Source organism: Channa argus, chromosome 18, assembly GCF_033026475.1.
Source record: "Channa argus isolate prfri chromosome 18, Channa argus male v1.0, whole genome shotgun sequence".
Lineage (NCBI taxonomy): Eukaryota > Metazoa > Chordata > Actinopteri > Anabantiformes > Channidae > Channa > Channa argus.
In genome coordinates, this window is record NC_090214.1 from 14,803,315 (window position 1) to 14,875,403 (window position 72,089).

A 72,089-nucleotide genomic window follows, 5' to 3' on the forward strand; every position below is an offset into this window, starting at 1 on the left:
CAAACACACTGTGAGCACACCTCAGTCTCAATCTGATTTAACAAACATATGTCAGAAAAATCAAGATATGATGAAAGGCAAACTATATTTGACACTTCCATGCATTCTACTGTATTTATTTAGTTTTTGTCAACCTGGGATGACAACTAGTGGCAAACTGCTGAGATCACAGCCAAGTTCTTGAGATTTGGCAAATAGACATGTTGGGAATAGTTTACAGAAGGAAATGCTACTATCTAGTGGAGATGTATAGAAATGAAAGAGGGAGGTAAAAAGTATGTGCCATTTTTTAAACCTTTGAACAAGCTTGTGCTGGGATATTCAAGACCATTCCTCATTGATCAATGATCATTTGTAAATTAAAGAACTCATTTCCAATTCTAAATTTCCAATTTCCATCTGAAGTTTGGTGGTAAAGACAGCGAAACCATAAAATACAAGACAAAGCAAACTGTGAAAGGGCTATACGGGAGATGACGGGGCGGCCCTTTGGCCTTCAATGTCATCTTCTGGTTATCTTTATCTTCTGGCAATCTTTTGGTTATCTTTATCAGTTGTACCACACTGGAACAACATTGGCAAAGCAATATTTATTGTGTCCCCCAATTTGCAGCTGAGATAGAGTATGAGCAAATAAAGATACAGTAGGTTCTCGCAATACAGAGGGTAAAATGAGTGGGACTGTAAGATCAGAGCAGTGCTTGGATTTTGCATTGATGTTTCTAACTTGTGTGGGAACAACAGGAACAAAATGCAAAACTCCCACTCACACACACACACACACACACTAACAGCAGGCCCATGCAGGAGGAGGAGAAAGTGAAGGTAAATAGGACCTACAGTTTCTGACCCGAACATGCTGTATGTAATATAAATGTGTAGTTTTTAATTTGTACAACGCGTGATCATTGAAAAAGTGTTCTGATGTTTGAAAAAAATAATTAATTGTATAATTTTTCTTTTGAAAAAAAAGGGAAATGGGTCTCACAGACCTAGCTTTTAAAAAAAAATTAAATTCCATTATCTGGATGATTTGACTTTTTAATTTTAGTTTGGACATTTTTTAATTATATGAAGCACATCAAATCTTCTGTTTTACAAAAGTGAGCATTAGAAATTCCAAAAAGTTTTTGATCAAGCAAAAAATCATGAGTAACACCTCCACCTGATGGAGACAATCCAAGAAACACCACAGCAGAACCTGTTCTGCATTTTTCAAATCCAGCTCGGGGCAGGTCCACACCTGGTGGAGTGGGATTCAAACTTGTGGCCTTCTGTATACCAACCCAATGCTCTACCACTGAGCCACGAGGCCTCCTTCCTTACAATTGATGTCTACAGTAGTCATATGATTAAACTACAGAAGTTACTGTTCTGCATAAATGTTCAAAAGATAGAACATAATATTATTGAATGTTAAATTCTGTGTAAAGTTTGTCTAGATGTTATGAAGTGTGTTTACCAAAAAAGGAAATGAAGTGTATTTAATCAGTCAGTTCACAGTGCTTTTATACTGATGACAAGTATCACACGCTTCATGCAATGTATGACTAAATTGTAAACTGTAAAGAGGAGGGTGAATTTGTGTGGAGAGATGAAATTTTTAAAAGGTGATGTAAAATTAATGCATGAAATACATTATATAAAATTGTATAATATTAGTGAAAAAAAGTAAAACTGCCTGAGATATTGTTCTACAGTAAGTAACTTATTACTGATGACTATATTGTTAACTGTTTCATTGTGCAACTCATTGATCACATAAATTAATCAGAAAAACATCCTGAAAGAAGCATAAACGTCTGGTGACGTCAGAACTCTAGAGTAACACCTCCTCCTGGTGGAGACATATGGTAACGACAGGAACGTTCCTGAGGATTCTGGAGCTCCTCCATGTAGAATATAAAAGCAGTGACAGTCTCGCTGCTCAGACACAAAGCAACACAAGCGACACAGAAGAGAACAGACACTTTAACAGTGTTTCAACTCATAACAAGAGGACTCAACTCTAAACACACATTAAAGATGCTGTGCTCTCATGGATTCCAGTCTGCCCTCAGTCCTTTCATGGACTTCTACTGTCTTCCACGTAGTCTGTGGCCAGAGGTCAGACCTCTGCTCTACCAGCAGGACCTACTACAGAGGAACCTACAGGAGCTACGCAGCAGTCTGGAGCTGATGAACAAACTTCAACACAAGATCCTGGAGGAGACGGAGCCTTTCCAAACCAGAGGGGCCCTGGAGCCGGTCCCCTTCCAGCTGCAGAAAGAGGGAGAGCACTTTGGCCTGACCCTGGACACTCGAGGCTTTTCCCCAGAGGAGCTGTCTGTCAGACAGGTGGGCAGGAAGCTGAGAGTCAGTGGGAAGACAGAGAAGAAGCAGGAGGACGGGAAAGGCTCCTACTCTTACAGTCTGCAGGAGTTCAGACAGGAGTTTGATCTGCCTGAAGGACTGAACCCTGAAGCCGTCACCTGCTGCATGGATCCAGACGGGAAACTTCACATTCAGGCGACTGAAGCTCCACGTGTTGAGGAGGCTGAGAGAGAGCTGACTATCAAGAGGAGCTCGGAGGAGAAAACACAGCAGAGTGTGTGTTCACACACAGAAGGCAGCAGCACAGAGAACGACAACAACACACAGGACAAACCTGAACACATGGACTGATCACAGCATTGTGGGGTCGATTAAAACTGTTTCATATTGATGGATGAGGTTATTTTCTATGTTTGTATTTGCAACTGAACATCATTAATAAATTGATATATCTTAATATTTCGTTTCTGTGGTGTTTTACTTGTGTATTTTGTAATATAATCTTTACCACAGCTATGTGCTGAAAACTCTTTTTGAAAATTTAAATAAGAGAAAGAACAGTCCTAAGTGAAAAACAAACAATTAAGAATATAAAAGCATCACTTAAGAAAACTTAACATGCACTGTCAAAATAACTGGCAACAACGAGTAAAACAATGAAAAATGTAACCTAATAACACAAAACTTCAAGTAGAACACTTAAAATATCTAAAACATTAATGATATGATTAAAACTAGCTGTGATGTGTCCAAATAACCTAAAATATCCCAATTATTAGTTTCTGAACCAAAAACTAAATAAACAAAATGTTAAATGTCACAGAAAATTCACAGTGTAAAACATTAATTTTCCTCAGCAACATCATTTAAATATTTGAGTATATAAAAAGTAAAGAAAACATGCTATTAAAACCTTCCAGAAATGTAGTAAAATATCATCAAAATAAGACTAAAATATGTGATAACTTTATGATAAAGACACAGGGAAGACTTATATGGAATTTTTTCACTACAAATGTTAGAATTAAAATCAAATGAGTTTTTCTCACGAATGATGTTTACAGTAATAATATATTAGAACTTGCAGAATTTTATTTCTGCGTGGATGTTCAGAGGAGAAAACATTAGTTATGTATGTAAATTTCTAGGTCTGTAGTGGTTATTATTAGGTTACATATATTGCAGTATTATGTAATGTTGGACTTCATCTGGATGTGATGAAGCTTGTTTGTTTAAAAAATTAAATGTATGTAATCAGTGAATTCACTGTGGTTTTGAACTGATGACAAGTTTCCTCTGCCACATGCATATTTATGACTGAAAACTGTAATGGGGAGGCTCAATACAAAATCTAAATATAGTCTATATATAAGTAATATTTCTAAAAGCTAGAGAACATTTTATAAGGAAATTAGTATGAAACTAAACACTCTCAGTGATGGACAATAAAAAAGTACCATTAAATTTTTCACCACAAGAAAAAATTATACCAGTGAAAATAATGTTAACTGTTTCATTGTGCACCTCATTGATAACATGACTTATTCAGAAGAAACTTCCTGAAAGAACCATAAACGTCTGGTGACGTCAGAACTCTAGAGTAACACCTCCTCCTGGTGGAGACATGTGGTAACGACAGGAACGTTCCTGAGGATTCTGGAGCTCCTCCATGTAGAATATAAAAGCTGTGACAGTCTCACTGCTCAGACACAAAGCAACACAAGCGACACAGAAGAGAACAGACACTTTAACAGTGTTTCATCTCACTACAAGAGAATTCAAGTCTAAACACACACTGAAGATGCTGTGCTCTCATGGATTCCAGTCTGCCCTCGGTCCTTTCATGGACTTCTACTGTCCTCCACGTAGTCTGTGGCCAGAGGTCAGACCTCTGCTCTACCAGCAGGACCTACTACAGAGGAACCTACAGGAGCTGCGCAGCAGTCTGGAGCTGATGAACAAACTTCAACACAAGATCCTGGAGGAGACAGAGCCTTTCCAAACCAGAGGGGCCCTGGAGCCGGTCCCCTTCCAGCTGCAGAAAGAGGGAGAGCACTTTGGCCTGACCCTGGACACTCGAGGCTTTTCCCCAGAAGAGCTGTCTGTCAGACAGGTGGGCAGGAAGCTGAGAGTCAGTGGGAAGACAGAGAAGAAGCAGGAGGACGGGAAAGGCTCCTACTCTTACAGTCTGCAGGAGTTCAGACAGGAGTTTGATCTGCCTGAAGGACTGAACCCTGAAGCCGTCACCTGCTGCATGGATCCAGACGGGAAACTTCACATTCAGGCGACTGAAGCTCCACGTGTTGAGGCTGAGAGAGAGCTGACTATCAAGAAGAGCTCGGAGGAGAAAACACAGCAGAGTGTGTGTTCACACACAGAAGGCAGCAGCACAGAGAAAGACAACAACACACAGGACAAACCTGAACACATGGACTGATCACAGTATTGTGGGGTCGATTAAAACTGTTTCATATTGATGGATGAGGTTATTTTCTATGTTTGTATTTGCAACTGAACATCATTAATAAATTGATATATCTTAATATTTTTTTTCTGTGGTGTTTTACTTGTGTATTTTGTAATATTATCTTTACCACAGCTATGTGCTGAAAACTCTTTTTGAAAATTTAAATAAGAGAAAGAACAGTCCTAAGTGGAAAACAAACAATTAAGAATATAAAAGCATCAATTAAGAAAACTTAACATGCACTGTCAAAATAACTGGCAACAACGAGTAAAACAATGAAAAATGTAACCTAATAACACAAAACTTCAAGTAGAACACTTAAAATATCTAAAACATTAATGATGTAATTAAAACTAGCTGTGATGTGTCCAAATAACCTAAAATATCCCAATTATTAGTTTCTGAACCAAAAAACTAAATAAACAAAATGTTAAATGTCACAGAAAATTCACAGTGTAAAACATTAATTTTCCTCAGCAACATCATTTAAATATTTGAGTATATAAAAAGTAAAGAAAACATGCTATTAAAACCTTCCAGAAATGTAGTAAAATATCATCAAAATAAGACTAAAATATGTGATAACTTTATGATAAAGACACAGGGAAGACTTATATGGAATTTTTTCACTACAAATGTTAGAATTAAAATCAAATTAGTTTTTCTCTCGAATGATGTTTACAGTAATAATATATTAGAACTTGCAGAATTTCTTTCTGCGTGGATGTTCAGAGGAGAAAACATTAGTTATGTATGTAAATTTCTAGGTCTGTAGTGGTTATTATTAGGTTACATATATTGCAGTATTATGTAATGTTGGACTTCATCTGGATGTGATGAAGCTTGTTTTCTTAAAAAATTAAATGTATGTTATCAGTGAATTCACTGTGGTTTTGAACTGATGACAAGTTTCCTCTGCCACATGCATATTTATGACTGAAAGTTGTAATGGGGAGGCTCAATACAAAATCTAAATATAGTCTATATATAAGTAATATTTCTAAAAGCTAGAGAACATTTTATAAGGAAATTAGTATGAAACTAAACACTCTCAGTGATGGACAATAAAAAAGTACCATTAAATTTTTCACCACAAGAAAAAATTATACCAGTGAAAATAATGTTAACTGTTTCATTGTGCACCTCATTGATAACATGACTTATTCAGAAGAAACTTCCTGAAAGAACCATAAACGTCTGGTGACGTCAGAACTCTAGAGTAACACCTCCTCCTGGTGGAGACATGTGGTAACGACAGGAACGTTCCTGAGGATTCTGGAGCTCCTCCATGTAGAATATAAAAGCAGTGACAGTCTCACTGCTCAGACACAAAGCAACACAGAAGAGAACAGACACTTTAACAGTGTTTCAACTCATAACAAGAGGACTCAACTCTAAACACACACTGAAGATGCTGTGCTCTCATGGATTCCAGACTGCCCTCAGTCCTTTCATGGACTTCTACTGTCCTCCACGTAGTCTGTGGCCAGAGGTCAGACCTCTGCTCTACCAGCAGGACCTACTACAGAGGAACCTACAGGAGCTACGCAGCAGTCTGGAGCTGATGAACAAACTTCAACACAAGATCCTGGAGGAGACGGAGCCTTTCCAAACCAGAGGGGCCCTGGAGCCGGTCCCCTTCCAGCTGCAGAAAGAGGGAGAGCACTTTGGCCTGACCCTGGACACTCGAGGCTTTTCCCCAGAGGAGCTGTCTGTCAGACAGGTGGGCAGGAAGCTGAGAGTCAGTGGGAAGACAGAGAAGAAGCAGGAGGACGGGAAAGGCTCCTACTCTTACAGTCTGCAGGAGTTCAGACAGGAGTTTGATCTGCCTGAAGGACTGAACCCTGAAGCCGTCACCTGCTGCATGGATCCAGACGGGAAACTTCACATTCAGGCGACTGAAGCTCCACGTGTTGAGGAGGCTGAGAGAGAGCTGACTATCAAGAGGAGCTCGGAGGAGAAAACACAGCAGAGTGTGTGTTCACACACAGAAGGCAGCAGCACAGAGAACGACAACAACACACAGGACAAACCTGAACACATGGACTGATCACAGCATTGTGGGGTCGATTAAAACTGTTTCATATTGATGGATGAGGTTATTTTCTATGTTTGTATTTGCAACTGAACATCATTAATAAATTGATATATCTTAATATTTCGTTTCTGTGGTGTTTTACTTGTGTATTTTGTAATATTATCTTTACCACAGCTATGTGCTGAAAACTCTTTTTGAAAATTTAAATAAGAGAAAGAACAGTCCTAAGTGGAAAACAAACGTTTAAGAATATAAAAGCATCACTTAAGAAAACTTAACATGCACTGTCAAAATAACTGGCAACAACGAGTAAAACAATGAAAAATGTAACTTAATAACACAAAACTTCAAGTAGAACACTTAAAATATCTAAAACATTAATGATATGATTAAAACTAGCTGTGATGTGTCCAAATAACCTAAAATATCCCAATTATTAGTTTCTGAACCAAAAAACTAAATAAACAAAATGTTAAATGTCACAGAAAATTCACAGTGTAAAACATTAATTTTCCTCAGCAACATCATTTAAATATTTGAGTATATAAAAAGTAAAGAAAACGTGCTATTAAAACCTTCCAGAAATGTAGTAAAATATCATCAAAATAAGACTAAAATATGTGATAACTTTATGATAAAGACACAGGGAAGACTTATATGGAATTTATTCACTACAAATGTTAGAATTAAAATCAAATGAGTTTTTCTCACAAATGATGTTTACAGTAATAATATATTAGAACTTGCACACTCTGTGGTGTTTTACTTGTGTATTTTGTAATATTATCTTTACCAGGAGAGAACAATCCTTACTGGAAAACAAATGTTTAAGAATACAAAAGCATCACTTAAGAAAACTTAACATGCACTGTCAAAATAACATTATTGTTGGGTTAATTAAAACTATATCATATTGATGGATGAAGTTATTTTCTATGTTTGTATTTGTAACTGAACATGATTCATTGAACATGATCAATTGAACATGATTAATTCATTCATTCAGTGTCTCATATTACATTTGACACACCGTGAAATTTATTTCAACTTTTATTGCCTGTCCTCCTTTTTTTTACTGTTAATACAACCGTTTCCCTTTGGAAGTGCAAACAGGACTCTGTGGCAGGACTTGCATTTGTGGAGTTTATTATTAAAATTGTCAAGATGTGTCTTTTATTAAATCTGCCTTTTTAAAGATAGACATATATAGTGAATATAGTTAATGTTGTTTGGGCCATTTTTGTTAATAATGACTGAACTTTCTTGATATATAAGCATTAACATATTATGAAGTCAGTACAGTGGGATACAATAAAATAAATTTTGTCAACTTTTTCAGCACTATGGGTTATTTAAATGTGTTTGTTGAACCAGTGTCATGAAAGCTTGTAAGACCAATTACCAAACAAAGTGAAACAGAACTTGACATCATTAACCATTTTGCTGGATTGTTTCTAATCTTACCTTTACAAGAATATCAGTGTTTTTACATGATCGTCATCCCCATATGCTATATTTGTGTTTTTATCATTATCATCAGGGTTATCACTGTTGTACCATCTGTATAGATGGAGATACTTCATTTTTATTTCATTTAATTTTTTTATTTTCATATTTCATTTTCGGATATCCCTTTAAAAACGCTGTCAGGCTGTGGTAACATCCAGAAAAGTGTGTCTCGTTTGGATATTGTATGTGTCTTTGAGCTGTACTGTGATAAGCAAGAAACACAGAGCAAATTCAGAGTTAAAAAAATCAGAGTAAAAAAAAGATTCTCACATTTAAATGTAATATTGTTGCTAGTTAACCAGTGTATGTGTGTATGTTTGTGTGTGTGTGTATGTGTGTGTGTGTGTGTGTGTGTGTGTGTGTGTGTGTGTGTGTGAATGTGTGTGCGTGTGTGTTCATGGGTGGGAGACAGAGACAGTTGTCAATAGACGGATGGAGGTTTTTTTGTAGAGGATGGACATTATCTTTTTCTTTTTACCTGTGTACTTCAAACATAGTATATACTTTCTTATATATCATCCATGCAGTAAAAATTAAAATCTTCTTCCACATATCTCATCCAGACAAACATTAAAAAATACCTTTAGAAAAATAACTTCTAGAGTTCTACTATGTTACATCAATTTATTTATTTATTTATTTATTGATTTGTCCTTTCGGCTCATCACATAAGTTCAGGGTCACAACAGCGGATCATTGTCCGCATGTTGACTTTGAACAGTTTTTACGATGGTTGCCCTTCCTGACACAACCCTCCCCAATTTCTACTGGGCTTGGACCGGCACTGCACAGCTGAGGGTGGGAATGAGGTGCTGGGGGTTCAGTGTCTTGTCCAGAGACATAAAGGAGGGACTAAGGATCGAACCACTGACCCTGTGGTCTGTGGAAGACTGCCTTACCAAGCCTTACTGAGCTACAGCCGCGCCCCTATTATTTTACATCAATAGTGAGAAAACAAGTGGATTTTGATTCCAACATTTGTTTTAAATCTTCCCTATATTACTGTTTGTAGTGGTCACATTTTATTTTAATATTTTGCAGATCTTTTACTACATATCTGGAATATTTTAATAATATAAAATATATATATATACATATATACATACATACACACACACACACACACACATATATATATATATATATATATATATATTATTATGTATTTTAATTATATTCATATATCGAAATTATTTCTTTTCAGGTAAATTGATGTTTTACACTCATACCACTGCTATTTTTAATAATTTCAGTAATATGTATTGGATAATTCACCTGTTTTATATTAAGTTTGTGTTATTAGGTTCAATATTTAAGTGAAAACTTTAATATTTTACACATTGTTGCCAGTTATTTTGACAATGCATCTCAAGGTTTTTTTTACTGATGCTTTTATTGTATTCTTAAACATTTGTTTTTCTTTGCGAATAGTGAATTTTCTTATTCACTATTATTTCGAACATTTGTTTTCATTAAGAATTGGAGAATTCATCCTCCGAGCTCCTCTTGATAGTCAGCTCTCTCTCAGCCTCCTCAACATGTGGACCTTTGGTCGCCTGAATGTGAAGTTTCCAGTCTGGATCTATGCAGCAGGTGACGGCTTCAGGGTTCAGTCCTTCAGGCAGATCAAACTCCTGTCTGCAGTCCTGCAGTCTGTAAGAGTAGGAGCCTTTCCCATCCTCCTGCTTCTTCTCTGTCTTCCCACTGACTCTCAGCTTCCTGCCCAGCTGTCTGACAGACAGCTCCTCTGTCACAGTACAAGTCCATGAAAGGACTGAGGGCAGACTGGAATCCATGAGAGCACAGCATCTTCAGTGTTTAGAGTTGAGTCCTCTTGTTGTAAGATGAAACACTGTTAAAGTGCCTGTTCTATTCTGTGTTGCTTGTGTTGTTTTGTGTCTCAGGGGTATGGCTGTCCCAGCTTTTATATTCTACCCAGAGGAGCTTCCGCGTCCTCAGCAAGTTTCCTGTCATTGTCACATTTTTTCCAGTTGGTGGAGCTCCTACTTAAGAGGTTGGTGCAACTTACTCATTAAATTCCAAAAGACTGAATTTATTCAAGATGCAGTAATCATAAAGTTATTTCTAACTTACCTTCAATGAAATACAGACAAATATGATATTACTGGATGGAAAGACCCACTACTACTTGTAATATTAAAAGCAGCTGTGGCATCAGGCAAATGCAATTCCATCACATTTTATGCACTTTTCCCCATTCTCTCATGCTTCTCATTAGATTTCAGCATCTCAGTAATCTTCCTCCAGTTTCCTAAATAGACTAACAGTATCTTCTTCAGCATCCATATTCCTCTCACACAGTTTCTATTAGTACCAAAATCAATGACAGAAACCAGACAAGATGAAACTAATGAAACTAATGCAATAAAAAAAGACACACTGTCTCTCTTTCTCTCTCTCTCTCTCTCTCTCTCTCTCTCACACACACACACACACACACACACATACATACAAATATACGTTTTAAAAACATTTTGCTGTAATTTAGGAATAATTTAATTAAATATAAAATGTTTTGTAAATTTGTTCAGACACAGTATCTATCCTCTCTTTTTGCAGGTGTTTTTCTTTGGCAACTTTTGCTTTTGGGATCCATCTCTTGGTTTCTCATGTCCCTTCTCATTCTCTTGAAAGCAAACATTTCTTTTGCTTTAATTCAAATTTCTTTGGCCAGGTGCAATTTTTGTGTAAATTGTTCATATCATGTCCTGGTAGGTGCAGTAGAAACATTGCAGATCTATACAGTGTGTTCCTTACTATCATTACAATAAATCTGCCGTCTAAAAATTGCAAGTGTTTTTGCATTTTGTAGACACGGTCATCACACAAAACAACACACAAGCTTACTGCAATGATAACCAAATCACATTTTCTGCATTTGTTTAAATGCCCACGTGCAAACAACTGCACTTTTACTCTGCCAAGGCTAAAGTGGCATATCAAAAATTGTTGGTGTGTTTTGTAGCAAACACAATCATTTATCGATTTCATTAGATATGTCGGACTGATTAAATTACAAATACTGTTAATAGCTATTCACCTAAATCTGATCACTACTGTCCTTGCAAAGGTTGTGGCTTCCATTTTTGTACATAACTGATTTTATAGAGATACTAAACCTAAATCAAAATGGATTACACAATAAAAAAAATGCACATTATATTTTGTTTTGCGTAAATGCTTTATTTAGCCAACATTTATTTATCCAAGAACATCATACATTTGTATGGCAATGGTAGAGGACATTGAAAGAAACAAACATTTCTGGTTAATCTCTACACACATTTTCACCCCAAATTGAAGACACAATCGTTCAATAAATCATCACCCTTACCAGTGATATATTTAAAGTTAATGTGAAAATGACTTAAAATCTTTAACAATTAACAACATGTCAACCATTACACAATTTTGACTTTAGCATGTGTGAGTGAAAAAGATTGTGTTCCTAAGACCAGGGATCGTGGTGGGTTTGTGTACCTGGGCCGACTTTCTGTGTGGAGTTTACATGTTCTCATTGTGCATGTTAGGTTAATTGGTGACTCTGAATTGTCCATATCTGTGAATGGTTGTCTGGCTGTGTGTGTCTTTCTGTGTTGACCCTGAGAGAGACTGGCAGCCTGTCCAGAGTGTGCACTGCCTCTGGCTGTATGACAGCTGGGCTAGGCTCCAGCCCCTCGGTGACCCTAAACAGGATAAAAGTTACAGATAATGGATGGATGGAATTTCGACAACCCTTTTATAATATATATATGCAAATTATCAACATTTGAGCAGTAAAATTCTCTTAACCTTTCACTTTTATTGTTCCAAATGTAATAACAGGTTATTTAAAAATTAGACCTTTGCTGGCTAATGAGAACTTTCAAAGTCAAGCATTGACTACGTTAATGCTTAAGTCACTAAAAGCTGCACACGAAAACATTTATCAGATCAATTGCATTTCAGTGTTGAATGGAATGGAAATTAATCATTTGGAATTTTAGTCTTAGCAGGAATGTCTGACATAGAAGAAAGAAAACACAAAGCTAACAACTGGAAAAAAAATGTTAACCAACGTAAATAGGACAAAAAGTCTGAAATATTCTCTTCAAACATAATGTAACAATATAAAGGGTTTTCTATACAAGGTAGTAAAATAAAACTTTAAGTTAAAAGGTACAGATACATGATGAGACATATTTTCAAGTTTTGTGCACTTTTTCTGTAATGCCCTCATAATAAAAGTATCCTTTGAGGTAGACCAGTTTCCTTCTCAGGGCGATCTAACTCTTTGGAGGAAAGGTATGCTACATTACATGTAACTTTAGGGTTCCCCCTGTTTGACATGAAGATGGAGTCACAGTGTGTGCTCTGTACGCTCTTCATATCAGTGTGGTGGCAGCATTTACCCTTTACTCAATGAATCCTATTTGGCAGGCAAATTAGCCTCAGCACTGACTAGGCAGATTCTCGAGCTGCTTCCATAAAGCCAGCATCTCCTTGGGACCACGTCTGTGAACAAGAAGAACAGATTTGTACGCACAGGGTTTGCCCCTGTCTACCTCTGGGAGATCAAATGTCAAAAACCCTGTGTGATGGCTCGGAGAGAGGCCAAGTCTGTTCAGGCACATTCCCAGATACACGTCGTCTATTGGAAAAAGGCGCACCTTTTCAGACATCTTTAACAGTCGCAACAGAAGTGAGCCTGAGTACACCACCCCTCCTCCACCGGCATACGGTGGATACACTCCTTTGTAGAAACGTTCTGGTATGTAGTATTTAGTGGATGGTTCACGGTTTGGCATTGCATTATTGATTACATCGCCCACAAACAAATTCAGCTCAGTTTCATTTGTATAGGCCCTCCACAGGATGTGCTCCTCCCACTGCTTGTGAAGGTAATCCAGAAGGGCATCTGTCCGAACAAAGACATCATCGTCTCCCTTAAAGACAAAGATGGCAGTGGGGCAGTATTTCTGGAACCAATTCCAGAACAGCAGGTCCTTAAGTGTCAGGTTAAAGAAAGAGTCTCTGAAATCCCAGAGCAGGATATCGCCGTATTTCTGATTCTCAAGATCCAGGAGGTTTTTCAGGTCCGGATGAGGACCTGTACTTGAATCCTGTCTCCCAAGTAGAAACACTGTCTTCACTAATCCACCTTTCTTATTTGCCTCCCCCTTTACCAGACCACTGCGTCCCCAGGTCTCTCGGATGGCCTGTCTGTTTTCAAAGTTCCCCACTTGAGACTTGATGGCCATGAGAAGCATGGGGGTTTCCAGATCAAAGCTACTGTTGTTCCTCCTACACATACCAGGCTGATTGATAAGGAGGGGATACTCCCTGCAGTGCATTGACCTGATAAAAGCCCTTATTTGTTCTGGCAGGCTGTTTAAATCATGTATTCGAGGGACTGAACACTTGTGTGACATGCAGTCAGAGAGGCATTCATCCTCAATTTCTGATAAAATCTTAGCTTTTGGCTTCCTCATTACTCCAGTTGTGTTTCTACGTAATAATGGATTGTACTGACGGTCCCAAGCATGCTGCAACTGGTTCCACAGTGCACTGTCCTCCAGACGAAGGTTCCAAAAGGGGCCAAGTGGGTGAGAGGCCAAAGTAGAAGAGTTAGCAGAAATTCCTGGGGCAATATAGTGGAAGGTTACTTTTGGAGGACTGTAGGAGATGGTGACAAAAATGGACACTGTGATATAAATAAGAAGGTGGCCGGTCATCATGCAAGGCAGCAGGCACAAGCAGAGCAGTCTCCCATTGCATTTGCAAAATTTGCCCATTGCCTGTAGTGTAGAAATCAGAGACACACCTGCACACACACAGAAAATCAGATCAGATTTATGTTTGTGCACACAAGAAACTTAACTCTGATTTCTAGTGGTTTCTCAAGATACTAACCCACCGTAACAATAAGAATTTGTCAGAAACTTACACATGGATATAGTCATTAGCAAGCATCCACAAAGCAGGACAAAGAAATTGGCAAAGAACACAAACATATGACTAAATGACAGGCACGTAGGTAAGAGTAGGAATGGTTAGGTAAACTATAAATTGTAGTTAACCAACTACAATTTGTATATATATATATTACATACATATACATATATACATATATGTATATATTTTTTGCATGGTATTGGCCTGCCTAAGAGATTTGTATAGCAAACATTGCACTGAATCCTCAGGAGTTTTTTTTCTGTCTCCTTGGTGAAGGTCCAGTGAGGGTTATTAACTGTTCTTGTCTGCACACCTTAGCATCATCTTGTGCCTACTTGCCGCTAAGCACACAGCCCCTGTAGACAGTGTGGAACATGTAATATGCAATGAAGTGGATCCATTGCCTCGTTCCTTACCTCTTAAAAATTGTGTAAACACTATTTTGCCCTTGGTTGCAAGTGAATTTTTGATCAGCGCTTTTCAACTCATATAACTATTTTTCTATTGTTTTGGACAGTAGCTCTCTGAATGTTTGACTTTACCTAATTCCACTGGATGCAAAGCAAGGAATTACACTTGGATAACATAAGTTTTGAAATAGGCTTTTTGTGTATAAAATTTTAACGTTTTCTTTCCCCTGCCAAATCTTATAATTTGATCAATGACTAAAAGGCAAAGCATACAATTACTTACAAGTGAGTGAACTTCTTTCGTCTGGGTACACGACTGAGACGGAAGACACATTGACGTGTGGTGTCCACCGATGGTTTCCGTTTTTTCATCCAGCTTAGTTATAGACTGGCAATAACATGATAGGTCTATAGCATATCATTTATGTCCTTACAGATGAATGATACCGAGAAGCATCCCTAAATCCACACCTGGCGTCCTCATATCGCAGCTAAACTCCGCCGCCGCTGAGCAACAGGTCCCAGGTGAGGCAGGCTGCGCACAGAGCATGCGTCTCTTTGGCTCCTTAATACTATGTGATCGGGCGCAGAATGATAAGGAAACTATTCAGGATTGACGGAGGCCACTACCTCCTGTTGACACGGACTGAGTTTGGCACTGGTTGTAGCCATCAGGCAATAATTCATCTAGTGAGACAGAGAGAGAAAACGAGATTTGCATGCAGGTGTTAAAGGTCTGCGTATTTGCATGATGTGGTCTATAAAATCCAAACAAGGTTCAGATTATTCATAAACGAGGCACTCGCTTATGATTAGAAAATATGAAAAATGGCAAATACTTCAACTAGTAGACTACTGTTCTGCACCATAATAAAAGAAAGAATTAGTCAGAAGGAAATAATGACGCAAACCGTACAAAATTAAGCATGGGCTATAGCCAATAGCTTAACGAATTAGGTTACACTCTAGGATATAAATGAATGAACCTTGGATAAATAAGTTTGTGGTGATTTGCTGTTTGTCAACAATATTTCGTTTTATATTTCAATGTTAAATGCTCTTACTTTTATGCAAAATGTCTCCAGCCAGTCATAAGGAATATTAAATTAAACAAAGCCAGTTTTGAGAAGGAAACCGCTGTTTAGACGAGTCCGTTTAATCTTTCTATATGGTTGTATTTATTTTTAGTCTATACAATTCAGGTTTGTTATTATTTGATGTCAGTGACTACCCATTGTATTATGCTAAAAAAAGGGGACAATGAAGTTACCACAATGATAAACATCACTGACATACCTTCATAGGTAGAAATACCTGACCGACACAATTGGAGGCCAATAGAATATACGCCTGATGGAAGCTTATCGGCTAAAACCAGAGATTCAGCCAATAGGAAGAGAGAGGAGGCGGGACGTCATGGCGTCGGGTTGCCGTTTATATTTTTGAAGCGATACATGTTTGGTTGAGTTTTGAATGAGGGGCCATCATCCCGGCAGCTCGGAGGTGGAAAATACACTTTAAAGTCTTCGTTGATGCATTTAAAATGAATAAGCAGGCTTTTTCTAACAGGTACATGAGTGACTGTTCAACGCCGTTTCATCTAGGGGTTTGGTAAGTGCGGTTTTAACAATGAAACTGATTTGATTCGTAAGAGACAAAACATGCAACGGACCTGTTTATTTGTCTGTGACACAAAGTAGCAAGCTTGCTAGCGGATTTTTTTCGTAGCATACTCTTCTTTTGGTGGCGAGAGGGGGAGGAGGGGGAGAGGGGGACTGTCAGTCATTTCGAGACAAAAGAAAACCAGAATATTTTCACTGTAACAGTTATCTGAAGATCCCAGCAAATGCCATCCAGTTGAAAACCGAAGTCGCTTTGTTAAAGTCTACATCCACTGGCTGTTTAGTCTAACCCGCCGATAGTAGCGTTAGCTTATTCCCTTAAACCGTGTGTTTGTTAGCTTGTGTGTATGGTTTCGGGGAAGAAGTAACCCAAACACTGACTTTCTCACCCAAAAGACAAGTCGTTAGAGACATAATAAGCTTGCATAGTTTGCCTACAAGGCCCCGATAGCAGTGGTCAGCATTTCGAGTAGACATATACAATGTGGCCATATGAGCACGTTTTGTGCTTTTTGTTCCTTACATTCTAAGTTTCTGTTCACTTTGAAATGATGCTTCATATGACAAGATTTCGTTCCTGGTGCCCTTCACGAACAAATGTTTAACTAGTTCATAAAAACCTCTAACCTGCCGATAGTAGCGTTCTTTTTGTATCTACGTCTAACAATAGAAATAACCCAAATTAATCATTTAAATTATGGTTTATGTTGCTTAATATTCACTCCAGTTACCCCAATCAAGGCAGTGACCAGCGTACAGTATCTTACTTGCTCATACTTGTATCCATTCTGTGTCACGTTTGTATTAAAGCTTTGCCTTTAAAGCTATTTATTACGTGTATTATTTGTATTATGGATACTATGCTTGGCATGTTTAGACTGTATCAAGTAATTACAGGTACTGCAATAGTCTGACAGTAGTTCAACAATAATTCTGAAATCTATTCATACTTTGCAGTCCAACGGTTAAGCCTGTGAAATGAATTCTTAGAAGTAGCTTGGACTTTCAGTGTAACATGTTAAGGACAGCTATCCCTTCCTCCATGGCTGAAGCTGAGTTGAGAAATCTGCATCACTCAGGTGCTTTATCTGTATTTATTTAATTATCACTGATCAGTAATCTGCCACACTAATATACCCACAGCAACAGCATTTTTGTTTTGAGAGGACTGGTTCCCAGGAAATAGATAAGTTTTCAAATTTGATTGAATAATTCAGTTAGAGTATACTCTAGGTCCCTTCTGAATTAGCTCTGTCTGAGTATGTGTCTTCCCTCATTACACTGGAAAAAGGATCTTGGCATTAATATGAGAGCTATACTACAGCATAAGGTTACATGTGCAAGTCTGACCTCAAGTCAGCACCCAGAACTAATTGTTTACAGTGAGTTTTGGCCACTGAGAAACATTGTATTCCTCATCTGCCAAAACGTATTAAAGAGTCTGTCACACGTCTTACATTTGTAATTTATGTTAATGGGGCTTCATAAGTCAAGGCTTTAAGACCGTGCCCCATTTCAGGACCTCAGTTTGACACTGCTCAGCTGTTCTATAAGAGGGTGAACAATTGTTTCAATAATAGGACAGTTCTGCTCAGGATTAACCTAGTTTTGGGTTAGTATAGATATTGACATAGATTTACCATGTCAAGAATAAGTTCCTCTTAAGGCCTAAATAAATAATAAAAAGAAATTCTACATTTTTGCAACTTCATCCATTGGAGTCTCCAAATTTACAAGTTCAATTTTTAGAAATGTTTGGACAGTGTGTAAAATGTAATATAAAGAGATATAGAGACAACATATTAAATGTTGAAACTCAGATATTTGATTGTGGTTTTTTTTTGTTTTGTTTTTTTTTGTTTTGTTTTTTGCCAAATCATATGCTTATTTTGAATTTAATCCCAGCAACTTCTCTCAAAAAAAGTTTGCACAGTGGCAACAAAAGTCTTAAGTTGTGTAATGTAAAAATTGGCTGGTGGAACATCTCACAAATAATGAGTTTAATTGGTAACAGGTCGGTATCGTGATTTGAAATAAAGAGCATTCCAGGGAATCTGAATCTTTCACAAGTATAAATGGGGAGATGTTCATCTCTCTGTGAGAGATTGTGGGCTAAATGCCTTAAGAATAACATTTCCCAATGTAAAATTTTAGGGATTTTGTCATCTACAGTACATAATATCCTCATGAGAGTCAGAGAATCTGGAAAGCTCTAATTGACTGTCTTTGGGCTTTCATCTGGCAGTACAATTCAAGTGTAAATCATTGCACAGGATCAGGTACACCACCAGTGAGCTGAGTTTGCAAGTTAAACTTACAAATGCATACAAATGCAAACTCTACCATGGAAAAAAAAGCCTGACTAACAAAAAAAGAACAAGGCCCAAAACATGGTTGCACTCTGAGCTTGAGCTAATTTAAAATGGGCTTGGGATGGGAATGGGATAATGTGGAAAACTGTCATGTGGTCTTGCAAGTGAAAATTTGAATTTTTTTTTTTTTTTCTTGGAAACCATGTCCTACATGCTAAAGAGGAGAAAAAGAATCTAACTTCTTATCAAGGCATACTTTAAAAGCTCTTAATGCTGCTAGGGTGCATTAGTGCAGAGGCTTGGGTAACCTGCACATCTGTGAAGGCACTATTAATGCTCTATGATACAGTATATACTAGTTCTGGTGCGACACTGCAGCAAGACAATGTATTTTTTAGGGTAGACCTTGCTTATTTCATTAAGACAATGCCAAACATCAATATGCATATAATACAATAGTATGGCTCCGTAGTGTAGAGTCTGTGTGCCTGTAGTCCAGACCTATCGATCTATATTAAGTTAGAATAGCAGAAAGTTTAGCTTTTAAAATTAAATCATTTGGCCTCAACAGTTCCCAAACGGTTTGAATGTTGTTTCAAGAATATTGTTGGAAAATACAATACGTCCCTGTCCCAACGTTTTTAAGATATGTTGCTGGCATTGTATTGAAGGTAAGCCTATATTTTTCCCAGAGGAATAAAGAAATATCATTTTTAAATTTCACATAGCGTGCAAACTTGCAAATTTCTAAAAAATTGGGGTTTGTACAAGCTAAAAATCCGGTCAAATGAAAATTATGTAAGCAAGTCTTACCCATAATCAGTAATGAGACTATTATATCACACACCTTTTTAAAATCTCAGTTTTAATGTACCTACATTAGTTGATTAGTAATAATTGCAAGATAGAGAACTAGAGTAAATTTATAAGAATTAATATTTTAAATAAACTGAATTGGCTGTATAGACCCATGACTGGCAAACTGGCTAATAGTAAATATAGTACTCTACAGTACATCATGTGAGAGTTTGCACTATATTGATACTCAAAAGTATGAGTGGGGAAAAAATGTTCATGAAATTATTTGTGTGGGCTTAATTAGTGTCATCATTTCAGAAGAAAATGTTATGCACAGAGTTGTTTATCACACTTTAAGTCTTCCTAACAAACTCTTCCTTTTAACAATTGTTAATGTGTTTTTTTTTCTTTCTCTCCCTTGGTGCTTAGATTTTGGTGGATGTCCTCTTCTCCTCTTACAGTGTTTTGTACTACTCCATCTGATGCTTACCAAGACTCCCCAAGTTCTGTGCCTTGGTTCTGATTAGACATTACTCAAAAGTACAACAACGGTGTGTCCTCCTTCCCTGTACCTATTTTCTCATTACCCCACATTAGGGAGGTCGTCTAGCACACTTTACTACACACAAACACACACAAGCCACCATGTCCTCCATACTTCCCTTCACTCCCCCAGTAGTCAAACGCCTCCTTGGATGGAAGAAAACTCCAACAGGTAGTGGAGGAGCAGGGGGAGGAATAGGAGGAGTTGGGGAGCAGAATGGTGGAGGACAGGAGGAGAAGTGGTGTGAAAAAGCTGTGAAAAGTCTGGTGAAGAAACTGAAGAAGACTGGACAGCTGGATGAACTGGAGAAAGCCATCAGCACACAGAACAGCAACACAAAATGTGTCACTATACCCAGGTGAGATGGACACATGTACACATACAATCTGTATTCCTTGTTCCTTTGGCTCTGTTCTGTACATATTTACACACACACACACCACAGACATGGCCATTGTCAAAGTGAATAGTAACAATTATATATGTCAAATATTTTGTAAAGCACAGACTGTCTCACCCACTCATACACATGATCTAGAAATGGCACACACAGCCTTATGATATTTGAGAACCTTGGACCAGCAAATGTGTCACATTTTTGCTTGATAAATGTTTTGACTGAATAATTATCAGAACTGAACTTTGAGTTCTAAATTGTAAAGCTTGACACTATTGTTAATTTATAAGCGCTAACATAATTTGAGTTGTGCTCAATTCCACATATCTACAGTCTGTATGCCCTGGTGTACCACAATACCAACACAGTGAGTTGTGTCAACACAGATTAAAGTAAAAAGGAGGGTGACAGGCGCCCACAGGCTTGCAGAAAGAAATGTCTCTGTTGAGCAACAATGGGTCCACTTCCCTATTGAGATGTGCCATAGGTTAGTAAGACAGCAGAAGTGAAACCTAACTAGAGGAAACAAATCTTTAAAATACGATGCAAACCATACTTCTTTTGTGTTGACTATATGCACAATGTGTAGGCATTCACAGTGGGTAGGGGTGGTGTTGTGTGATCTATTCTGATCAATAAGATTCAGACTGGGGGTTAATAAAATAAGATAAAATAACCAGTGCTGCTCCAAATCATCATTATCTGTGATCTTCTGTAAACGAGGTTTGTTACAATACTATGTAACTTCTTGTACTGCTTAGGAAAATGCAAAATGGAAATTGTGCCAAATGTTGTTGTGTCTAACTGATGGCATGCATTTGTGTAATTCCTGACAACAGAATGGATGACTAATTAAATAAGTGTTTGGACGGGTACTCAACATTGGCCACTTCACTAAATGAAAGTACTTGCTGTCCAAGTCCGTTCTGAAAAAATGCTAGTGGTGCACCTCTTGGAAATAAAATCTACAAAGAGTCTGGAAAGCTTGCATTTGTTAGGCAGATTTATGGCTGATGGCCAAGAACAGTTTAGCATGGCATTATATGTTTGACCTGCGCTTTGCCGCTGCATCACACAGACAGAGGTGTGTGTGTGTGTGTGTGTGTGTGTGTGTGTGTGTGTGTGTGTGTGTGTGTGTGTGTGTGTGTGTGTGTGTGTGTGTGTGTGTGTGTGTGTGTGTGTGTGTGTGTGTGTGTGTGTGTGTGTGTGTGTGTGTGTGTGTGTGTGTGTGTGTGTGTGTGTGTGTGTGTGTGTGTGTGTGTGTGTGTGTGTGTGTGTGTGTGTGTGTGTGTGTGTGTGTCTGTGTGTGTGTTAAAGGTTGAAGGAATTGTAGATTACTACTAAAAACCAAAGTCTGAAACCTGACACACTGCATACAGTAGCCGTGTTCGATGACAAGAAGTAATTTATTGTGAGATGTGCCTTCTTGTCACCTCAGAGTATTTGCAAAGGCTCTTGAGAAGGAGCTAAGTAACAGTGAAAAAAACAACAGCTTTCAGTCATCATATCAGAAAATACTCTCTGAAGACACAATTAATAGCAAAAGATATTTTTATTTATTTTTCCTTTTATGTATGAAAAGCTGAGTGTGTGAAAGAAACTTTGTGTACCCAACCATGCTAAAACTGTCTCAGTATAGATTTCTGCTGTGTTTCATGATTAGGTACACAAGCCAAGTCACCAGACCAGGTGAAACCTTATCAGAAAATGTGGTAAAGTCACAGGAGCCCCATGTGTAGCATGTGATTGATGTCAATCACTTCACTTAGAATAAGCTGGAAGGGATGATAACTAAGCAGCCTTGTGAAGATTTTATGAGCTTCCCTTCTCAAATTTTCTATGTGATCTACCATCTTTGAAATTTTATCTTTTAGTTTTTTTTAATGATAAAGTGTCAATAATTTAATTAATCCCTGCATAGAAATAATAATTTCTTAAGGCCTCACTCACAAATCAGCTCTCCTGGAGTGTTTTTCAAAGGATGCTTTCCCTGATCACCAGATCACCATAGTAAAAAAACATAGTAATCTTTATCATATCTTTATTATATAATCTTTATTATAATGTTAGATGCATCTGTACAGGCTTGCATTTTCTTTTTACACAGGCTTTGTTAAACAGGTGAGAAGCTGCTGAGACCACAAGAAGCATCTACATGGCAGGTGCAGGTTTAGCAGAGGTGGTGTTAGTGTACTGCATGTGCTTTGCTTAACTGTTGAAAGCTTGATCTTCTACCCAATTCCTGTTAGGTTTTTAATTTCTCAGCAGCGCACTCTGTATAGATTGCTGGCTGAGGTCAGACACATCTAATCACATTGCAATCTTAATGCATCCTGTGTACACCTTGCACTGACATGATGTATTATGCGTATTAGTGTTAAAGTTATGGGCCATAGAGAGCAAGAGGGGAGAGGTAAAACGCATAAGTCCTGAAGTAGAACCATGTGAGACTAAAGTGTCAGATGCCAGGCCACTCTCTGTTTCTTTGCTTCGAGGAATGTAGGCTAGGTGGCCTCTGGTAGTACTGTTAAGGTGATTGTGGTTTCATGTTAGACATTCTGCTGTTTTCCTTTTAGTTTATAAGTATAATTTTTACAGGTATTTCAAGATTTGGACTATACAACATGCATTCTTAAACTCTAAAATCTCACTTGTGCTTGGATACACAGAAACTGTAATTCAAAAATCACAAAGTGCTTTCCAAATTTTCTTGCTGTACCTTGATTATATCACTATACAATTCTCATTAATAGAGACAGGTAGCATGTCTTGTGTTTGGCAGTTGCCAACAACAGAACTTTGTTTTGAATAGTATGCAGTAAGCAACTGTAACATTTGAGTTGTCTTCCTTCATTTTTTAGATTTACAGAAAAAAATATATTTATCAGGGGCAACCCCAGCAAGACGTTAAGGTCCGGATATAACATTTGATAGCTCCTGTCTTTTGGCAGATTACAGTCCAGTCATTTTGATGCATAGCTCACTTCCTTTGAACACAGAAGTAACGTTGAGTCCAAGCTAAATTCCTCTGGCTCTTGTAGTTCTCAGTTGGTGTAGGTTGTCAGAAGGGTGTCTGGGGGACTGTCAGGAGATAGCAGGTGTAGTGCTTTGTAGATTTCTGTCTCGAGTTGTGGTAGAAAATGTGACGGAGGAAGAGTGGAACAGCTCAACTCTGTCTAGAGATGCCAGCCGTGGGTAGCTGGATAACGTCAGAGAAAGATAAAACTGTCATGTTTTTTAAAACGATATACATTGGCTCTGGGTTAAAATATCCTCGTGATGTTTTGCAAATAATATAGTTTAACTGATAAGTCTCATTCATAAGTTTTATTCAGATAGACTTAGAAAGAGAGCTTTTGATAGGCAGACACTTGGGTGATTGTATTGGTGACCTTTAACTGAGAAAGGAAGGAGGCAAGACATCAGCTTTGTCTGGAGATAGTACATTTGGAGCTTGTAGTTGTAGAACCCTGTCAGTAGTAGACCGATAAGTGTCGAGATAGTAGGTCTTGCAATCTGGCAATTACTTTGCTCTGATCAGACAGCTCCTCCTTCTCTCTCCTCTCATAATAATTTAAGAGCTTTATTGAAAAGGTTAGCAAATGTGGGGAGGTGTGCTTTATTTAGTCATACACTTGTATGCACATTTGTGTTGCACCTGTTGTTTCTGTTGTCATGTCTTGACTGGTTTTGTGTAGTCTGTTGAATTGCTTTGGTTCTTCATTCACATATCATTGTTGTGTAGATGCAGATATTTTTACTATGTAACTATTTTCTTGACATCACACTTCTAGTCGTGGTTAAGAAATGGTGCACAGAACTGTAATGCATGCATCATATGTATGTGGAGCTCAGATATTCTCTGGCATTTCTCTGTGATTGGCCTTTAAATCCAGAACCAATTGAAATTATTTGTATGTATTTAATATTCACATCTGTGAAATATTATTTCATCATCTAAATATGCTCACAGGGCACCCCAATTTAATCTCATGTAGCGCTCTGGGTCACCTGATTGCACCGCATCGCATCACATCACATCATCCACTTATGTGTTTTTTTTTCACCCTTCAATGAGGGACCAACTCTAAATAACTGTGATTCATCCTACTAATTTGAATGAAACATCTCACATTTACCATGTTTGCTTTTATTTTTATCCTTTTGCACTTGTCCCTGTGTTTCTGTGTGTGTGTGTGTGTGTGTGTGTGTGTATTTTGTGTGCATGTGTGTGTGTCTGTCTGTGTGTCTTTAGCAATTGCTCAGATCTATGGGGTCTAGGCTCAGGCCACACGATAGAGCAGTGGGACTCTGCAAGCATGTACGGATACCCTGACCACAGCAGGTGAATACACCCACATTTACACAAAAAGTACAAGTCAACAGTTCTTCTCTCTTCTCTGCTGCAAACTTTAAGCTGTGAAAACTATATCATTGCGGACACATCTTGCTTTAATGTTCCTCCATTTTCCTGTATTCTACATCATCAGATGCGGTCTTGTCTGCGCATTTCTCTTTTTAAGGTGCTCAAAAGGTCACTAATCGCCATTTTTATCAGTACCTTGTCACTGCAATGAGTGTAATACATAATATGATACAGGCAATAAGAAAATAGTTGATCAATATTAAACTTATTTAGGTACAAATAAATTAAACAATTTTTTTTATTTTACCTAATTTAACTACTTCTATTTTAAGTTCATATGATGAGTAATGTTCATTGCTTGTGCTAATCAGTATTGATTACTCGTTTGAATAAATGAATAAGGATTACTTTCATTGTGAGCCATATGGATAGCTTCCTGTCTATAATGATTAGTTGTTCTGTAACATAGGTTTGTCATTGATACTTGGATTTTATAAAGAAACTGAAAAGATTAATGTCGTGCATTTTTTACAATGTGCTAGTTGTACAAAGTTACTTTTATTAAAAAAGTTAAATGAGTTTCATCAAATGAGGTTAAGCGATAAATAGCATTCAGAATCCTACAGTCCACTTGGTGGCAACTTGCTGGTCGTTCTTGTTTATTCCTTTTTTTTGTTTGGACATCCACTACTTCACCATAAATTAAAGAAGGCACAAACACCTTTGGGATTTTATCACAGTCTATAGTCTCTGGTCAAGACTTAAGCACTGAGCTCTCATACTTCCTCTCTGTCAAACTTTTCAGGTCACTAGATGGGCGTCTTCAGGTGTCCCATCGAAAGGGCCTGCCCCACGTCATCTACTGCCGCCTGTGGAGGTGGCCTGATCTTCACAGCCACCATGAGCTAAGAGCCATCGACAGCTGTCAGTTCGCCTTTAACCTTAAGAAGGATGAAGTCTGTGTCAATCCCTACCATTATCAGAGAGTGGAGACACCTGGTAATGGTCCTTGAGAAGTGTGTGTATTAAGTGTGTGTTGTGTGAGTACAGTGGGCTGGGATCTTCAAGGTGCCCTCTAAATGTCCATAAGAACAGTTATTATGGCATCTAAAATTGTATAGAGTTTCATCATTGCAGTTTTGACAGTTTGTGCTGGGTCTAGATGCCGTACTGAGTGCATTATATTAAGAGGTGGTTCTAAAGTTTTGGCATTCTTGTTCATTTTTACATAGGGTCGTCTATTTAGGTTGACTCCACCACCTGCTGTGACCTGAATAATAAAAACAATTATCAACTTACTGATAGATTCGCTTTAAAAATTGAGAAATTTGAATCTTCTAACAGTATACTGTGTGCGTAATCATTAGGGCGGTGGGTATTTTGACCAAATCATCATTTTATTGTCCAGCTCCAAGCTGTATAAACTTGAATGCTTATTGGATTTAAGCATATCAGGTGATGAGTTATGAGGGGAGGGGAGGGGAGGGGAGGGGGTGCAGTGCAGTGCACCCTAAGAACATGAACACCTTATATCAAGGTTTGCATTATTACCTGGCAGTTTCATTTCCTCAAGCAAAAATGGACCAAAAAAGAGTTTTAATGGCAAATTAACAATCAAAGATTTGAGTAGAATCAAACGTGATGCTACCAGGAACCCATTATTTTCGAATGCTGTCATATTCCAGAAGTATAAGGTGTTCATTGTTCTGAGACATGGCCATTGTGAGTAAGGCTTAAAACCTGACCACCACTGAAGAAGGCAAGTTGAAATGTCAAGACGGGGGTGAGAAATATCTGAAGACAGATTTTTTTTGGTAAGGTTTTATGGGCTGATGAGAGTGACTCTTGACCGACCAGATGTATGGGTCAGTGGCTGTATCATTAACAGGCACAGAGGTCCAATTAGGTTCAGAAGCCAGCAGGGTGCAGTTGGGGTACTGGTATAAGCTGGTATTATTAAAGATGAGGTAGTCGGACCTTTTCTGGTTGAAGATGGAGTCAAAATCAGCTTAAGTCAAAAGACACTTTCTTAAAGCAGTGGCAAAGGACAAAATCTGCATCTTTCAAGAAGACCATAAAATTTATGCAGGATAATTTTTCTTTGTAAGCATTGTATACTGCGTGGCTAGCCAGTAAAAGCCTTGAAGATGAAAGTATAGTGACATTGCCCCCTTCTTCACCTGACCTAAACCCTATTGAGAACTTGTGGGCCCTTCCTAAATGGGAGCTATACAGTGAAGGAACACAGGACACGTCTCTAAATGGAGTCTGGGAGCCAATGGTTGCTGCTGCATGAAGAGCTGATAGTCAACAGCAAAAGAAACTGACAAACTAGATTAATGGAAGGCTTATGGCTGTTATTGAAAAGAAAGGTGGCTATAATGCTCACTGATTTATTTATATATTTTTTCATGTATTTTTTTTTTCAAAAGTTTTTTTTAAAAGTTTGAGTTATCCTCACTTTAACAGATGAAAATAAACAAGTGAGACGGGAAAAGTTTAGTTTAGTTGTATAATAATTCTGTACACTGATAGTGGCCCAATAATCTCCAAAGAAAGCCAAAACCCTACGTTTACTTTCTTAAAGACTCAGATTTGATGGTAACTAACATTTTGTCTTGACCGATAGCACTGTAGTTGTTTAATTATTTAAAATGTATTTAATCTTCAATAATACTTGCCTAAACACAGCTTAGAATTTATGGCCGCGCTGCTGTGTTGGATTAGATTGTACAGGTGTACCTAGTGATGTAGCTACGGAGTGTATTTCCTTTTGTGTTTTATTGTAAGTTAGAACTTGCTGAAATTATTTAAATAGGGATGTGATTAAACAGTTTCTACAGCCTTTACAGCAAATCAGATTTGTTTCTGTCACTGACATTGCCTTCTCGCCACTCTTACCAGTGCTTCCTCCAGTATTGGTGCCACGTCATACAGAGATTCTGACAGAACTTCCTCCTCTAGATGATTTTACCAACTCCATCCCTGAAAACACCAGCTTCCCTGGCATAGACCCTCCCAATAACTATATACCAGGTCTGTTGTCTGTTGTACTTGTGACCATACACAAAAACCTTCATATTGACTTAAAACATGCCTATACCTTAGTTCTGTCACATGTATAGACTTGCAGCATGTTTCAGCATGTGTTCTCATTTCATGTACAGAGACTCCTCCACCTGGCTACATCAGTGAAGATGGAGAAACTAGTGACCAACAGATGAATCAAAGTATGGAATCAGGTAGATTATTGAAGTTTTGTGCTTATGTGCATTTCACATTTTCACATCATACATTTTTTACAACATAATCACAAAGTCACTATTACTGTATGTTACTCGTGCTGACAAACATATATCATTGTACTTGTGGACACAGGCACAGCAAACCTTGACAGTAGCATTAAATAGCACCATTTACACAAACTATATCAACTGTAATACAATTCACCATAAGATTTTGTTCTCTCCCAGGCTCACCAGGAGAAATGTCACCAAGCACCCTATCACCTGTCAGTCATGGCCTGGGTATGCATGCATGTATTTTATTTATTTTACCCTGTTTCACAGTTTCTACAGAGGTTTGAGAAATGTTTAGACTTATTATATACAATGTAGTTCTTATTTCAATGAAAATGGATCAAAATCCTAAAATTCTCCTTAGAAATTAACTATTGGGAAAGTTAAGAAATATTGAAAGTAGAAAAATAGGTAAGGGTTTCAAGAGAGCAGTTTGTAAAATGTTTTCTGCTGGTTTGCTTTTCAGACCTACAGCCAGTCACCTACAGTGAACCAGCTTTCTGGTGTTCTATAGCCTACTATGAGCTAAACCAACGCGTTGGGGAGACGTTCCATGCCTCGCAGCCATCTTTGACTGTTGATGGCTTTACAGACCCCTCCAACTCCGAACGCTTCTGTCTAGGGCTCCTCAGCAACGTTAACAGGAACGCAACGGTTGAAATGACAAGGAGACATATAGGTACAAGCACACGCATAAACACAACATGTATTTGTAGTGATAAATATATTTTAAAAAATTTAAGCACAATTTTTCATAAGGTGTGAACACTTCAACATGTTAAGCTTATGACAATTTTCAACAACAGCTTTTAAAAATTAAATGCATATGGGGTTTTAATTCGTAGTTGTTTACACCCTACATGTGAATTTTTTTGTCTGTCTTGCTTTTTTTGTGCCTTACTCTTAATGCTTTTACCTGTTTCCCTGTAGGCCGCGGTGTGAGGTTGTATTACATCGGAGGGGAGGTTTTCGCAGAGTGCCTCAGTGACAGCGCCATTTTTGTCCAAAGTCCCAACTGCAACCAGCGATATGGATGGCACCCTGCCACAGTCTGCAAGATACCACCAGGTACAAATTCATAGTATGTTTTACTTTGATTTCTGAGCCAGATAAATTTGTTGTACTAATTTATCCGACTTTTTTTTTTTTTTTTTTTCTTGTTAATTTTTAAGTGGATGGAGCTCTTGTTGACACGTTTGTCTGGTAATTTGGAATAAGTACCACAAAAGAAAAGTAACTACGTGTTGCTACATAATAGCTCATCTTTGTGATGTAAATACTCGTCTGGTTCGTGAAGCGTGATTAATTTCACCTGATATTGATGGAATGAAGCTTGAGGAAGAGTACTAATGCCCTCCATAATGTGACAGTTTTTTTTCTGAGATTCTCACCCACACACAATGACTCATCCGTCCCCATGTAACATTGAACATTTGATTTCTGGCAAAATGAGCACTGTGAACAGTATCATTACTGAGGAGCACAATAGTACTGAGAGGAAACACGTGTGTCTTGTAGACAGTTAGGGGTCGGACTTGTCATCCTTGTAGAGAATAATCAACATGATACACCCACATTTCACAATTAAAACATTACCCAACATATGTAAAATCATTGAATGTAGGGTCTCTATCATTGTCTACCAAATAGGAGAAAAGTGTACCTAGAATTAAAAGAACTCTAATGGTAATTTTCAATTTTTGCATCATTTTTTTTCTTTCTTTTAGGTTGTAATCTAAAGATTTTTAACAACCAAGAGTTTGCTGCACTGCTGGCCCAGTCAGTCAATCAGGGGTTTGAGGCAGTCTACCAACTAACCAGAATGTGCACCATCAGGATGAGCTTCGTCAAGGGATGGGGAGCAGAGTACAGGTGTGTCATGCTTTTAAACACAGAAAAAATTTGAAAATATGTTACATAGGAATACAAAACTGAGAATTTTGTTTATGCACCCTTATGAGTCAGGCAATGCTTGGTGACAAAATGACTAAGTGTAGGCAGTGTGGTGGTGGGTACTGTTGGTTTTGGAGAGTTTTGTTTGTGGCAAAATGGGTGTGAAGGAGACAGTTCTAATTTCATTGTAACAGCAATTGTTTTGGGGCTTGACCAAGGTTTTCTCTCTTAATATGCCTTGCAGTAAATTAGAATCAATTTTACTTTAGTAGATTAAGTCTTTTATTTACTACATGTACATAGAAATACAGTTGTATGCTTTTGGCTGTGGGGGCATATTATCTAGCTGATCTTGTGTTAACCCAGGTAGGTCACAGCAATAACTGGACACTCTCCAAAGGCTGCTGAAGGCTTGTATAGACAAGGCTGTATGTACACTATTTACAGACTGATGCCATATGCTTTTGACTATTGGTCTGCATTTAAGAAACATTTATCAAAGTATAGAAACATCTCTAAGAAAATGGTGAAAACTACTTAAACCAAAATAACATGTATCTACTGTTTTACAGCAGTCAACTGTAAGAGATTGATACTTGAGATCCCAATCTAGCTAAATCCTTATCTTTCCTTTTTCATATTGTATTTTATCCCAACAGACGGCAGACTGTAACCAGCACCCCTTGTTGGATAGAACTTCACCTCAACGGCCCCCTCCAGTGGTTGGATAAGGTGCTGACCCAGATGGGCTCACCCTCAGTTCGCTGCTCCAGCATGTCCTAAACAGGGTGCTGCTCCTGCAGATGCAGATAACCGTGCAGTCTGAAACTGATGAACTACCATCATTTTTAAAACAAGACATAAAGAAAAAATATTAAACAAATACACAATGAACTTGGATGATTAGAGCTCCAACTTTAAACAATAGTGGGATATTAACAGTGATGTCACAGTGGACCTGATTACCTTTGACTCTATTGGATCAACTTCAGGCTGACATTCCAGTAATTATGGACCTAGTTATTAAAATGATCCTGCAATATCAAAATGACAAGAGAATGATGTCATAATGGATTGGTCTGCATTGATTTTCTTTAATAAGGACAACACAGCAGCTGTTTCTGGGATTCTAGTGACAGGAAAGTCTCTCCAACCTTGTCCACCCTGCCTCTTCCCCCACTACCTACTGTACCACAGCACAAGCTTTGATTCAGCCTCAAGATTTCTTTACAGAGTACAGAAGGTTGACCAACTGCCATTCCAGTTTTGAGTCCAGCCAAGGTCAACTTTGTGCCTGGATGTGAATTCCTTAACATTTCTTGGTTTTGATGACGAAACTTCCACTTAATCTTTAATGTCCATTTTTCCTGCTCCTCTCTCTGTCAACCCACTAGCCTTTATGATCTTTAGCTCTTAGGGGGTTGACCACTGGGAGAACAAGTTGATGTTTGTAATTAATATTACATAGCCTGTGATCACAGGTACACACAGACACACTCTGCAATTGACACATCACCCAACTAGCTATTTTAACAAAATAGTTTTGACTAACAACACTTTTTTTTTCTTTGTGCTAAAAATTGGCCCTATTTCACATGTGTGCAGCTGACCAGAACTTGGATCATGGGGCAAAGGGGTATGTCTTTTATTTTTCTGTGGAATAATTTTTTATTTATAAGTGTGGTCAGTGGCTAACTAGCACAGACAACTGGAATAATTGAGCTAAGATCTTCAGAGTAAGAGTGGGTGACATTTTCTCATACAGCTTAAATCTTTGAAAACTTTTACACAGTAATGTTATCGATAGGTAGCCATTTTTCTCTTGTAGATTTGCAGCCGTAAAATATGCATCTGTCTCAAGTTAACCATTTGTCCCCTGCATGTTCTTGCTCGCTCTTGCTTACATTCACCCCATTATATTTTTTACAATTATATCGTCTTGTATATGAAAGGGAGTCCTGTGTTGGATTTATCAGGCAATATCATGGCTTGTTATAACCCCAAAAGTCTAAAGCCTCAATGTCACCCTCTGCTGTTTAAAAGACAACCATTACTTAATGTTTCACAGACATAGTAGTCTCTTACTAATTTTAGTAACGTTTTATCAATAGGAAAAGTCCTTCAGTGTGGGACTTTAAAAATGGTTTCTATACTGTACTGGCACTGCCCCAAATTATGCACCATTTAGAAAGTTGTGTTTATAGTAAATTACGGCAAGATATGCTTTAAAATGTACAGATAGGAATGTTGAAAACCCCAAGTCAAGTGCAAAAAAAGCCTGTATTTTTAGAATATTCACTGTAAAAATGCTTGTTCTTATGTTGCCCTATTTGAATTACTCAAATTCTTGGGGGCATCCACTTGATTTTAATGATATTTGTTGCCCTGATATAAAAGCCAGCTGATGCCTACATTGGTATTATAGAGTCCAAATCCAAAAGTATTTAAGCTTTAAGTATCTGACAGGCAATTGTTACAATTATTTTCTTTACACATTCTTTTAGCTACATTTTTGTATTTCCATGTATTTTTATATATATAAATATATTTAAAACCTAAAGCTTTTTTTAAAAATTAGAAACCAGTATTTTATTTTAGAATTATGCCCTCCGTTTGAAGTGATTACAGCTTAATGGTGATTTGTGACGTATGTAGCATAGGATGTGACATTTTCATTGAATTTACCACTGAAAAGAGTGCTTCGGTTTAACTTGCATGCTTAACAAATGAGAGGCCAAGTTATCGTATTGATCATTCTCTTTTCTACTAAAGCTCATTTGACTGGCGAATTTTGAAACCTAGTTGCATTTTGAAAAGGTCGTATCTTGCTATAGAATTGTTACTACTATCTCAGCTCTTAAGGGTTTGACCCAAGTCTGAATGTATGTATTTACAGTATGTCCTGTAAACTGCAGATCAGTTGTCAAAAACCTAACTGCTGACAAAGTGGTGACCTATCATTCAAATATTAATTTTTTTATTGGCTTAATATTATATTTATATGTATCAGCTTCCTTTTTGAAGTCTAAAAAAGTAGATGACTATAAAAGAAAAGTCTTAACAAAGTAGGACAATGTAGTATTGTCCTCTTTTAGTATCACAACAACTGGCATTTCAGAAGCTTTGACTTTGGAGGGTGAAGTTGTTGAATTTGGTGCATGCTGAATGTTAACATACTTTATTCTAGTTGAGGACATTTGATTATAAGTTGATACCTTGTGTGTATCCCAACATTAAATACGAAGCAGAATGTTACTATGAGAAACTGTATTGTAAGTGGGATGTGTAAATATATGTAAATGAGACTAAGTGTCTACTTGTGTCACCATCTTGGCCAATACTGTCACATTCTAGATATCTTGTTTGACTTGGTCACCAAATGGGGTTAAAAAAAACTGACAAAGGTCTAAAAATGGTGCACAATGATGTTAGTGCATGTGAACAAATTCACGTTTGTGATATTAACTGCTCACTTTAACAACATGTTGAGGAGACTGTACATTTCAATCAATAGTTGTAGAATAATGAATGACTTCATCTCCTACAGGGTGTTACTCTTTACCAAAACCAAACTGAAAGATTGACACTTTGATGATTTATTATTATTATTTTTCCCCAAAAATGAAGGCCCTGCAGGACAATCTGTTTTATGTTGGTTTGACCCTGGCAAATTATAAACTATATGTCTTCAGAAAAATGATGCTGTAGTCAGTGAAACCAGCCAAATGCAATGATGTTTGTCTTTCTGTCTGTGCATCTAGCTATCAACCGCAGTTTTTGCTGGTCTTTTTTGTTTTTTTTGTTTTTTTTCTTCAGAGAAAAAGATGACTGACTTACACACTAAAATGAGAACGGTCTTTCCTTTTTAAGGTTGTTGCACCATTGCTAACCCGTATGTTCTATGCAGTGACAATACTCATAAACATTTCCCCATTAAGAAATAGTTTATTTTTTCATAGTTAGACATACTGTTTTATGCATATTACCAGGGTTCAGCAAAAGCCTTTGTATCTACTTTTTAAAAAAAAAATACTTTAAACGAGTGCCACTTAACATTATACCCAACCACCTTTTTTTTCACTTCTGAACAATCTGTGACTTGGAGATGACGGAGAACAGATGAGGTGTCATGTAGTCTACATCTACACATTGAGAGTCTACATTCCTATTTACAAATTACATATTGTATTTTTTTATTGTGATGACAATTGTGTATCTCGAAACATGCCTCTTTCTGATGTTTTCTTTTAAGGTGTTTTTCTTTTTTTAATGTGAATTTTCTACACATCACTAGTGATGTTGTATAGTTGTGCTTTTATGTTACCGTACAGGTTTCTTTGTCCTTGCTTTCAACAGCACATAGTCCATTAGACAACAACCTATTAGGATTTCTGTCTTCTTCTAACACTGATGGGGATCTTCATAGGCTTTCCAGCTATTCTACATATATGACTTCTTACAGTGTACACTAATAAAACTGTTTTAATTAAAACAGAACATTGTGTCATTTATGTCTGAAATAATGTTTGCCATCAACCATAATTGCAAGTATTAAGGAACTATTTGTTGCTTTTTTTTCATTCATATACATAAAATGCATAATAAATTGCTCTTTAAATTATGTCATGTAGATTTTTTTTTTTTATGTAGGCCTTTTTACAAATTATGGCAATTAATGGTTCTTTACATAAGCATGAAAACATTGATCAGTGTTTTGAAATCAAATCGTGTCTTAATAATCTAAATTTTCTGTCGTGTAATGTTTTCTATTTTGTTTTTCCCTACCAATGGCTGACTGGGGGCGTGGCTAATCAATGAAGGCTAATTGGAAGCAGTCACTAGTCATCTTGAGCTGGCGGTTGGATTGAGCTAGTTACCTGTGAGCTGGCTAGTGGCCAACTGTGCTTATTGTATTTTCCTGTTGTCTTGTTCCAATACCCGCATTAAGATGGTTGTTTCCTCAGACTGAGGTCAGCTGTAAAAGTTGGAGGTCAGCACACCATTTGGAGGGTGGGGTAAGGTAATGCTAACTTCATGTAAGCCCAAAACAACCCCCTGCTAACATTTCTACAGGCTGTAAATAACAAAGTTATTATGGGACAAATTTGTCTTTACAGTGAAGATACACAAAAGCAGAATACAAAAGAAGACTTTTAAAAAAAATTACACTGTACTTAAAGCCCATGTCTGTGAGTTTGTTCCCTGCACCTTAATTACCAGCCCCAGTTTGCGTATTAAAGTTAATGCTACATTAGAAACACAAAATGGGGCTCCTGTGAAGTTATAGGTCATATAAAAGAACTTACTCCCCTTGGAATTTTTCACCATTTATTTATTTTTTTTTCCAGCATGTTGATATAAATAAGCTTTTTTGATTAAAGTGTATATACTCATGGAATTACACAAAAGACTTTCATGTCAAATAAAAAACAATGCTCCCCAAAATAACACAAATTCATTTAGGAAAAAAAAAGTTACATAAGCATCCACCTCCTCCTCCTCCTTTACAGCTACTCACCTAAATCATCACTGGTGCAGCTAATTCATAATTTTGTTTTTTGTTTTTTTTAATATATATATATTGTCTTTATATTATATATAAATGGGACAGATAGGAACTTTTCAATAGTTAAGTTGTAGATCGGATCTGTCATAAACAACTTTAGGAATATTTGAAATAAGGCTGTCGAGTGTAGAGGGACCACTCAGCTGAAGAGCTTTGCTTGGCATCTTTTGCTGTGTGGTAAAGAGAGCCCAGATGCTGTTTGTTGGCAAAGTGCAGGGGGTGAGATGGATATTAGTCCTGGATGAGGGTGTTGACCAGTCTGCAGGGAAGCTTTAGAGCTTTGGTAAAAGACAATTCCAATACCAGTACCCATACAGATACCTTGACGTCCACTGCATCCAGAAAGTATTCACAACGCTTAACTTTTTCCACATTTTGTAATGTTACAGCCTTAAAATAGGTTGAAAAAAAATATAAAACTATTTACCACAAAAAGTTATCTGCTTAACATATCAACATATAAAATTGTATGAAAGACAGAAGTGGGAACCCCTGAATTATGTACCTCCTAAACTACATCCACTGTAACTATAAAATATTACTGTAATAAGAAACAAACTATAAACAATACATATATTTTCATTGCAAAATTGACAGTTTGAAGTCAGTTTCGATTGCTGCATTTTTACTGGCTCACCTCTGCTGATGATTTACTCCTATCGGTATCGATATTTGGCATTGAATGATGAGGCATTTTTCAATATTGACATACATTTGTCCAGGGCAGGTCCTCAAAAACTGAATGTGCAAAATAGTACTAGTGAGGGAAGTCTCACCCCTAACTCCTTCAGAGCAGTTGTAAGTTTCATTGTCACAGTAATTTCTGTTCTGATCAATCAGTGTTGTTCTCGTGAGACCATAGAAATGTCTTCTAGTCTCCCCCATGCCTCTGATCTATCTGAGATATGATTTGACATTTGTTTCTGTGCCACCGAATTATTAAAGTGGTGCACAACAGACTGTTCTAAAGAGCTACAGTGCAACAGTCAATGTATACTATGTATTATTTTAATTATTATACTACTTTTACTTTCCCTCCTATGTTAGGTGTAGTGATTGCTTTGACTGAAAAGGAAAATCCAAGACATTCTACAATTTAATGTAACAAACAAGTTTGTAGCACTAGTGATGGTAGATGTAATACACTTGAAAGGCCAGGAGAGGGAGGTAGAAGCTAATTTATGAAGAGCTGTGGATTAGTTAAGTCCCTAAATAATTTGGGCACTGTCCAAGCTCCTAATTCAACATCTCTGCACAATTAAATGAATGTGCTTATTACACAATGTGTTCTCACAAAGAGTTAGGCTAGACAATTAAAATGGAGTCAATTTAATCTTACCCATGTGCCAGCCAACACACTATTTGGACTTTTGAACACAGCACCTAATACAACCTGTTGTGTCTTTAACAGATTGAACACACACTTCAGTTGTTCGTTTTGGTTCATGACTTTTTAAAATACTTATTCATTTTTTTCTGTGACACAATGGCACACATTAGACATCAAAATCTGGATTTAAAAAGTCTATCAGGGTTTGTCTCAACCACTGGTTAAAAACTGAAATCATATTTCAGAGCAGATTGAGCAAAGACAAGTCAGGATAGCCTGAATCTTGTTATAAATCCACATTTAATACTCAATGGTGTTTAAGAATCTATGTACACTCAAACACACATACACACACATGCTGGATCACAACCCTGAAATGGTACTTGATAAATAACAAATAAATAAATTGTTAATTTCACCCTCTGAATTATTTAGATTTGTTTACTGTCAGCGAGTGAAACCTTTAACCCCTCCCTTTTGTGCACAGTGGAGCCGGCTACTTAGTGAAAAACAGCCTTGCAGTTAAACATCCCATAGACATTAAAACACATTAAAAACCTTTGCGGTTAAAAGATCTGGTCGACTTAGAGTGAACAATCCTTGAGAGTGAAACAAGGTATGGCATGGTTGTTCACTTACTTTATCAGGGAAACGAACATTAATTGATGTCCTTATGATTTAAATTGGTTATTTTCATTTGCAGTCCCTGGATTGTCCCATGACTCGATATGTACCTGTGTTTACATGTTTTAGAAGTAATATTTTTTTGTGTGTAAATATAAATCGTGTTTTTATATTTGCATCTACGTTACTGCATGTGTGTACAAAGTGTTTTTTTATCTGCCAGAGTGAGTACTCTAAGTGACCTGCTTGGCCTCCATTACCAGACCATCATTAAGTTGTTGTTGATGTTCACCCTCCTTTCTTATGGTTTGGCCTTGGATCTCATCCAATCCCCTGAGCCCTATTACAGACCAGAGCAGTAAGCATTTCCCAAACAAATTAATACCATATCCTGAATGTACCTAAACTTTCTGGAAGTGTAATATAGACTGATAATGGTGGCAGTCATTTTTATTTGTTGTGGTTGCAGAACAGATTTCAGTTTAGGTTTCTGAATGGGTTCTACTCACAAGTCCATTCAGTTATGTGACTGTGTTGTCTGTGCTTTGGGCTAGATATCGAACAGGCGTGTTGTTACTATGCCATCTCATAATTCATGTTGGTAAATTATAGTCAACAGCATGAAATTGCCTCAAAATATTTAAACCTTTCAATTTCTGCAGACTTTATGTGTTTTAAAATGCAGTTTAAATCAGAACAGTTGACATGCTTGTCCATTATTCTACACAAAAAAGAGTGAGTGAATGGATGGGAGGGGAAGTCTCCAAAAACACAGCGTTTAAGTAAATGTGAAATGTTTGTGGACTACCATCTTGAGGTCTTTCCAAATAGTTTGGACAGTCAGAGACTGGTCCCAAAGCCTCTTCAAGATGGTTTTGGCTAGATGTGTCTGGGTAACCGTTATGTTGAAAGCTGAGCGTTCACCCCATTTTTACAGTTTGAAAGTGTTTTTACTTTTACTCGGTGTAGAACCAAAATACATTAAAACTGTTTTGTCTAACAGTAGATATAACTTAATAATTGTCGTTCAAGGACAATTACTGTAACAATTGTAGCCCAACAAATGTGGCATTCACCACATTTTATCACTGAGATAAAATGAGACATTTGGTCCTCAGTGGGGGCTGTGGTGTACTCACACAAGTGTAATAAATACATTGTTTCATTTTATTATAAAGAACTAATATAATATATTCACCTAACTATATCATTCTGATATCAGTCAATCCCGGGATAAGCGGTTAAGGTAATGGATGGATGGATAGATGTGTTGCATAGTGCACAAAATGTTACATGAAGGTAAACAAATTTTTTCACTGTTACAAGTCAAAAAATTTTAAAACAAAGTCTAGGGTGAGCATTGCTGATTTATCTGTTCAGATTGCCACGAGTGAACTCCAAGTTCTAGACACATCTCTAGAAACAAACTTAAAGCAAACCACAATTTGAAATGCCACAGCATATGCTCTGAAAACCTTTGTAAATATCAGATTTCAGTATAAATTTTTAATACATTTTCAAAAAAGGAAAATCACTTAGTCATTCATTATTGATTGCACTGACTGATGGCCATTTATGGATAGATGATTTCCATTTAGAAATCCTATCTGTAACTTTGACATTTTTTTTAAAACACACACACAACCCAACATTTGCATGTCTTCTTCCCTTCCTGGTGACAGTGCAGCATAGTTTCTGACATACGACCTGAGCACTGACCCTAGACTGTCATCCATCATTAATATGAGTTTTGTTTGTGACGTTGTTTTGTGCCGTCCGATGTCTTGGGGTAAGGTTCCTCCCAGTGTTCCTTACATTTCACCCCTTTGTGTGTGTATGTGTGTCCAAACTTTCCTGTTTGTGGGTTTTTTCCTGGACAGGGTTAAGTGGGCCGTGCCTTGGGGACAGGAGATATGTGTGTGGACAGACCATCTTTTCATCTTGGCTTTAGTTCATAAAAAGGCAATTTTTGTGTGTGTGTTTTGGCATGACAGCCATAGGACATGAAGAGGGGTAGTCATGTATAAGTTATGTCAACTAATTAAGACTGGGCCCTCACCTATGGCTGACCCCAAGAAAATAACAATGCAAGATCTAAAAGCCATTATACTTGTGTATCTCTGGCCTCTTGGCCACATTAGAGTGTTAGATGTCCTGCATGTGTGTGTGTGTTTTGGCTGACTGGTAGTGCAGGGCTACCTTGATCCTGTAACTGGAGCATGAGAAGAGAAGAAATGAGAGAGCAAAGAGAAAAGGACAGTGAGAGAGTGAAGTAGAAAAGAGAAGGGGTGAAAGAAAGAAAGTGCCTCTTCGGTGAAAGAAAGTAAGAGGCAGAAGCATGGCCTATGTAATTAGGCCTAAATGAGTTTTCCACTGACTCAGTGGGTCGTGGCGATGCAGCACTGGGACAAAGATAGACTGTAGGTCAGGGAGTCATTGACTCAGGGCATGCTGTTGTCATATGAAGAGAGGGGGCACTGAAGTATGGGTCAGTCAGTTCTCTCCATCCAAATTCATGAAAGATACCTTGATTTGTATAAAATATATGATGGTTGAATTAGCTACCTTGTTTTAAAAGTACTCATACTTTGAATGCTGGATCACTGCTCAACTATCACTGTGCTATGTAAAAAAAACAAAAAAAACCCAACTTTAATTAGGTGCAGTAAATAAATAAAACGAGGTGAAATCGGATTTTGCCTAGTGAAAGTTTCACATGAATTTTCACAGAAGGCACACAAAATTACTGTCTAGTGGCCATATAATTGTACTACACAGTTGACCATTATACACCTACAGGGTGTCTGTAGATCCTAAAAAAGTAAAGTCTGCAGAAGCTGTTATATCAAAAACAGGCCTTAAATGGTTAATATGCTGCTAGAAACCCTTCACTCTTCTGGGAAGATTTTTGACAAGCAACCACAATCGTCATAACTTTAGACACTTATCTTGGTTCATATAGCCTTGCTTACAGGTGGTGTTCCTAATGATCCAGAGTCTTTAGAAGTCCATTATTACCTTGGATTGTGTAAAATTGTGTAGGTAATCTAAGAAATTCTAAATATTTTACCCAACTTGTAATAGCTGTATGTTTTGTATAGTATCACTTCCTGCGCAGTTAAAATAAAGCCTATGGCAAATGAGATGGTACAAATTGCCTAATGTTCTTTCCCAGTTTCATACAAAAGTCAGTGGAAAAACTGGAACATACAAAGCATAATGCCCCCCCCAAAAAAACAAGCCTGGTTGTCCCTATTTGCAAATCATGCTCCTGAGACTCATCGTAAAATGTTAAAGGCCCGTACCTAATGGCTTAGGCCTGGAGGTGTCACTATTAAAGCCATTAAGTAAACCACAACTAGTCCACCCCATTGCCATTGCTGATTCACAGTCTCAAATGGATGAATCAAAAATAGTTCAGCTTCTGAAAAACTATCCTTAAAGCTGAGACACTAATGGCCAATTTGTTATAGCATAATGTTTTTGCATTTTATTATTTAACTCATTCAGTTTCAATTTTAACCCACGAAGTGGAAGTTAAATACATTTTGTATTCTTATTAGTCACCCATGAATTCTGCTCTATGCCAAAATGATTCAGTCAAGCAGAGGCCAATACGAAAGCGTGTTAGTGGTTGAATGACATCACTGTTACACACTCATAACCTCCACATGGGCTGGGTTCAAAAGGTCACTGGATAACAGCTGTGGTCATCAGGGGGAAGAGGCCATTTTTACAATAAAAGCTTATGCTTTTATTCTATCTGGCATAGGGCATATCACACTTCTTCTCACTTGTAACACTTTCTCCCCTTTTTACGTTTTCTAGTTCAATCACATGTCAGTTTTTGATACGATTATTTATTGATTTTTTTGCAGCAAACATTTTTTTATTATCGTTAGGGCTAGGAACCAAACTCAATTTCAAATTAGAATTGAATAAAATAAGCTAATTTTGGTTCTGCTTTTTGGTTCCAAACAAAGGCTACATACCTGCAAGGACGTATGTAACTGTCTGCCAGACGGAACTTTGTACATGACACATCAATGCAACAACATGTTTGTGTAGATTTAACGTAACAAGCATGGCTCTCAACCTAAAACACAATGTGAAAAAAGACTGCAAACACTGTAAACAGAAAATGACACGGCCAGCTCGTTCATATTCCCGAGGCATTAAAAAGCACCACTTTGTCCCATTCTTTCTGTGTTATACCACTTGCATCAGTGTTCGATATACTGCGCTTTCAGTGTAGTACAATACAAACCCCATCGCTTTAATTTATGAAGACCGGAGTTCGACTCTAGTGCGAGAAGTTGTGCACTAATGAATATCGTAACACAACATGATGCTCATGATTACTATAGTAAGGAAGCACCGTCGTAACTGTTTGTACTATTTTGTTTTAATGTAATTTATATTGTAACTTATCCTTACCCTTAATTTTTTGTACCTGTGGTACCAATAGATTCACTAGAGGACTTAAAAAAGCAGCACAATTTGACGCCTTAGAAAGCATCATTATCTGATGCTGTGTGGTGAGAATGTGTTAAGGAGGCACAGCGCAATGCATGTGGGAGGCTAATTAGCTGCAAATCTGGTTGCACAATAAAATCTGATCAAACCATAGTGAGAAGTGATGTCTTGTAGTCTCCTAGCCCCAAGACTGTCAAGACTGTGCATTGAACAGTCATTAAACAGCTTTGTGTCAACACATATTGACAAAAAAAATGGAACACACTTTTGCAAATGCAACACATAAGCTGCACCAAGTTTTTTCTCTTGTAAAAACCTGTTTAAGTGTGTTTCTTCAAATGTAGCATTGTCTTCTCCTCATTCTGGTGCAGACCAGCTCACTATTGCTACCTATGGTCTAGGTGCAGGTGTGATAAGCAGGAATTAATAAAATTCAAATGATACCCAACACTACTTGTCATAGCAGACAAAGCACTGGTAACGATTAACAATAATGATGGCTCTTTTCCATTAAGTGTCAGCAGCCAGTGTTTGTTTTTTTTCAATCATCTAATCTTATCTGATTCTTCTCACGATCTTTGTCATCTGCACATTGAGCATTTACTCTTTAATGTACAGTAGTTCTCTTTCAACCTTTCTTACTTTTCATTTTTTCTTTCAGTTTTTACTTACTCTTCCTTGTATTTGATCTTTAAATATTTACATATATTTTCTCATAATTCTTTTACCTCCTCACCGAGATACAGTGGTGCAGTTGGCAACATGAGGTTATACCGTTACAATTGTGTGACCTTTGTCTAAACATGTCTGTGTGTATAATGCCGTGTATGTTTTAATGTCTTATCTTATTACTCTTAAATGAGATACTGTAGCAGACACACACACACACGCACACACACACACGTATATTCACACCTTTCGTATTATGACACACACACACTTCCACTCCCTATTATCCCTCCCCTCATTCCTCCTACATGTGCTACATGGCAGGGTGTATGTGGGGTTATGAAAACAGTTAGGCTTAATAATTGATGTTCTGCATTTCAATCAATTTCACCACAGTGTTAGGCTAATTAAGGTTAGCTTCATTCTCCCAGGGGCTGTGTGTGTGTGTGTGTGTGTGTGTGTGTGTGTGTGTGTATATGTATATAAGATGTATGTGTGTGTTTCCCTGCTCCTGAGGGCTACATGCTCCATTTTATATCTCAGAATACATGGGAATTCTCTATTTCAGGAACAAGAGATAAGAGATAGTGTTTCTCTCTCTTTCACTGTCAGTCTCCATCTCTCTCATGCTCACTTGCGCTCTCTCTTGCATCCTCACCGTCTCGCTCTCTTTTGCGCTCGCTCTGTTCCTCCTCTCTCTCTCTCTCTCTCTCTCTCTCGCTTTCTCTTTCTCTCCCCAGGCAGGATCCTAAATGCAATTAACACAGCCGCTTTACTGCCTGCTAATTATTAACACACACAAGCATGCACACTACACACTTACATAGTGGAGTGCATGCACACACACACACACACACTTACACATGGAAACAGTACACACACAGCAACAGTACACACACAGTAAAAATGATTATTTTATGCTGGACTAATTTAAAGTTCATTGACGATTGTTTAATTAATTAAATAAGGAAGCACACACTTTAAAAAACGTTAGACTGCCAGGCGGGCACTGCAGGCATTTGCATGTGAAGGTAATGATTATCGTGTGTGTGTGTGTGTTTGTGTAGTAGCTCACCTATAAATTGTGTCTTTGTGCATAGTTTAACTAGCATTACAACTTAAGGTGTCTGTAAATGAGCTGCCCGTATTTAACATTATTAGAGTAACTAAGAGTCCAGTTAAGAATCAAAGTGGCATAGTTGTATTATTGTCATTTGTGGCCTGAGGTTTTTTTTTTTTTTTAAGAGTAGGCCGGACCTCAAAGTTTAAATTTTTTGTTTAATTTGTTTCTGCGTCAGTGAATAATTAAATAAATGTACAAGTACTGTTGGGTACAGTATGTGTATATTTAAATTGTTTACAGGTGCTGGGTCAGCACTATTTACTTTGGCTGCAATAACCAGCTCCTTTAGTCTGGATATATCAGCAAATTGCCAAACTTTACATTTTCTGATTGACTCATGACAATTGCTAATTGCTTTCTTTTTCATACTTTATTTAGCTCAGTCTTTTTTTGTTCTTGTTGTCAGTTTTAGGTTCTTATATTGTGCGTGTTCACTGTCATGGTTTGGACACATAGAGCTCTTCTTAATTACACACTTTGACAAGGCAAAATGTTGGCTTTGTAAACTCAGTGGTCCCATCTGGAAGATGTTTAATTATGTTAATCATGACCACCAGTGTGATGACTGAGTTGGTATGTTTTTGTTCTGCTCTGAGGTGTTTACAATGAAGATAAGTGCTTAACAATTAAAAAGTAAAAACTGCATCTTTTTGTAGTAGACAGTGATGGCAAATAATAATAAATAAGAGTGTAGCTAAACTTTTTGCCAGTTCTATTGTTTGAGTCTGAATTAACCAGAGATGTTGACAGCACTTCTCTGCAATAAGATTTATATCGGGACATATTTTTACTAAACAAATATGCTTTAAAAAAACTTAAATACCAGGTTATTAAACAGCCTAATTCATATTAATATGTCAACCAAGTAAATGAGTTGGAGTGTTAAATAATCTTCTAAATTCATGCTTCACCAGTAACTTCTCAAACACATTTTAAAACACTTTTATCCACATTTTTCAAAACTCTAACGTTGTAAAGTATAATCAACATTAGTTTTTTTGCATGTATGTTAACTGTGCACCACTTTGCAAACAGTATATGTGCTCCTTAGCTAACACATAATAGATTTATATTGGTCTTTTTTACTATTATTTATCAACATAGGATTACATCAATATCATCTTGCAAAATTTGAATTGAACCTCAAATAACTAGACACCAGGTGTGTTTGTTTGGCAATATGAAAGGAATAGTGAAAAAGGAGAACCAAACAAAAGACAAACTATAATATAACTAAAAGATGAAAGAGAGCAAATGAACATATGTGTGTCTGCATGTGATGGACTCAGGTGTTAAAGTACTCTGCCATTACACTTTGGAGTTGTCAGACTCAAGGCTGGACCCCCAGAGCCACCATCTTCCCACCTTCTGACCCCCCTCCCTCTGCCCAGCTCATTTGATGCTCTTTTATTAACTTCCCTATTTTTAAAATTTTCTTTCACATCTTATCTCTTGATGTGCTTTAACCTTTTGTTCACCACCTGTTCCACAGGATTGGCGCTATGTCTTACTGGAAATGGAGCGCTTAAATGCAAAAGGCTAAATCAAAGAGTAGCAATTTAGAACTACTTACAGTTTGAAGCTCAATCACACAGGACACCCCTATAGTAAACTTCATCAGTCAAATGTTTTTTAAGGGCCAAGCCTATAAAGTAAAGTTATTTATTATCTGTCAAAAAAAATCTGGAATTGTGTTTGCTACTAATTAAGGGTGAGAAATATGATGGTCTAGATTTGGTAGTTTAAGGAGCACTACAGAATAGACAGAGCTTTTTATTAATTAATTTGTACAAGGGAGAAAGCTGCTCTGTTTCGAAACAAAATTTTAGTCCAACTGACAAATGCCTCTGATGCAATTGTTTCTGTCATGTCTTAACAAATCACAATATAAAAATGTTAGGTTTAATGTTCCACATTCATACTGGAAGAAGTGCATAAAGGGCAGCGGCAGTAGGACAGTGTGAAGACACTGTGTCCAGGGTGGGGGTAAGACCCCTGGCCTGAGGGCAAAGAGCCATATTGTGGGGTTATGGTGCATGTGTGCACTTCCGCTTTTATTCTTCCTTTTTATATCAGTTGTGTGTACGTGTTTGAATGAATGCATGAATATGTGACAGTGTCACATATGGTGGGGTATTTGTGCACAAATGTGTGCGCATTTGTGTGAATGAGTGTGTGTGCGTGAGTGCGTGCGTGGTTGTGTGAATGGAGGCCCCTGGCCAGGCCATACGTTATTGATGCTCTCGCCTCAGGGTATGTCAGGGAAATGAATGTGTGCGTGTGTGAGAGCATGTTGTGCATGTTATAGTGTGTGTGTTTGTGTGTGTGTGTGTGTATGTACAGGGGGTCATGTTGTGTCTTCAAACGGCGGCTGGTGAAAGATGGCCAGCACTGATATGATCAGTCATCTGTTGATCAAGATGTACTGCTGCCGCCTCGTTGCAGTTTCTCTTTGAATTTCACTGTTAACTCACTTTTCCACTTTCCTTTTCGTTTTTTTTCTCTCTTTCGGTCTCCGTCTTAGTGTCTTCATTCAACTATCTATAAATTTCACTCTTACTTACTTGTTTCTTCTTTTTATTTTCAAAAGACGTTACTTTATTTACATTCAGCATTTTTGTAGCTATTAAAAATGTGAAAAATAATATTTTTTTTCTCATTGTCTTAATTTTTGTTGCCAGTCTTTTCTCTTTGCACACTGCTTCTTTTCTGTCTCTTTTTTTAGTGCTGCATGATTAATCTAATCGTAATTGCAATGTCAGCTTGTTTGATAGTATAACTGCAAACGGCTGAAAGAAATTTCTTTTAATGAAAGAAATAATGTGACAACTTAGTGAGGGTTTTCCACACTATATAAAATTTTAGGCGCAGTGCACAAGTCTTTCTGTGAAGTCCCTTATGACACATCAGACTAAATATAAATGTTTAAAGAAATAAAATAAAGACAATGCATTCAGGTCAAGTTTCTTGCAAGTTTTGTAGGTTTTATGTGAGTTTGTGTGCTTGAGTTTAGAAATGTTAAATTCAAAATTATTATTAATCTGCATATTTTAGATGGCACATAGACCATCATTTTATTTTATTATTGTAAATCGTGATATTTTTCACAATATTGGAAATACAACTTTTTGGACAGCCATGAACTCTGTATGTAGTCACTCTGCCTGCCTTTCTCTGTTTTTATATATTGTTTTATGTCCCTGCCAGTCACTGTTAGTCTGGGTATGGTCTCATGTGTCTGATGTGACTTTGTGATTTGACAGTATTGATGTCTACGTGTGTTCTGTGCCTTTATACTCTACAGTTTTCTTCCCCCTTCATCACTCAATATTGTCCTCTTCTATCGTCTCTCTCCTCTGATTCTTATGTCTCTTTCACCCTAGTCTTTCTCTTCCTTCATTAAAGTGTCATGTAACATATGTACACATGTGGATACACATGCACACTAACACACTGTGGCAAGTAGGTAGTGTGCTGCAGAAACAGTGGTTAACTGTAAAACACCAGGCTAAAGTGCTCTACTCTGCGGTGAATAGCTAATGGTTTTCAGAGAGTTAGTGTGTTTTTTTTGTTTTTTTTAACCTTAAGGCGCTGTTGTTTTCTGTGGTTACAAGATAATGGGGTTTTACTGTGTGGTTAAAGCTGTGTTGGTGTGTGTGCATGTGTGTACAGTATGTTACATGCTAGAAGATTACTGACAACTGATTTAAATTAAAATGTAGAAATTAAAAAAAATTCACCTACACAAATGAATGTCTGTATTTGTTTGTATATTACAGTGCTGACTGCCTGTCTAATGTGTTTCTCTTGCCACTATCTCAGTGCATGCTGGGATACTTGCCTCTGAACCATGAGCTGGATACAGCATGCCCACTAAGGGATTCAGCAGTCAGATCCTTCCATTGGCGACTTGTAATATTGCAACAAATAATGCGCTTGTTGCCCAAAACACTATTTTTCACCATAGAATATAATGATTAAAAAAATGTCTGTTAAACTACTGATAGGACACCTTACGCTCTAAACAAGGTCTGTTTGTATTGCAAGTAGAAGATGCACTGTTATTTTTCTAAAAGATACTAACCTTTATCACAAGCATGTTTTCCCTGCTGATATATGCACAAATTACTTATAGTTAAGACTCGTCTTGTTCAGTCACATACATAGGTAACTTTGGGTGTCGCAGTCTGTTAAGCCTCAATTCAGTGTTTGTGTGCATGTGGGTATGTGTATATACCGGCACATCTTTGCATTCAGTATGTCTTCTTAAATCACTCCCCATTGTATGAGTGTTGTTTTTTGTGGGAAACAGATAATGTCTTTATGATATGTGGTTAGATTTGAGACCTGCACAGTTCAGTGTGCACTGACCCCAACTGATGCATAATGTAAGAGCACTGACCACACTGATGTATTAGTGGACTAAATGACTGTTTTAATGGAGCTCAGTACAGGGAGGGAGGCACCGAGAGGCCTGAAAAGTGCTTTAAGTGTAGGTGTGGAACAGTGATTGGCTATGATAGGGTGAGTGTGTGTATGTCTGTTGTTGAATTTCTGCACTTGTGAGGGCCAAATGTCTAGAAAGCTTAGGAAATACATCACAAGTAAGGACACTTTTCAATGATTCCCAAGTTATGCTGAAATGAAAGTACTACAACACCAAATCAAATTGCAGGTATTTTGCATCAGGCAGAAGCTTAATGCCTAATTTCAGATCACTAGCTGTTTATTGTATTGGTTACGATGAAATGTTGTGGGTTTGGCAGAAAACAATCCAAATCTTTGAATAACTGCTGCACATTTATGACCTTCTCCCCTCAATAGTACATTTGACATTTTTCAAAAGATCCATTACTTATTGTTGTGTTGGAGCCATAACACAGAATAATTATTGTGTAATACTTGTAATGGTTAAAAGGTTTGCTGCTTGTTGCAGCCATTGATCCAGCTGTACTCCAATTAGCACATCTTATACAGAGCCACTGGAAAACTGTATGAATTTCTCTATTAATTCTCTTTTATTATATTTTTCATAAATCTTTGGTTGCTATTTTGATTTCATTTCTCCTGGTAGGGTCCCTTTTCTTTTTTGTCATCTCTTCCAATCTCTATAAAGTTTGAAAGACTTAAACACATTTTTAGTCAAGCCATATATATGCAGATAACCCTTTTACCTGTGCTTGCCAACCACTGTTGAAGGCCCAGGTAAACAGACCAAATAGGTGACAAGATAGCACATGCATTCCCCCATATTTAACACAGCATAACACAACTTTCCCTTCTCTAGAAATATTATTTAGCAAAGTCTTGTACATTTTTCCCCTGCAGCTGGGTGGGTGCTTTGTTAATCCTTGTTTAAATGCATGAGGATCAGGATGGAGTATCTTCTACAGTATATGAGCATGTGTTCCTGTGGCATGATTGTGCATGCCTCTGTCTGTCATCCTGACAGGACTAACATTTGTCCCCTAGTTGATTAACATTATTCACAACCCACATTTTCCCCACTTCCTTCCTACCTTTCTTACTTATTTACTCCCTTGTTCCTCTTCCTTCTCACTCCCTACTTTTCTTCTCCCTTCTTTAATTTTCTAACAATTATCCAACCTTTATAACCCTTTCTCCTAGTAGCACTCCCTTCCTTAGTTCTTGAGTGTCTGGTCCAAGTTGTAAACAACTGTCATATTTGGCCTTCTTAAATAGCCTTCACTGTTGTGCCAGTGTGCACGCACACACACACACGCACGAGCACACACATATACACATGGAAGCATATCTCATCAATGTTTCAGAGGGAGTGCTGAATATCAGTTAGCTATACTCCATACCTAGTCCTCACTTATTTACATCCGGCTGCCCCTGCGCCACTGAAACCTCAACAGCAACATCAATGATTCATCAGCCAATGTTTTAGCAAAATGCATGCCTCCTCTGTCAATAGAAAGGAGGAGAAAAGGGAAAGAGGAGGAGAAAAAGGAAAGAGGAGGAGAGGGTGGATTTGAAGAAGGTTAAGAGGCATGATTGAGGAAGGAAAGGAAAGAGGAAAGTCTTATGTTCATTTTCTGTTAGTAAAAGGAAAAAATGATATGGGAGTTGTAAGGACAAGGGCAGACATCACAAGAAGGGAAAACTGGCAAAAAAAGAATTCTTAATTTAATAACTTAAGTTTTATATTATGTGGTATGTGTGATTAATAAATTAATTTATGAATGAATGAGGACAATAAGAGGAAGAGGATAAAATACGAGATACATCCTCCTCTCTTCCCCTGTTTCTTCTCAACACTTGATCCCTCTTTTACGGATGAAACATGGTCTTTTTTACCTTATTTTGTCAGAAATCAATGACATTCTGCAGACACAGACACAGGAGTCTGGTATGTCTTTTACTCTTTAGATTTCAGGAGAATACGACCCCACTTTCCTCCTGGGCTTTGGACATTTACAAATTGATTTGAAAAATGTTCCTGTGTTTTCAGATTGTGGTATGTGTGGTTTTGTCGTGTACAGTTACATAAGACACGAGACCGAGACTTAAGCTCAATACACGGGAAGAACTTTGCCCGTAGAATATATAGTTCTGTACTTAGAAAAACCATTTACATTTGATTAGGAACTATCTCTCCAGTCCACATTTTTCTTATTACTATTGTTCCCATATTTCTGTTTTTCAAATTGCAAAAAATATTTGGAGCTACTTTTTTTTTCCCCATAACATTTTTATTTTTTCTCTTGTAACATTATTATATACTGCACGACATTTTCCTTATTACTGTGTCACAGAAATGCAGTATTAAACATTCTTGGCCAACTTGCTAGTATCAAGAAATTATCTTCATTTGGAAATGTAATTTGCTTAAAGGACTAACTTTAAAAAGGTATCAAATTAAAAAGGCCTAATAGCTTTAATATATCATTAAATGGGTTTCTCTGTAGTCATGCTGTGATGATGATAATGATATCTTTTTGTTTCACAGAATGCTGTTTTACAAATTAGCCATTGGTTAGAAATTAGAATCGCTAATAAAATATTTTCTTTTACAATGTATATGCAAGTTTTACCACACATTGGGCACTGTAGAATAGGGTCCATTAGTCTGAAGATCAGATTGATTATTTTATTGTTTATTTGTAGACATTTAGTGTATCATAATCAATTTGAATGATATTTATTTTACTCAGCCCTACTTTAAATATCAATAATAGAATATTTAATTTTATTTAAAACTCTTATTAAAAAAGAGTTCACATATTTTCGGGTAATGCACAGTTTAATATATGTGCTTGACTGCTATGCAAGTGAATGACAGGATCATCACCTGAAGGAAACAAAGCATGGGGACAGAGGCACAGACAGAAACAGAAGACGACAGGGGCGTAGTTGGCCTTGACTTTGAGGAAGTGTTGTTCGAGGGTAACAAGGACGAGACATTGCTGCTGTGTTTCTCTTTTTCTCTCTCTCCCTTTCTGTCTCTCTTTTTCTGTCATTTGGTGCCCAGGGTGAAATTATGATAATAAGAGAAAGGAAAAGCTATTACTGTGGCTGCTCTCATTATGTAAATGATATTAAACAGGCCCTTTGTGTGTGCACATGTGTGTTACTAGTGTGTATGCAACCCTGAGTCACCAGGTGCCTGTGCTTGCATACATGTTAGTGTACAATGTCATGTTTGTGCCTGTGTGTCTGTGCATGTGTGTTTGCTTAACTGTTTGTGTGCGCAAGGAATGCTTAAAAATGTTCTTACAATGGGTTTCTGTGTGTGTTTGTACCCCGGGGGCTATGCTTGCTAATCTCCACACAGTGATTACAAGGTGTCAAACTCCCCCACATTGATTATTACATGTTAATTACACGACATGTTTCCTTCTGCTCTGACGACAGAACACACACGTTGAAAGATGAGCTGTACTTATCTGTGAATTTGTGTGTCCATGTATCATTGCCAGGGTGAGTGTGGGAGGTATGAGCTTGGATGTGTAAGTTTGCAATCACTTTGTGTTTGAATGTTTAGAATATTTGTCAGACAACTCAGACACTCATTCAAACACATGAAACAATTTTTACACGCTGTAACATATTGCAGGTTTAAGTCAACTGTGAACATTTTGAAGTAACAAGCCACAAGTGACTTTAGTGTTATTAAAATTCATTAGTCAGCAATTGTAGCCTAAATTTTGAAAGTTTCTGAAGTATATAGAAAAATATTAAGCATAACAATAGGAACCCAGTTACTTATTCAAGTGTTAAATTGTTATTAAGAAGAAGAAATTGTAATAGATAATTTAAAGATATAAAAAACATTGGTAATCATGTGCAAACAACTCTTGAAATTGTTTATTTTACATTTGACAACCACTATTATCCCATTGTGCAATAAAATGCAAAATTGCAATGATAATCAATAGTCATTGTTTCACCTGATTTCACACTGGGCCAAAAGTACATTGTCTTAAAGCAAATTACACTGGGACCATTCTGAGAAACTAATTACAATATGCTTTATGTGATTATGAATTTTCTGACAAATATTGCTGCTGAATCTATATTTGTTCTCTGTCTCGCTGTGTTTTTTTTTTCTAATTTGTGCTTGACTTTTTATATGTAGCTTTTTATATGTGTATGCATGTGTGCGCTTGTTTGGTGGTCTGTCTGCTCTTCGCCATTGCTTGTTTATATGCTTCATACCACACGTCCTCGGGGGTTTATAAATATTGATTGTTACAAAGGATGGATAGATGCTTGATAGCCTGTCCAGGCCCTGGGAATACATGTGCACACACACACCCATAGATACACACGTGTGCATACAAACACACACACACACACTCAGAGGTCATTCTATAGATGTGAGGACACAGAAAACAAAAGTAATATTTTTAAACAAACATTTGTGCAGTGCTATCTCTGTGCTTAGATAATGTTTTTATCCAGAGTTGCTCAAGGGCTTTTGCAAGACTCATACTTGTATCTACAATGCAAAAGGTTCTCTTTAATCGAGAGGTGTAACTCTGGGAAGATCCTTTGCAAAACTAAACAGCCCAAACTATGCTGAATGAATAAACAGTTGACACTGTGATGCTTACCAATTTTGCACCTGACTTCAGTTATTTGTTTTTAGTTAATGATGCTACACTTTATTTGTGAGTATTGTACTGTGTAAGCATAAAAGCCTGTAGAATTTTGAAGAATAAATGCATTGTTTGGTTTAGGCAGTATGTCAGTGCTTGATGGGATGGGTATTGTGTCTGGCTGTTGGATCATATGCTTTATTTAATTACCTAAGGTACTGTATTTTCTAAATCAGAGAAGTTGTTCGGATCCTGAAAATTACAAATTATATTGAGCTCTTTAAAGCACTAGCAAAGGAGTGTGTGAAATCTTTCAGATGCATCTTGAGTTAATTATGCACAGGTTGCTCTATACCTGTTTAGACATTTCGAAGTATGGTTTATTGGTAACACTAAATGAACTGCCACCTATGTGTTATCAAACATAAAAGCAGCAAATAATCAATCCTGTAGTTCAGAGTAACTTAAGATTAAAGCTTGAGGAACTAAGAGTTTTTTTAAAAATATGCAATCAAAATGTAAGCTCTACCCCATTGAAGGGTGCACCTCACAATATGATGGATTAAAAGATTGCTTTCTAAAGACCAGGAAACAAGTGCTAGCATTAAAAATGTAGCCACTTTCACTTGCTGCTTTTGTAATCTCAGTAACTCTGCAGTAAACATCCATGTTTATTTATTTATATTAAGGTTTGGAGACTCTTCAGTTTTCCATTTCTACAAGACAGAGTTCCAGGGACCAAAGCATCTCTAGATGTAATTTTATAGTCTCCATCAGTATCTGGGCCTTATGTGGATTGTGTTGCACATGTTCAAAGCCTCTGAGAGAGTGACAGGATGGCCCCTCAGAGTGCACAATAGATTCAGATGATTGAATTGAGGCTTTGCTAAAAGTGCAGCAAGACCACTTGAAGAGGCCGAACGTCTGAACCGGAATAATGAGATAGCAAGATCAGACGCTGTATTACCACAATCCCATCTGCACGCTAGATACTTCTGAGCACTCCATAAACCATCTTTCTTACATACCTTTTTAAAAGGTCTCCTGTGCAAGTGTGAGAGGAAAAGAAAGAGGAAATAATGAGACAGAAATAAATGAATACAAGTTGTATTTCCTGGTACCCAACTGGGGTACTAGACACTTGTAAACACTCCACAGTTCACACACATTCCCCTTTACACATGTTAAATTATCCATGTGACAGTGTCTGTGTGTTCTGCCTTAAAGTAGAAAATTTTGCATAGTTTCCTCTGTTAACTGCAGTATACTACCAGTAGACTGTACAATGAAGATGGCTATTAAAGGCACATGAGAAGTTTCCTCTCACTTTCTAATGCAAGTATATTATTATAACACCATGGTCAAGTGAAATGAATACACTGATAACCAACTGATGAGCATGATTAAGGAAGGGCCAGCTCTCTACAACATTAATTACACTTTTTATATCTGCAGTCATGTCTTCCTAGTTCCTGCTCTCCATTTTTTGGCTAATTAATACAGACTACTGCCACCTGCTGCTATGGCAAGTTCTTTTCCCTCATGCAGTTGCAGATTATATACATGCTAATTGGCCATTGGCTGTAGTTTTTGCAGTGTGTTTAAATGCTTCCGTTTTGGCCCAGACAAAGGCAAAGTAAAGTTTTCTCCCCTGGGCCTCTCTCCGACCTGAAATGAGAAAGGGAAAGTCAACTGTGAGCCAGGTCCTCTCACCAAACACTTAGCGACATTGTTCTTGTGGCTAAATAGGAGCAACTACCAGCATCCAGGTTTGAAAATCTTGTGAAAAGCCTTCAAAGAACATTTGAGATGATTGTGGAGTAAGAAGTTTAACAATAATGTATGTGTTTGGATATAATGTGGTGGTGTATGCACCATGAGATTAAAGATTAAAGTGTGTGTGTGTGTGTGTGTGTGTGTGTGTGTGTGTGTGTGTGTGTGTGTGTGTGTGTGTGTGTGCGCATGTGCCCAAGCTCATTTCTCAGGGTGTGTGTTAAGATGTAATTCTTGGTGACAGATAACTGGTCAGAGAAGCACTGTGTCAGCTTTGTTTAGCCAGGACAGGCCTCCTGGAAATTAGACCTAACTCATAACCACACCAATTGTCTTTCTACACACAGACACACACAGGAGCACATCTATATTGAGAAGATTCAGTACATGCAGGATTATGTTCTAGCACAAAAGTGAGCTTATAGTAGTAATTATACTGTACATGCAGATGTTCTACAGTAACACAAAATCATCCTGGCAAAGACACAAACGCACAGACACACACACTGTGCAACTTATTCAGTACCTGTCACCTCTGTTTAATAAATAAGAACCTGGCTTTGTCTGTGTCTGTATGGAATGGAGATGTTCAAGGTGCGTCTGTGTGTTCGCAGAAGAGAGAAATATAGATACAGGGTGTTTGAAGGAGGTAGGTGTCTAGATTAGCCATCCAGTCAGTGTGGTCAGGCCCCTTAATGAAAACCAAAAGAGATTCACTCTGCTTTAATGAACAACACACACACCCCACAGCCTCAATTTATACCTGCAATAAGGTCCTGTCATTCAGCCTGTGTGTATGTGTTTGTGTGTTAGTGTGTGTTTGTGTGTTAGTGTGTGTGTGTGTGTGTTTGTGTGTGTGTGTGTGTGTGTGTGTGTGTGTGTGTGTGTGTGTGTGTGTGTGTTGCTATGAGTGAGATCGGGAGGGCAAATGTAGGGGAGGTGCAGTTTTCAGGGAGCTCTGTTCTCCTTTTCCGTTTCTCGTCCTCTCTGTTGTTGTTTTGACAGTCACGAGTGTGTGCGTGTGTTTGTGTGTATGCTTGTATGTAGACCTCGCAGAGTCAATCTGGTAGGTGACACCCCTGATCTGGCTTCTACAACCAGTAAGCAACCCTGGCAATCAGAAGCCACCAAATTAATTACCACTTGAGTGTGTGTCTGAGAGTGGGAACTTGTCATTGAGATTGAGTGTTTACACACACCGACTTAGACTTGACCACAGCAAGGGAAAACTGTGGGACTGCTGATTTGCTCTTTTTGGCAGCTTCGTAACTTCCTTCCCTTCTCACTCATTATTCTCTCAATTCTTGGCTTTTAAGGCCAAACATGCACTGGATGATGAGATGATCAATTTCATTTTTCTTTTATTGTTTTGATACGCTACTTTTAATTTGCTGATACTCAGTACAGCAGCAGAGTGGTACAGTCTTCTAGTTATAGTTTATAGTTTTGTTGGTGGGCTTCATGAGCTGTATGTGCCAGATAGAAATTTGTTGTTTTTTTTATTATTATTTTAAATATAGTATTAGGAAAAAAAATGCATGCAAAGCTGAGGAATAGCTCTGTCTTTAATTGCTTTTAATTATGTGAGTTAGACTGCTGAGAGTTATTAGGCACTTTGTTCGACCATTGTGGGACCACTGACCTGAAGAGCTTTGTTTGGGATCAAGCAGGAATGTGAACCTTTTTTTTTTCTTCTGTTGTCTTATTTATCTGTACAGTTATAACATGAAATGAACATGAACATGAAATGACATGAGGGCTTCCCCATGTATAAAGTGGCAACTTAATTACTGTGAGTGACTGGATTGAAGAAAATTAATCAGTGAAGCATGTTGCGTCTGTTTGACATTTTGTTATGATATGAAACATTAAGCCTCTTTACTAAGAAATCAATTACTCAAAGATTCTTCCAACTGATCTTGCAATGATTTTTAGGAGTTAAACTCAGATTCCAATTCTTATCTCTGCTTATAATGCAATAGATCAAATCCCGAGAGCATGTTTATAATCACATAATAGCATAATCAACATATTTTCATAGTAATGTATGTTGTTGTTTTTTTTTTTTTGTAGATTTGTGTGTGTGTGTGTGTGTGTGTGTGTGTGTGTGTGTGTGTGTGTGTGTGTGTGTGTGTGTGTGTGTGTGTGTGTGTGTAAATGCTCCAGACCATTCTGTGATTGAATAAGTTGACTGTGTTTGGCTTCACTGAGTTTATATAAAAAGCCTTTTTTAAATTGTCGGTCAGGACCTCACCAGATGTTACTTAGATTAGATCATCATTGGTCATCATTAGATGACCAGATTGATGCGGAACAACAGTGCAGTCATGCACAAATTGCCTGAAGGGATTTCAGTGCAGTTCAACTTTATTCAGGAAAAATTCTTGTAACATACACTTGTATAATTTAAAAAGAAGATATTTTTAACTGTACAATGCAAATGAAAATGGCTTGTCGAAAGATTTTAGATGACATGAAATCATGTTTTTATTACAAGAAAGAACACAAACAACAATGACCTGAACATGCTCCCTCATTTGTGTCCTTAATATTGATAAACATCAGCACAGCAAACATGAGGAACTCAGGATATAAGCATGTTGTAGCCAACACATTAATTTGTAACAATGTAAAACCTTTAAAATCTTTGGTAAATGGCTGTGTTGTTTTTTAAAGCAATCTTATAATCAAATCATACAGGTTTTAAGAGGTGAGTGTAAACTTTGACAAGTTGAGGTACAATATCAGTAACCGGTCACAGTGTGTTATCTGAACAGGTATTTGACCTGTCTGACCTGACTGTGTTACGACCAGACTGGCAACATGATCTTACTCCGAACAGGGCTGAGTGCGATGACTGACTAATTCAACAGCCAGACGTATAAAGGGAGAGAGGCTGGTGTGTGTGTGTGTGTGTGTGTGTGTGTGTGTGTGTGTGTGTGTGTGTGTGTGTGTGGGTGGGGGGATGGAAGCAACCCAATATTGCTTGTTTCGGTAAGTAGTGCTTGCAAAGTTTGATGGGCACATGGTGCTTCACTTTTCCAACACATAATTGTGTATGGTTATATCCAAGTGACAGAAAACTGCAACGATAAACTTGATGTGGTGGGAAGTGAGCGTAAACATGGAAACAGGAGAGAGTTTGAGTGGCACTAATGAGTTTGAAATGAGATGACAATACCACCTTTACCTTAGTATCACATTTATATAATAAAATAGCACACATACAAGACTACTTCTGCAATTTTTCTGCCACTACAAAGTTCGAAGGGTCACTTCTATTACTTCTTTATTTAGTGCATTAACACTGGACATTGAGAAGCTGATTTCCTAACAGTCATGTAAACAGGAAAGCTGGCTCCTGAAACTGGGGTAGGAGATTAGAGAAATCCAGATTACCCCAGGTAGTTTTCTGTCGTAGAACACAGATTTCTATGACATGTATGGCCCTTGTTCCTCAGTTGTAGAGCATTGGGTTCGGATGCAGAAGGCCGTGGGTTCAATCCTATCCCACCAGGTGTGGCCCCACTAAGCCACAAAGGGCCACCCTGGTACTGGTCCCGAGCACGGAAAAAAATGGGTGGGTTGCGGCAGGAAGGGCATCCGGTGTACGTGCGGAACACATTCCACTATGGCAAGCCAAAAGCCGTTGATCTTTTGAATGTGCCTAACCAGGTGAATTGTAGAAATCTAAATACGTTTTTCCATTGTGGATATTTTTTAGATTCAGACAGTTTGCACTTTGAATCAGCTGTGTGTCTCCCTTTTTCTTTCTCTCATTTCCTCTCACTCAGAGAGAGAGTAGCAGGAGGCAGGAAGCAGCGTTTTCTGAAGTCAGTAAACACGTTTATTTTGTGCATTTACACTCTGTCAGCTCAGTTACCTGGGAAAGCTGATTTCACCTGGTAGCCCGGCTATGGAAAGTACATGTAAAAGCAGTTAGTGTTAACTTGTGCTGCCACAGCTACTGCTTGTGTTTCTGCTACCTCATATATTTTACTATCCTCACTACATGTAGTGATGTTGTCACTCACATTATTACTAGAATTTACCTTTGTTGTACTGAGTGCAATTACTACTAATGTGACCCTTACTACTTCAGCTGCAACTACAGCTACTGCTATCATTACAACTTCAGGCTAAATCTTACTGAGGCCTACTTACTTTACAGAAAAGTTGTTTGTTACCAGTTAACATAATCTAAAAAAATGGAATTTAACTTACAATGATTGGCTTATTTCTGTGAGATAAATCCATTTCGGTTATAAAACTACAAAGCAAGCCAGTTACATGGTCTTTGAGGCAGAACAAATATTTACTGCTTTTTAAAATTTCCATAAGATCTTGTCCTTGGTTGGTCTTGTTGAAAATAATTGCATATTAGATGTTATCCTACCCTGGATTAAACCAAAAAAGATGAACATGTTCTCACACACACGTCTGACTTTTGCTGGTTACTCAGGTATATGGCAAGACTAGTGAAAGACACACCAGAAAACACATCACCTGAGCCACCTCGGGTACACAATATTACCTTCCACTCTGTTACCTTACCTTCACACAGTGTAACCTTTCTTAGTAATTACCTCGGCTTACACACACACATTGAGAACTCAGATGACGATTGTTGGCAGTCGTGCACATACAGTATAACATGACAAGCCACTAGTCCTCTGTGAATTCAAGCCTTTTATGGTCAGACACTATGGTGAACACCAATAAGGGAAAAAAAACAAGAACCTGTTTTGTTTTAGATATCATAATTTCTAACAAAGCTTTTTATTATTGTTCCAACAAGACTAAATGTAAGCTTTCTTTCCATGCTGTGTTAGATGCCTGCAGATGAAAAACACCCCAAAAAGTGTCAAGGTTTGCCTTTTTAACAAGTCTGGCACATTTATTGTGACATACCCACCAGGAAATACAGCTAATGCCATCAAGGTCTGATTATGAACCAGCTCTGACTGCGCTCTGGGTGCCATCCATCATACTCTGTGCTCATACTGTCTCTGCTTATATAAAGGCTTGTAATCATGCCCTGTCTCAGATGCCATTTGTCATCCTCTATGGCTGGCTGGGATTGTACTAATCACTGCTATTACAACCATATCAGTACACCTAAACAATTGCTAATGGACTCAACTCAGATAGGCAGGTTGTCCAATATACTTATAGTTTGCTAGTTAATCTGTACATCTATTCCCTTCTGCTAAGGGTTGTAGGGGGTGGGGCCTGGAACCAATCGTAGTTGGGTGCACCCTGAACAGATTACCAGGGGTGACAATGGGATGGACAACCATTGATACTCAAAATTACACCTATGGGTCACCAGTTGACCTACTGCAAGTGGATGTCCTTCGATTTTGGGAGGAGACCAGAGTATTTGGAGGCACAGGGAGAGCATGCAAACTCCTCACAGAAAGGCAGAGACAGACAGGAATGCTGTGAGGCAGGAGTGGTAACCACTTTCCCACTGAGCCACAGTTTAGTACAACACGTTAAGTCAAGCTATATCTTGTAAGGATTAGGACTCTGTGTGTGGTAGCAAAGGCAAATAAAAAAACACACTCTTTGGTCAGCTTCCCCTGCATCTCCCTAGAGACAATGTTGAAGACAAACAGAGAAGTAGCTTGTTCTGTCTGAAGATTGAAAAATCTATAGGATTATTAATTTATTTATAAACAGTTAATCTATACACCATGTGTCTTATTGTTTTTTGAAGAAGCAAAATTGACTCATATGTAGGTCAGAAATAATTATTTCCCCAACCCTATCTGCATTAAAACCAAATGATTTAAAGCATGTTTGATGATGGTGAGAGGGGGAGACCTCAGGCTGAACTTTTCTTTTTCCTTTTTCCCGTTTTTAATTTTGTCTCCCTCTTTTCGTAAACTTATTGAATCTTATTTACCAACTTTTCTCTTATCTTATGTTTACCCTCAACTTTGTGTCTGTTTCTCTGTGGTTCACTCCTCCCATCAAACCTCTATCAAACCCCTCTATGGTTCACAGATGCCTCAGGCTGGTCCTTGGTCTGATAGCTCACAGTGGGAAGGAAGATTCATGCATGCAGGAGAATGGGGAACATAGACAGTCAAATAATATGAAGCTGTAGTCACAGGGCTGCACTATAAATTTTACCTGAAAATGGTTTAATACAAAAGCAGCCACAGGCCCTACTGTACTCAGTTACAAAAATTTAAATCAATGCCTTTATTTAGACTACCACTTAAATTGGCCTGTGGTCCAGTAGGAAATTGTAAAGGTGAGTGTGTGTGTGTGTGTGTGTGTGTATGGACCTGAAAATAAAACAATGAACATACAAATTATACTTTCTTAAATTAAATTCTAAAAATTAAACATATTAGAATTACAGCAAATGTCTTTCAAATCCTCTAAATAAGTAAAAGTAGTACTATAATATTGACAATAATCTTAATTTGATAAAATACAGCTTTTTAATAAAATCTTTAAGAGTAAAATTAATAAGCAAATAATGTCTAAATTATGTCTAAAATATTCTGTGGACTATATCTCAAGGTAGTCTTTATAATCCAACTAAGAATAACTTTTCAAATACAAGCATTTTATAGCAAGTTAGTAGGATATTTTCTTTTCACTATGCTTAATTATTTAATTTGAAATGTTTTTTTTGATGAAAGTGAAGGAAAACTGTGCCTCTGCAGTGTGTGTGTGTGCTTTACCATTTGCTGGTTTTTAAGTTGTTGATCTTCTTAGTACTGGGACTTGCCACACATTCAAATAAGTCAGTTTTCAAAGGAGCTGCAGTAAATGACTCAAACGTAAGATGAATGCGTCTGCATGAAGAACACTTTGTGTGTTATTCTCAAATCTTCAGTCCTGACTCTTGACTGCACTGCATTTTAAAGTAATAACGCAGTGCGTAGTTTTCACAGAGAGCTAGTAATTATGGGAGCGCTTTGATGAGAAGGTTTTCTCTAGATAGACTAGATTGGCCATTTATTACCAGCTCTACACACACACAAACACACCAGTTGCAGAGAGACAATGGAGTGCAGGCTGATTCAATCTGGGCTTATACTTACAGACAACAATAAGATAATCAAGTAGAGCATTACACCGCACAGCGCAGGGCTAGCTGTGTGTGTATGTGTGTCCCTGTCTCATACTTGCAGACACTATTAGTTTTTTATGCACACAATACATAACTCATTCTATTCAGTGAAATTTCTGTCTGTTTATGTGTGTTATGTGAACTTGTCATTGCAAAATCATCCACTTCGGTGCCAGTAAGGACAAAGAAGAAAACAAGAAAACCTCCACCACCAGTGCTCTGCCCAGCAGATGCTTCTTTACATCTCTCTGGGGAAAGCAGAAATCGAAAATATCTGAATTAGAAGAGAGAGGAAAGTGAAGAAGAAGAAAGAGTTAAGAGACTGAAAGGAGGTGCAGTAGAAAGATAGGGGGAAAATGACAGAATGGATATAATTATATACTATACTATAAAGAGTTTTTAGAATTTACCTTAGCAAGGCCACTACCTCTTTCCTTTACTCTCTTTCTCTCCCAGTACTTGCTCTCTCTCTCTCTGCTTCTCAATTGATATGTGCTTGATTCCTAACAACCCCCTACGGCGCCCACTGGGGAGCCTTTTTAGATTTTACGCTTGGATATATCTGTTTAACTCCCTGTTTACCCCTCTGACAAGACAACAGACACACACACATGCGCACACATAGAGAGATGTGAAGGGCTCCTGGCGAAGAATGTGACGGAGAGGGATGCTACCCCACGGTCCTCCGGGAATTGGATATAATACAATACAATAAAATAGAGACAGAGTAGAGGAGGGGAGATGTTTTTATTGAGGCGTAAGACACCCCTCATCAATGTGTGTGTATATATGTCTGGCTGATATGTGAAGATGCTGTTAAGTGGATAGAGCACAGACTCAGCAGGACTCGTTTATCAGGGCAGGAGCAAAGGCAAAATTGGCCAAAAAAAAATCACACATGAGACAATGAAACTTCAACTTTCAAGTTTATTTAATACAGATACCCCACTCTTAAGTGCCTAAAATAGTTTTCCCATAAGCTGTATTTATTCTACCAATGTATTTTATTATATTCTACACTATTACATAGGCTCATTTATTCATGAGTGTCCCGAGGTGTGTGTGTGTCTGTGTCAGAGGTATTGTTATGCTAATGATGCTTTGGATGGTTAACATAATGCCTCTGGGGAGGAGGGGGCACAGCTACATGACAGTGAGCGAACAGCATGACTGATAAATGAATCGAGCTCATCCACGCTACACTTCAGATCTTGTTTTTGAAAATTAGTGACAGTAAAACAACAGCAACTATAATAAGTAGGAATAACAAAGAATGAGGGTTGCAAAGGGTCATGTAAGATCCCAATACAATAAAACACCTGTTTACTAGTGGGATTTAAATAAAGAGATTTAAGACAAAATAGATCTTATCTGAAGTACACTTAATTTTAACATTTTACTTAATTTTTATTGCATTGGAGTGCATTTGTTACATCCTACACCACCACTCTCATATATGTTTTACTGTCTTCTGGCTGCTTCTTCTGCTTATGTGTTCAATCCTTCAGTGTTCTGCATGATACATGTTCACTCATTCATTTGTTCCTGGGCTTTTGTGTGTGTTTTTAATGAGTTCTGGTTTCATTGTTTTTCCTTCTTCTGTTCTTTCTACCTTCCCTAAACAGTTTTAAATTTGTCATTTATACATGACATATTTGATTAAAAAGTGCTATGGGGAGTGATTTACATCACTAATTAATCACTTAATCTGTATATCACAATCTAAATATAACTACTGTTAGTTACAGTCTGCCAAGTATAAAGAAGTGCTTTAATAGATAAAAGATGTGGTACTCAAACTTGAAAAAGAAAATATGTGAACAAATACAGTGTATCAAGAAACTATTAACGCTTAGCTTTTTCCAGGTTTTGTTGTGTTGAAGCCTTATTCCAAAATGAATGGAAAAATATAAATTGGAAAAACATCACATGTACATGGCCTTTGCTTAATACTTTGCTCAAGCGCCTTTAGCACCAATTACAGTTTCAAGACTTTTGGAGTATGATGCTACAAGCTTGGCACACCTATTTTGGAGCAGTTTCTCCCATTCTTCTTTGCAGTACCTCTTAGGCTCCATCAGGTTGGATGGGTGAGCTGGTACACAGCCATTTTCAATTGGGTTCAAGTCTGGGCTCTCGCTGGGACACTCAAGGAGATTCACAGAGTTGTCCTGGAGCTGTCCCGTAGCCACTCTTTTGTTATCATATGTAACTACAAGATGTCATATTTAATTGAGTAATAATGCTGCTGCTCACACATGGACTGCAATTCCAAACTAGATTTCACTCTGAGAGGTTGCATGTTAGATTGAAACTGTCCAAGTCAGATGATCCCGACATCACCCAGACATTATACAGCGAGCCCCCGTAGTACAAAGTCGGGGCAAGAAATTTTCCAAAGTCTTTATAATGAACAAATAGGCGGGTTGAAGCTTCTATCAGACACCTAGCATTGCCAGCTTTATTTTTGGACCCCCTCGCTAAAAGTGTCTTTCAAGGTAAGACTTAGACAATTGCTTAGTCAATCTCCTGCTCTATGTTACAAGTGAAAAGAAATTAAAATGTAATCAAATTAATTAAGTTAAATTCTGAGAATGTCTGGACCCTATTCTCTGGGCACTGTTTGAAATACATATGTGGAAATAGCTCTATTCTCCTGAAGCAAGCGTGACCATCAGAACATATCTATTGATCCCCCTCGTCTCCCTCATTCTCAGGCTTTCTCTCCTCCCCTCTCTTCAACCCTTGACCGGAACCTCTAAAGGTCAGAGGTCAAGGTTGGGGGTCACATGGGTGACACCGAAGAGTCAGGAGACCCGCCTGCCTCTATTTTTCCGATTAAGCAGGTGGAAAGTATGTGATTGTGGCGTTAGATTGATTGGTGGTGCATGCCAGGGACCCGCAATATCTGCTAGTGTGTGTGTTGTCGCAGCAACAACAATGCATTTCAATAGGCCTAATGGGAAAGCTGTCAATATTGCTGATCCAAACTACAACGCTTCATAGAAGGTTATTGCCCTTTGGCTGGCAGACAGGGTGTGTGTGCACAGAATGTGTGCATGTGAACTTCTGTGTATGGATAGTTTGTGAGTGTGCGCGTGTGTGAGTGAGTGTTTGTGTGTGTGTGTTAATTGATAGGTGTTGGCTCTAACACTGCAGCCAAAGAGAGGTATTGATCGGTTAAGTCATGATTAACACGTCTCCTATTGCATTTTTTTTCATATTGCTCTTTATCCAGGGTTTCTTTTGATTTCTTGTTTATAGTTTTATCTTCAATATTTAGGAGTTCATTTTTTTCTCGTTATGCTTGGTGGCACATTGAATATGTTCAATGTGATAAATATTAATATTTGCGATAGGTAAGTAGTTTTTGAAGCAGGTAAGCTGAGCACCAGCTTATTTTGACCATAGTTTAGCTTAGACATGATTTTTATTTGTGATTTATTTTAATGTTTGTTGCATAACTTTCCCCCACTTGTGTTTTTATCCTGATAAATTCATGGTAACACAAGACTTTGTTTACAATTAAATAAAACACTTCTATAAAATGGAATATTATGTAAATAAGATATTATGTAATTATTGTGTATGTGTGTGTGTGTGTGTGTGATGTGTGACATGTCTAATGAGCCATAAAGTCTGTAGCGTGTATGCATGTGTTGTGAAATTAAGTATTATTGGGTTCCTCTAACTGGAGTGTCCCTGTGTTGCTTGTTCTCACTGCTGGGGATCACACTGCACACACACACACACACACACACGGAGCCAACCAGTTTGTCTTCCATTCTTTATGCATCTAAAGGTCGTTTGTCCCTACCCTCTCTGATGACCCTTTTTGCCTCAGACAACAAAATGGTGGATACAACTGCTTACTATGGAGCCAAAATGCAGACAATAGTTTTTTTTGCTCTAAATACACAAACACAGGTTTAAAATTGCACAAGCACAGCAGTGTGGTTAAGGTTGGGGTAAGGTTAGGCACTAAATGAGGATAGTTAGGGTTAGTAAATATTTACAGTTTGCCTTACTATCTAAACTTCAACTATCACATGATGTGCATCACACCTGGTTGCAACAACAGTAGCAAGTTATTTCACACATTGTTTTGTGACTAATCCAATATCCCAATCTGCATCATGACAACCCATGTCACCATATTATATTCACCACAGCTGCTATATGTCACCAGCATTATTTGTTGGTTGTTTTGGCGGTGTGTAAGAACAATCTACTCGCGTGTACGTATTTCACAGGAGAACAGTCTCCCGGCAACACCTTTTTGATCCTCTTGTTTTGTGAGATATTCTAGGTTTTATCTGCAAGTACACTATTTTCTCTGATGAGCACCAAGTTTTTAATTGCCAATTACTCTTTGTTTTTGCTTTGGAGTCTATTAATGAGCATTTATTTACATTATATTAATACTACTACTACTACTAATAATAATAATAAGCATGAAACCTTAGGAAAATGTATGCTTTTCACACAGTCTTGCTGTTTATTAGTGTTACCCCTGTTTACCCCTGGACAGTAAATTAAAGCAAGTTAATTCCACTACATTCAGAGACTTCAAAAGGCTTTGAGGCGATCTGATCGTGCATGTATCTGTGTATACATGCGTTGTGTCTATCAATGTTTTTACAGGCACCCATTTACATTTCTGTCTGTCTCTAAGTGATCATATTTGTCCTGTAAATGTTGCTGAATGTAAACCAGGTCTATCTGATTCCCCACAGACAGGCAGGTATAGAGATATTATGGGATTTGTGAAGGTACACAAATCCACTACCCTCTCATTTAGTGCTTGTGTGTGTGTGTGTGTCTGTGTGTGAAAGGATATTATGGAGATCAGAGGCAGACTGGGAGCCTCTGAGGCTATTAGCTTATCTGTATTGTATTGAGACGAGGGTATGTACACATCTGCTGATGACACCAGAGAATTGAGGTGTGTGTGTGTGTGTGTGTGTGTGTGTGTGGTTGATCTCACACACACATTACATGTGTATGTGGGCATGTATGTGTATGTTTCTATGTGTCTTTTGGTGTAAAACTCCAATATTGTCATAATTTGATAGCTATGGGCTGGAAAATTTCTTAGTAGTAGTAAAACAACTGCTACAATTTATGCAAACACACATGTATATATATATGGTGCATGTTTTTATTTTACTGAGAGGCAAGGCTTAATCTATCAAGGGAGTTATTGCTATCAAAATGTAAAACATTTAAATATGCAAGTCGTGAATTGAACGGCAAATATGTGAGTTGCGACATAAAGGGAAGTATCTGTCAAATCACTGCATCTGTGCACAAGTCAGATATTGCTCATTTTGAGTCCAGACCACTTCTTTATTTTATCCTATCAGTACATCCTTGTGCCTGTGAGAATTAGCTGTAAAATTGTATTCTGACAGTTTATTACATTTTCTTCCCTTAACAAGAAATTGGCTCTGTTCAAGTGTCTGGCAGGTTAAATCAAGTGGCTTATTTGAAACCTATCTTCAACTGCTTTTTCCCAAATACACTGCCTCTTGATCAGTCTGTTTTTTTTTTATTACATTAGCATGAGCTGCATTGCACCACAGAGATTGTTTTCATCAGCTTTTCCCTTTCTCTTGTCTTGTCAGCCCAGTGGATCAGGGTCAATTGATGAATACAAATGTCATGTAATGTCCTATCAACAAGACAAAAAACAGTAAAGAGTGAGAAAGTGAGAGAGACAAGGTGATGGAATAGAACTAAAGGAATCGCACTTTTCCTTTTTTTTTTGCTGATGATAGCAGCTTTTAACGTGCTTTGATTGATAAGGCATCAGAAGTTACTCTATTAAACAGGGTTCCACACTGCATAGATTCCTACTTAAAACTCTCAAGACCTCTAAATTATTTATTGACGTCTGTTCCAATCTACATCTGGATAAGGAGGGTTGTGCTTTGTGTGTGGGTGTGAGTGGAGGAGAAAGGTTCAGGGGGATGGCTGGTGCCTTTGCAGTGCCTAGAGGAACTTGTTTTCCATGTGCACTTGTTCACCTGCCTGTCTTCTCTAATGGGGCACAGCAGGGAGGGATGAATAGGCCTGAAAGTGGCAACGCTGCAGTGAAATTGCATTGCAGTGGCTCAGCATGCACAGGCCTTGGTTCTCCCAAGTAAAATCCCACTGCTGCCTTTTCCTTTTCAACTCCTTTTTGTTTATCTGTTTTAAAAAAAATTGAAGAAAGGACCTACAGGCACACATATAGTAATTTGCAGACAAACAAACCAACCAGGGAAGATGCACTCACATGAGCAATCAAGTAAAGCTCACACAGTAAAGCACTGAGCCTAGTAAGCAAGAACGATCACAACAAAGCAGTTTCTTATTCTGTTTCTCTCTTTCCCTAGTGTTTAACGTGTTAGTGGATGGGGAAATATGTAAATCTGATTTAAGACAAAGCTGTTCGGAGGCATTCAAGTCTCCCAGGATCCCAAAGATGAATGGTTTAGTACTAAAGTACTGGTGGAGAAGTTACGCAGTGAAATTTAGTAAAATTATCATTGTTCCTTATAGGCCAAAAACACATTGGACATGGAGTCGTGAGTATCTGGAAGACTTGTGGCCATGTTAAGTGAAGCAACTTTTAAAAGCGGGGGTCTGGCATTTTAGGTGCATTTTTAGGTGCATTTGCAGTAGATTGAATATGTAATGCTGGAATAGAGGGGGTTTGATAAATTTACGAATTGATAAAAGTATGCCAGTGAAAAACCAGTGAAAAAATGGGAAATGTGGGATTGAGAAGCACACAGGTTTTTCTAAAATTTAGAGCGAAAAAACTGGGTAAATCTAAGGTAATGCACAGCTGCTGGCTCCTTCCTGGTAGGCACCGTGATGAACACAGGGCCTCCTTAGCAACATTGGGTCACAGAAATTGCTGTTAATCCACTTAAACAACACATGGCCAAAGTCCCATCATAGACACACATTGCAGCAGATTACTGTAGTAATTGTACTCACAGCTTTTTGGGCAGAGCCCTTTCTCTGCCCGTCTATTGTTAACTGCCCCTCATGCTTTGCTGTGTTACAGCTTTTTGATTCTGGTACTTGTGGTATACCTTGTCTGATGCCCACTGTCGGGTCTGGCTCCACTGCTGAAGATTGCCTCTCCTCATTCTTTTATGGCCGGTTCATGTTACGTCATATGCCACCTGTGCTCCCTGCACACCCACGGTAACTTACCCAGGTGCGTCCTTACTTCCCATTCTCCATCTTCTTCCCAGTTTGTCCACATCGTCCTTGTCTTCCTCTGCCTCCAGCTCTCATTTTTTTCTTTTTCTCCATTTAAACCATATCTTTTCTCCTTTGTATCTCTGCCTGTCTGCCTCTCTCTCTTTGTAAGCAAGCTGTCCTCACATTTTACTTCTCAAATTTTCACACCTGTCTCCCTCTTGTCATCTATTCCCAACTCCCATTTCTGGACTCTTATTTCCCCACATACACCTCTGATACCTCTAACCACAGGCCTTTAAACTCCCAGGGTAGCGATTATAATGGTCAGTTCCTATAACACTGCATCACAGTTATTTCCTTCAGTGAACCAATCAAGAGTCAGCAGTTTACATGCATGTTTGTCCAGACCTATATTGTAATGAATTCATACATGTGATCCAGATCTAAAGATATTCCATCAATGTGTTCTTATTATATCGCCTTAACAAGAATGGATGTGAGGTTAAGGTGAATTTTACCTTTAACCACCAAAACCTAATCAGTTCATCCTTCAGTCCTGCTGGATACTTTTCTATTACTTGTCTATATACAGTTTATCACGTTTTTACACCCACTGTATTGTTACACCTTTGAGTCCCTCCAGGAATTCGTGAGAGCATCAACTGCAATTTAAATTAACATAAGAACATGCATCACATTTTTTTAGAAAAGCTGTCATAAAAATTAAGCATTTCAGGCTGCAGGTCAGTGAAATCCTAGCGGGACTGACCTTTGCTTTGAACCAGTGCTTGTAACTATGCAGGTGTACACATTCATACCTGTACCTGTCAACCTGCAAACTCATACGGGAGTTTGAAGGTTCATTTGAGTGAATCATGGTTAGGATTGAAACATCACTACGACCTTGGCCACTAAAACATTGGATGGAGGTCTTGTTGGTTGGATGAAGTTAGAAGAAAAGTAGTGAGTTCATTTACTTTGTGTTGTGAGGGGGGAGCTTAGCCTCTGGTGGTCTGCCCATGTTTCTTCCTCTACTGTTTATTGAGGGCCCCTCTCAGGGGCTGGGTATTGATTTCTGCCAGGATGAGATGGGATAGCCCTGGAAGACTCAGTGACGGATGGATGAGGAAGAACAGTGGAATATGTGGAGGAGTGCAGCTCTTTCATTGTGTAGAAATTTTAATGTTGCCTTGACCCTGCTCTTCAGTTCCTGTTTAAAAAAAATATTGTGGGTTTTAGGTCTAGTATTTGTTTTTTTTACTATAATTCTAACACAAACTCTAGTTAGCTTAAAAACAGTGCTGACTTTAGTACTATAGTGTAACCATTAGTCCATTTGTATTAATGCATTTGTATTAATGCTCCTTTTATTCTAACTTTTGTTTTAATCAGTTATATATTTTTAATGCAGACCATCATGCAGGCACATGTAAGACTATAAAATGTCTATAAAAGACTATAAAAAGAATTTAATGTATGTTCCTATGGTCAACTAGTCAAGTTAGCTACAGTAGAGGAAATATGATAAGTAAACTTGTTCAAGGGCACATTAAAAGTAAGCCTGTTTTTTTCGCATGCCTGTGGGACAAGTCACACGCAGCAAACTAACAAATATCAAACAAATGCAGAAGTGAAGTAAGGTGCTACTGGTGCTGGTAATTGTGCTGCTTAATGTCTAAATATAAAAAAAAAAAAAACTTCCATACACAAGTGACCACTTATGTTACTTACTTCCTTTCTGAGACAGTCAGTGATAAGGAGGAAGAATAGAGAGTGAATTCAAAGCACTGCGATTCTTTGCTGCCAAAACCACTGATAACCATGAGGGAGAACTAATGCTGATTTACAAGTTGATGTTGTTGATGTTGGGAACAATCTCTAACTTACTGTAACAGTTTTGTGCATAAACTGGCACACATGTAACTTGCTACAACTGTAACTGCTCAGTAGTAAGGAGGAAATATAATAGACAGCTTGCCAAATGAAAATGCATGGGAATTAATTAAATTTAACCCGTGTGATGTAGAAGCAGTTTAACAAAGTGACGTAGACCTGTCTTTATTTCATTGTTTAATGTCTCAGGCTTAAGTGTTTTGTTGGACCCTTTCTCATATTGTTGTTTTTGGACTGCTTTCCTCACCTCTCCTCTTTAGATCCATTACCTGCAATGTATCAAACTCAGACCCTGTGTTTCATTTTAACTGGACACAAATTAAACTTGCTTTTTTAGCCTCCTATCACAAACCTCTATCAAGGGTTGTATACTTGATTGTTCCCTGGCTAAGTGCCCAGCAAAAATCACAGAGCATACACACACACACATACACTAGCAGACACACCTTCCAGGCCGTCTGTCAAGTTAACAGCTGCCGATCAATGGCAGGAGGTCAGCATGGTGATAGAGAAGCTTGGGCCTGTATGTGTGTGTCTGTATATGACCCTTTGTGTTCATTTGTGTGCTTTCATGTGTCTATGTGAGTGTTTGTGTGATAGAGAGCAGGGCTTAGGGCTGCCGAACGATTGAGGGCGGGAGGGAGTGAAAAAAGTGTCCAAGATTCATTTTTTCTCATCTGGTACAGAGGGAGAGAAGGGAGCCCGGTGCGTTATTTTTCTTGGCTTTAGCCCTCACAGCTCTAAGTGGGTATTGATCAGGTGCCTTAATGCAAACCTGTCAAATTAATTTTGCAGGGAGAAAAGGTTGTGACTGCTGCAAGATTGCTTCAACATCAAAAGGGGGGCTGGATGGATGGATGGATAGAGAGAGGGATGGATGGAGGGGGTAAAGGGATGTTATAGGTGGGAAGCCTATGCATTTTAATCATCATTTAAATAGGAAACTGGTTTCCCAGTCCTTCATTTTCATTCTTCTTTTTATCACTTTTTCTTTCTGTGCTTACTTCTTCAGCCTCTTTTCTTCCTGTGCACTCTCTTCTCTAATAAGTCCTGCTTTCTTTTTCTTGTTAAAGTTAAAAAGTTTGCACACAACTGTTTCAACTGTGTCAGCCAAGAAAAGGTTTGGAGCAATTTAGTAATTTTAGGTGCCAAATTGTAAGGTATCTGGTGTTCTCCCCTTTTAACCTACTGTTTTTATTTCCCAATTTTTCCCCTGTTGGTTTTAATGGTCACAGATTGACACTGTTAGTGGTAATTAGATAATTGAGCACAGATGTAATTGTGATTCAATCTGTTCTCTTTCTATTTATGTACTAATGGAGAAGTAAATACAGGTAGACACAAT

The 72,089-nt window shown here is 37.8% G+C and overlaps 5 protein-coding genes across 8 annotated transcripts; 4 read left to right on the top strand and 1 right to left on the bottom strand.

Moving 5' to 3' along the window:
* Positions 1–1,919: 1,919 nt before the first annotated feature.
* LOC137104220 (heat shock protein 30-like) lies at positions 1,920–2,770 on the top strand. Its single transcript, XM_067485147.1, has one exon. It carries the CDS (start codon positions 2,026–2,028, stop codon positions 2,662–2,664), a length of 639 nt encoding a protein of 212 aa, XP_067341248.1. The 5' UTR covers positions 1,920–2,025; the 3' UTR covers positions 2,665–2,770.
* A 1,236-nt stretch (positions 2,771–4,006) lies between these two features.
* Positions 4,007–4,856, top strand: LOC137103687 (heat shock protein 30-like). Its single transcript, XM_067484252.1, has one exon. The coding sequence runs from the start codon at positions 4,115–4,117 to the stop codon at positions 4,748–4,750; it is 636 nt and encodes a 211-aa protein (XP_067340353.1). The 5' UTR covers positions 4,007–4,114; the 3' UTR covers positions 4,751–4,856.
* Positions 4,857–6,091: 1,235 nt separating this feature from the next.
* Positions 6,092–6,936, top strand: LOC137103671 (heat shock protein 30-like). Its single transcript, XM_067484215.1, has one exon. The coding sequence runs from the start codon at positions 6,192–6,194 to the stop codon at positions 6,828–6,830; it is 639 nt and encodes a 212-aa protein (XP_067340316.1). The 5' UTR covers positions 6,092–6,191; the 3' UTR covers positions 6,831–6,936.
* A 4,618-nt stretch (positions 6,937–11,554) lies between these two features.
* Positions 11,555–15,402, bottom strand: si:dkey-175m17.6 (N-acetyllactosaminide beta-1,3-N-acetylglucosaminyltransferase 2). The gene is made up of 2 exons (XM_067485195.1): positions 14,976–15,402; positions 11,555–14,151 (listed from the first exon to the last, which is right to left on the bottom strand). The coding sequence occupies exon 2, from the start codon at positions 14,120–14,122 to the stop codon at positions 12,779–12,781; it is 1,344 nt and encodes a 447-aa protein (XP_067341296.1). The 5' UTR covers positions 14,123–14,151; positions 14,976–15,402; the 3' UTR covers positions 11,555–12,778.
* Positions 15,403–16,122: 720 nt separating this feature from the next.
* smad2 (SMAD family member 2) lies at positions 16,123–33,836 on the top strand. 4 transcript variants are annotated; one of them, XM_067484389.1, is made up of 11 exons: positions 16,123–16,303; positions 19,854–20,326; positions 24,621–24,710; positions 25,537–25,730; positions 27,636–27,767; positions 27,899–27,961; positions 28,205–28,258; positions 28,497–28,709; positions 28,961–29,098; positions 29,758–29,902; positions 30,583–33,836. In XM_067484389.1, the coding sequence occupies exons 2-11, from the start codon at positions 20,070–20,072 to the stop codon at positions 30,704–30,706; spliced, it is 1,410 nt and encodes a 469-aa protein (XP_067340490.1). In that variant the 5' UTR covers positions 16,123–16,303; positions 19,854–20,069; the 3' UTR covers positions 30,707–33,836. The 4 variants fall into 4 exon arrangements, with proteins under 4 accessions (XP_067340490.1, XP_067340488.1, XP_067340491.1 ...); XM_067484387.1 differs by having other exon boundaries at positions 16,124–16,303; positions 27,899–27,973; XM_067484388.1 differs by having other exon boundaries at positions 16,132–16,261; positions 27,899–27,973.
* Positions 33,837–72,089: the final 38,253 nt, after the last annotated feature.

Excerpts from the sequence above, each read along its gene's own strand:
- si:dkey-175m17.6 (XM_067485195.1), bottom strand. The coding sequence starts at position 14,122 with ATGGGCAAATTTTGCAAATGCAATGGGAGACTGCTCTGCTTGTGCCTG.
- LOC137103687 (XM_067484252.1), top strand. The coding sequence starts at position 4,115 with ATGCTGTGCTCTCATGGATTCCAGTCTGCCCTCGGTCCTTTCATGGAC.
- LOC137104220 (XM_067485147.1), top strand. The coding sequence starts at position 2,026 with ATGCTGTGCTCTCATGGATTCCAGTCTGCCCTCAGTCCTTTCATGGAC.
- smad2 (XM_067484387.1), top strand. The coding sequence starts at position 20,070 with ATGTCCTCCATACTTCCCTTCACTCCCCCAGTAGTCAAACGCCTCCTT. Across the intron at positions 28,259-28,496 it reads ACCTGTCAGTCATGGCCTGG|ACCTACAGCCAGTCACCTAC; the intron begins GTATGCATGCAT and ends TTTGCTTTTCAG. Across the intron at positions 28,710-28,960 it reads AATGACAAGGAGACATATAG|GCCGCGGTGTGAGGTTGTAT; the intron begins GTACAAGCACAC and ends GTTTCCCTGTAG.
- LOC137103671 (XM_067484215.1), top strand. The coding sequence starts at position 6,192 with ATGCTGTGCTCTCATGGATTCCAGACTGCCCTCAGTCCTTTCATGGAC.